Source organism: Electrona antarctica (genome assembly GCF_951216825.1).
Source record: "Electrona antarctica genome assembly, chromosome: 4".
In the NCBI taxonomy this organism is placed as follows: domain Eukaryota; kingdom Metazoa; phylum Chordata; class Actinopteri; order Myctophiformes; family Myctophidae; genus Electrona; species Electrona antarctica.
In genome coordinates, this window is record NC_136809.1 from 35,749,279 (window position 1) to 35,821,367 (window position 72,089).

Genomic DNA, 72,089 nt, shown 5'->3' on the forward strand with positions numbered 1-72,089 from the left:
TTATGTCTTACACTATAGTCTGAAGTTGGAAAGAGCAGTCTTTGAGAGAAAATGCGAGCAATTGATTGATTAAACATATCAGTTATACAAAAGCTGGAGCTCACTCTCCAGATTCTGACAGAATACCTTGCCCCATGTCATGTATACTATAGCAGCGGTTCCCAACTTCCCTGACCCAACAGTGGGTCAGGACCCATTTGTGGGTCCTGACCCTACAGTGGGTCAGGACCCATTTGTGGGTCGCAGACACATTTTTATGGTTCCTTTTATTTTTTGTTTCCTACATTTTGCTTTTAATTATTATTTCAAAACATTTTCAAAAAACATCCCCCAAAAAAAGCAAAAAACTTCTTTTTCAGTAATTTCATGAAGAAATGAAATTTCTTTAGGAAAACAATGTTGAAGAAGTAGTGAAAATAGCTGATCTACAAGCTCACAACATGCACGAAGCCACACGTGTGCTTGTAGATCTGCTATTTTCACTAGTTTGGGTCCCGGGCAAACATCTTAAATCTCGAGCTAAAAAGTTTGGGAGCCACTGCTATGGTATCAGGCGCCCCGGCTGGCCAGGGGGAGGTGGTTTAGAGACCAGGATTACTGCATGTTTTTTGTGAGGGTACCTACCCTAGGGGACACGCAACACGGGGAGAACATGCAAACTCCACACAGAAGGGCCCTTTCGCCACTGTTGATGTGGAGGAGAGAGCACACCCCCAGCGTCCCAAGCTGGAATCGAACCCAGGGCCTTCTAGCTGTGAGGCGACAGCACTACCGACGGTGCCACCGTGCCTCCTCAATACGGGGGGGAAACGAAAGTTTCCCATTTTTACTTTTTACTTTCTCTGTATTATTATTATAGCCATTAGCCACTATATTCCCATGTATGACTGTACATTCTCCTTTAAATAATAATTGTATTTACTTTCTTTTGTATATAAAATTAAATGTTGGCAATATACCGGTATGTGGTATCTGTTTGTGTGTCATTTATATTGATATAAAAAACAAAATTCAATGAAACATGAGTGATTAAAAAAGAAAAGAGCTGGTCTAATAGGATAAACCAGCAGTCAACAGTTTTGGACATGTGAGGTTTCCACCTGACAGAGACCATGTAGTAAGTACATCATGTAGTAAGTACATCATGTAGTAAGTACATCATACTGTACATGTGAGGTTTCCACCTGACAGAGACCATGTAGTAAGTACATCATACTGTACATGAAATTGGGCTGCATGAGCCTTGTCACATCATTTATCACATTATTTTACTGCAAAAACAAACCATGTCTAATGACTATATTAATAGCCCAGGTGGTCTACTGTCGTATACAAACGTCAAAGGGGGACTTCCTTTGAACGTAATCTGAGACCTCAAATCTAGATGCTTCTTCCTGTGGCTTGAAACAAGAATTAATTACAAAGCTTATAAACAGGGTATTTTGTCCAGGGGATTCTGGCCTCCCTTTTGGCTTAATTAGTGTTAATTAGCTGAGGACAAGCAGTTTATTTTTTTCAACATTTATGATAAATTTGAATAAATAAAAAATCTCTCTCTCTCTATCTCTCTCTCTCTCTCTCTCTCTCTCTCTACATGACTTCCTGTGCTGGCTGTTATCTTGCCTTCTCAGTCGTTGATGGGTATTGGCAAATTTTTCCGTTCGTGTTACATATTGGCCTGTAAGAGCTCTGATTTCAATCTTTCTCACAGATCTCACTCAAACTCGAAACTCACAAACATCTGAGTTCTGCTGTTCAGCAGTCTGCTTGCTATGTGACTTGAGCAGCTTCAGTCCTGTAATTGCATCAATTTAGGTGGCATCAACTTATTTACAACTTGCCGGCATACTCTGTAAGTTTTGTTTTTCTTTCGAAGATGATGAGGAAAGATGATCTTGTTAAATAATATACAGTATACATTATCCACCAGTTGATATGCTTTAATCCCTCTGAAGCCTTCAACCGAGAGGAGAGGCCTAACTATGAATATTAGAGGAGCAACACATGGATTTGTGCTCTTACTTTTGACTGTACCAGGTATTGTACATTTATATTTATTAAAACTTTCATTCTCTGTATTTCAGACTAACATGTGAGGAGTTGTTGTGAACTTGTGATGTCACTGATGTGATGAAGTGGTGTCAAAATGTCAATTGATGGGGATGCACACATAGATTAGACACACAATATACATTTAATTTGAACACTGACTGTCACTGATGGTTTTCAGATGATTTAAAATCCTACAACAGTGATCTAACAATAATCCAGACCGATAATCATGACCTCTAAATTTGACCTTATAAAAATAGTGGTCATGATTATCGGTGTGGTTTATTGTTGGATCACTGTCGTAGGATTTTAAATCAGGTCTCTTCATCTGAAGACCATCAGTGACAGTCAGTGTTCAAATTAAATGTATGTTTGGTAATCATTTATGACAGCCATTGAGCCAGCGTCTGTCATGTCACACTGCAGTTTGAAAAGAGCTGAGAGGGTATATTATGGTCAGGATGTAGACTATTAGTGTATTACTAGTTAGTATTACTAGCTTATACTTTATTACTATTGTCAAGGTCAAACTTTATCCCAACGCCTATGCGATTCATTGAATAATATGTAGTATATTGGAACTTCCTGTCTTCACTTTGACTACAGATACAGATACTGAAGTATTTCATGTCCATTAGGCTGAAGTTGAATTGAACTGAGACAGTGGTTTCATATCTTTTATTCTGGTTTTATATATTTATTCTTTGCTTTAGAGTGTTTGAGAGTGAACAGGTATGTGTGTACAGTTAGTACTAAGATCCTGTTTGTCTCGTTGAATAATAATGACTATCAAGCAAAGAAACATCTCCTGTCCTCCAATAACTTCATGATTATGATTATATGTTGAATGTTCCGTGTTACAGTGATACGGGGTCAAGCTGGCTGGGGAGTAACCTACAAGCCTCACACTGTGTGTGCCATTAAAGGATCAACCGTGCAAATAAGATGCACCTACACATATCCCGATGCAGGTTATTATAATGTCATGACAAGTTTCTGGTTCACTAAATCGGAGGCTACTGGACCTGTGGATCTGCACCAGGACTCCAAGTATAGAGGTCGTGTGGGATACCATTGTGATCAACAACGCAGGAGCTGTACCCTGACCATTACAGACCTGAGAGACACCGATTCAGCAGATTACAAGTTCAGGTTCATAACTAACAAACCGGGTGGGGAATTTTCTGGTCACCCTGGAGTCACATTGACTGTCACAGGTAACGATTTTTAGCATTAACACTCCATTCTGTTTATCATATCCACTGTAGGACTCACAACGTGACATTTGCTTGTAGATCGGCTATTTTCACTCTAGTCTCAGTCTATTTAATGTTTGGGGTCTTGAGCTAAAACGTTGAGAAACCACTGATCTAGGAAATACAGTGTGTGTGTATGTGTGTGTGTGTGTGTGTGCGAGAGAGAGAGAGAGAGAGAGAGAGAGAGAGAGAGAGAGAGAGAGAGAGAAAGAGAGAGAGGGGGGGGGGGGGGGGGGTGAAATAATATAACGTCCAATAACATAACAGTAACATTGTCCATACATAGAGATTCGGATAGAATCCAGATATGACTACTTCTCAAGGATGTGGCTGAGCTGTCACACCCCCAGATGCATGCCAACTGGTGCCTACATCTATTACATCAATGGACAGGAGGAGGACACCACCTACTCCTATGGGAACAGCGTTGCCTGTGCTGTAAAAGGCTATGAGATGTATCACTCTCCTTTGAAGTGTGAGTGTAATTTATAGCCCGTGACCCAAAAGAGAAAGTTGATGTCTCCCCGGGACCCAAACTAGCAGATCTACAAGCTCGCGCCGTGTTGTGAGCTTGTAGATCGGCTATTTTCACCACTACTTAAACATTTTGTTTTCTAATGCATGGAATTTCTTTGATATTTCTTTCATTTCTCCATGAAATTACTGAGAAAATCATTGAATTTACTTGTAATTCATGACATTTTTGCTTTTCCAGAATGTTTTTTGAAAATGTTTTGAAAATAATAATAAAATCAAAATCTAGGAAACAAAATAAATAAATAATAACCCATACAAATGTGTCTGTGACCCACAAATGGGTCCGATCCAGTGTCTGGGAACCACTGATTCTACAACTAACACACAACCCAAATACTGCATATAACATGATATACTCAAAATACCACCAGAGATCATAGCTGGAATCAAAATGCTTTTTCTCCTCAGCAATACAACACGAACAGATTGTTTTCTGTATTATTATTATTATTATTATTACATTCAACAATTCTAACTTGTGCTTGAAAAACAAAATTGTGTCTTTCAGGCGTCGGCCGACATTACAGTTGCAACAAAGTGTCTTATGCTGCAACGAAGATTTGTGCATTGAAGGGCTCATCAGTGAACATTTCTTGCACATATACTCCTAAAGTCTCATTGTATAATCCAAAGCTCTCAACATTCTGGTTTGTTCCCGATCTCGATTATGAGAATCGCAGACAACCTAAGGACCTAAAGACGGTCTCTGGATACATGAATCGTGTCCAATACCATCAAACACAAGCACACTCCACTCTGACAATCAACAAGCTAAGAGAGAACGATTCAGCTGAATATCGCTTCATGTTTACAAGCGACTCGTTCAAATGGGGGAGTAGTTTACCCGGTACAATTCTGACTGTCACAGGTACTGTTGAACCAAAATGAAAACATCCAGCAGACTAGTAAATTAATTAATAAATTGTGACTACAATAAACGTGATATTTGTTTTTATGGCACCCTCTAGGCCTGCGGGTGACGATGACTCCCTCCACAGTGATAGAAGGACAGAAGGTGACACTGACCTGTAACACCAACTGTAATCTGACTGACAACCCCACCTACATCTGGTACCACAATGGACAGGTTCTACCCCACACAGAGAGACAACAGAACTATATGGTTGTAGACCCAGTCAGCAGTCAGCATGCAGGAGAATACTCCTGTGCTGTTAAAGGTCCAGAGGATCTCAGAGCTCCTGAAGAAACTCTCATCATCAGATGTGAGTATGTTGTTACTAAGTTGTGCATTGAATCTCAAATCACAGTTCTATTTTACTTGTTGTGACTGTGTCCTCCTGATACTTCTGATTCTATCCCATAGAGCAGTGATACTCAAACTCAGGTCCGCGGGCCACTTCCGGCCCGCGACACAATTTTGACTGGCCCCCCAATCAATGTTCTTAATGTCCTCAAAGTCATGCATCCAACAAGCTTTAAGCTGAGCAGATTGGACCTTCCATTCCAGAGTTAATGGCCAAAACATCTTGAAAATGGCCATTACAATGCCGATTTTGTTTTCTTCCTACAGACAAACTTAGGCCTATTACCAGAATTATTCAAAAGAGAGTAAATGTAGCAAATTAGGCTACTTTGATTAATTGTGTTATTGCCAGAATAGAAATGGAAGGCCAAGCCAGAATGCACATTGCATTTGTCTTTATACATTATGCCAGTGGTTTTCAACCAGTGGTACGGGGACCACCAGCGGTCCTTGAGGGGATTCCAGGTGGTCCCCAGCTAAATGATGGAAAGTTGGTAACCAAATGGACCCTTCTAGATCTTTAACTCTTGAGAGTGTAAAATGAAACCAAATGACCTTCATTTTACGCTCTCAAGAGTAACAAGAGTATCCAACGATAACAAAATATTCTTTAGTTTTGGGTCTGAGAGGCTAAATGTCATCAAATGGTGGTCTGTGACTCAAATGGGTCTGAGAGGCTAAATGTCATCAAATGGTGGTTCGTGGCTCAAATGGCTCTGAGAGGCTAAATGTCATCAAATGGTGGTTCGTGGCTCAAATGGCTCTGAGAGGCTAAATGTCATCAAATGGTGGTTCGTGGCTCAAATGGCTCTGAGAGGCTAAATGTCATCAAATGGTGGTCCGTGGCTCAAATGGCTCTGAGAGGCTAAATGTCATCAAATGGTGGTCCGCTCAAATGGCTCTGAGAGGCTAAATGTCATCAAATGGTGGTCCGTGGCTCAAATGGCTCTGAGAGGCTAAATGTCATCAAATGGTGGTCCGTGGCTCAAATGGCTCTGAGAGGCTAAATGTCATCAAATGGTGGTCCGTGGCTCAAATGGCTCTGAGAGGCTAAATGTCATCAAATGGTGGTCCGTGGCTCAAATGGCTCTGAGAGGCTAAATGTCATCAAATGGTGGTCCGTGGCTCAAATGGCTCTGAGAGGCTAAATGTCATCAAATGGTGGTCCGTGGCTCAAATGGCTCTGAGAGGCTAAATGTCATCAAATGGTGGTCCGTGGCTCAAATGCTGAATGGGTCACATAAATCTGCATTATTCCTGCATATGCGTCCCTAGTTGTTTGCTCCCACCGCCACCAGGGGGCTTAATGTATATCTCCCTGCTCTTAATGTTTAATGATGGCTGTCTAATTGTGCAGGGAGAAAATAGCAGAGCCGAACGCCAAGATGAAATATTATATCCACACTTCTATAACAAAATATTGGTTCAATCTATTCATTAGTTATCTGACTGAAGTGCAGTTGTGCACAACATTGTCATGTGTCCCAGTCGGACAGAATGATGGCGGGACATGTCTCCTGGCAGAGGTGTACACTCTACCTTTCTAGTTTCTAATTAGATTCTTCAAAGACTATGTTGACAAAAATAATAATAATAATCACTATATATTTATGGCATCCTCTCCAGACTTGCGGGTGACGATGACTCCCTCCACAGTGATAGAAGGACAGAATGTGACACTGACCTGTAACACCAACTGTAATCTGAATGACAACCCCACCTACATCTGGCACCACGATGGACAGGTTCTAACCCACACAGTGAGACAACAGAACTATATGGTTCTAGACCCAGTCAGCAGTCGGCATGCAGGAGAATACTCCTGTGCTGTCAGAGGTCCAGAGGATCTCATAGGGCCAGGTCCCACAGAAACTCTCAACGTCAGATGTGAGTAGATTTTTTTTTTTAAAGTTGAGCAATGCATTGAATCATCATAATTAAAATACTGTAGGTTAGTTTCTCAACCTGAATTAAACAGTTCAGTGACTCTGAGCTGTACAAGTGAGGCCTACCCACCAGGTGTGATCACTTGGTTCCAAAAACATATATTTTTGTTATGCCTCTGCCGGTAAATAGCTGCGACAGGAGGCATACAGTATGTTCAGTTGCCCGTCCGTCCGTTTGTCTGTCACACACCTGTGAAGGTGATATCTTGTGATATTCCCCTGAGGGAATTTCATGACATTTGGCACAAACCTGCCCTTGGACTCACTGTGACCTCACAAACCTGCCCTTGGACTCACTGTGACCTCACAAACCTGCCCTTGGACTCACTGTGACCTCACAAAATATGTTCATTCAATTCGTCATTCACTACAGTACATTCTGCTATAACTAGTCTGGACAGACACATACATTGTGAACTCTAACATCTATATTTTTGGCATGTCATATGATATTTGGCAAAACTAAAAACATTGGAACGAACTTGTAGATCTAATATTTCTACTATTCGACTATATAACAAGTGGTTAAAGTTAATCTATGTTAATATCATGTTCTGCAGATGGTCCAAAGAAGGTTTCGTTATCAGTGAGACCCTCTGCTGTGATAAAGGAGGGTCGTCCAGTGACTCTGATTTGTGAAAGTGATGCCAACCCGGAAGACTTGTACACCTTGTACAAGGACATTGCAACAACACTACATCAGCGACATCACTTCTCCTCCATCAGCTCTAAGGACAGTGGGACGTACCATTGTCAATCTTCAAATAAATATGGAAAATTAAACTCATCCTTCATCTTCATAGATGTCCAATGTAAGCACAGAAAACACTTTCACTTTACCCAATGGCAACTGTGGTAAGCCATACACTGCAAGTCAATACACTGTTTTACTGAACAGAGAAGCAGTATTATGAACATGGTAAGACTGTTCAGAGTTGTGTTTCTATATGTATCTTTCTCCCCAGATGCCCCTAAGAACCCCTCAGTGTCTGTGAGTCTGTCTGGTGTAATAGAGCAGAAGAACGCCTCAGTGTCTAAGAGTCCGTCTGCTGTTATAGAGCAGGGCAGTTCAGTGACTCTGACTTGCAGCAGTGATGCCAACCCACCAGTCAAATATACCTGGTACCACCAGAATGAAGACAAACCTAAAGCTACTGGACAGAACTTCATCATCACTAGTATTCAACCGGACCACAGAGGATATTATTATTGCTTTGTCCAAAACAAAATAGGTGGTAGGAATTCCACCTTCCATTTGGAGGTTGCAGGTAACGAATTAGCCAACGATTCATTTATTTTATTAATTCATCCACCCACCTACTTACACAAATAGGATGATTTTCTCTGCCCATTTTCTCCTTTCACATTATTCATAAAGTATTCTCATTTACTGTCCGTGTTTTAAACTGAGTTCCTGATCCCCATGCAGAGCCTTGGATAAAAACAGCTGCAGGTGCAGGAATCCCCTTAGTCGTTCTCCTATTCATAGCCGTCTTTGTCTTCCGGTGGGTCAGGTAATGAACTTTGTTTTCCCGTTATACTTTATAATCTAAATAAACTTGTTAAATTACAGACCTAAAATGGACTCTTTCATCCATAGACGAAAGAGGGCCTCCAGGCAGCCATCTGACATTGTACCACCAGTAGGCCTACAACCACCGAAAACCACAGTCCAGGTAGGCTATAGCCCGGGAGCCAGTTGCACCACCTCACACTATAAGTTCAAACTGTCTGGAGAGCCAAACAGTGTTTAACGTGTTGACACTTACCGCTTGGGTCCTGGAGGGAACCTATAGTATATTCTTCCATTAGAAGATTTCCCAGGAACTTAGGAAGTGTTGACATGGTCCGCTGAATTCCGCATTATAAATTCCAATTCTGGAGTGAAAGTGTTACATAAATACACAAATACACGTTATTACAATTCAAGTCTTTTAGTGGGGTTGCCCAATTTCCATAAAATCATTCTTTATAAAAGGTGTCAACCTCCTCTGTGAGAATAGGCCTATTCAGTCCCAGTCCAACTGCAACTGAATGGGACTCTGTGAGGAGGTTCACACTTTGTTTTTATTTATTCTCCCCAATTTAGTCATTATGCCAATCAATTCCTCCCCACACACATTGTGTTGTCACTGCTGTTGCACCCCACTGACTCACCTGCCAGTGAGCTAGTTTTTTATTCCTAGGGTGGCTCAGGTTTAGGAGCGCTCGTTTTTCCGCTCCGCCACATCTTTTACTACCGCGGATTTTTTAATAGTTTTTGGATTAAGGTTGGTGAGGGGTACGTTAATAGTTTTTGGATTAAGGTTGGTGAGGGATGCGTTGCTCCCCTGCTTGCGGTTATGTTTAGGTTAGAGTTAGAGATAGGGTTAGTACTAGTCATAGAGTACTAGTAGGCATAAACACTTGTGTGCGGTCCAAAACACAGACCCAGCGCTTCCTACTCCACTGACAACCAATCACAGCGCTCCAAATTCCCTCCCATCATAGGAATAAAAAACTCGCTGCCAGTGAGGAGCTCCCACCGGGGTGACAGGTCACACATGCCAATCAGGTGCCAATGTATTCACATAGATGCCCCAAAGCATGCTGCACCACGGTGGATTCCAACTTCGAAGCCACAACCCCCGTGGTGGGGGGCAAGGACTTTACCACTGCGCAAGAGGTTCACACTTAGTTTTAAGATCAGATCAGGGTCCGAAATTGTAAATTGTAAGAAGATAATAATAAATTCAGGTTATTTTATGTCATTTTATGTCTCTCTCCCTCAGAACAACTCTGACTCTGACTCAGATTTTGAGATCTTCTTACCTTTGGCCAGTAGTACCTCTGCAGCTCATGGGGAAACAATGGAACAGCAAGATGATGTTAACTACTCCAGTGTCCACTTCACTCGCTCTAAGAAGAACCAGGAAGAGACACACTTTCCCACCGTCCAACCACCACAGCCCCAGGGACAGAATGATGTCCACTACTCCAGTGTCCACTTCAATAGGTCTAAGAACGACAAAGCGCCTCTCCATTCCACCGCCCAACCACCACAGCCCCAGGGACAGAATGATGTCCACTACTCCAGTGTCCACTTCAATAGGTCTAAGAACCACAAAGCGCCTCTCCATTCCACCGCCCAACCACCATGGCCCCAGAAACAAAAGGATCAGGATGTCAACTATAGTGTGGTCAAATTTAAAAGGTCCAATGCTCCAGGTCCAAGGTCCAGTGAGATATCTGAGACACAACAACCTCGACCTCAAGCATAGAGGCTGATTTACACAGATCATTTATATTTGGTGTGTTTCTTTTTCAGAGGCCTGGATGAGGAGAATTCCAATCCAATGTATTGGGCACTACACACACCAAACACAAAAGTTTAAATACAGTGCCTTGCCTTCAGCATATGATTTTGTTTTTGCTGCCCCACATTTGTTGTGTGAATCTTCCACGGAGGGTGCAGTGCAGTGTACTGCAGGCTTGTCTCTAGACGACATATGCGTTCTTATAAACTTCACCAATAAGAACAAAACTACTTCACAAGAACAATGTTGGTGTGACTAATGGATTTGCTGAAGGGAAAAAAAGCATAGATTAGCAACTACAATGCAACTTTGAACAGTTGCCTTTTTAGTCTCAAGCCAAAGAAAGGGCCAAATGCAAGAATTAATTAATTGCATATCATTATACAAATGTTATACAAATGGAACTGCATGAATAAAGTTGTATTACATATTTTATTGTCATTCTTATTGGTTGACCATACCCTGAGATTTCATCATCATTTTTCGACCGCAGTCGAGATCATGGATTTCACAATGTCCTTCATTGCCATCCCCTGAGATTTATCCTATGATGAAACTTGAATGATTTGTAACTGAATGCGATAGTGGTTATTCTAATTAATATTAAACTACCAACCCTGATCATTTAAACAAAGGCTCATCTTTATGACACCACACACGTGAACTCCTTATAGTATATTGGTCATTAGGGCAAAATAACAAACATGAACAGCTTAATAGTTCAGTGTGTGATCAAAAACTTACGCTTTTCAAGACACCATATGGAATATGAATATGAATTAGGCCCACATAGACAGATGTTTAGAAAGAGAACTATAGGACAATATGATCCACAGATAGACTGATGTTTAGAAAGAGAGCTAGGACAATATGATCCACATAGATAGACTGATGTTTAGAAAGAGAGCTAGGACAATATGATCCACATAGATAGACTGATGTTTAGAAAGAGAGCTAGGACAATATGATCCACATACACACACAGTGAGTGACTGATGTCTAGTGAGTGCAGACATGTCTATGTCCCGCAGCCAGTGGTTGACAGCGCCTCTGCAGCCTCTTGCAGGGTGGTGCATTTGGCCTGGAGGCTGTGATCGCTGGAGCACTCCGCCGATAAAGGCCAGCGTTCAACCCAGGTGTTCTTCCCCAGCATGTAATTCAACCTGACAGAGTGAAAGCGGGAGTAAGTGTGCGTGTGCGCGTGTGTGTGTGTGCAACATGCATGAGTTCGTTCATGTGTGCGTGTGTAAATGGTAAATGAATGGTGCATTTACATAGCACCTTTATCCAAGGCGCTTTACATAGATTGTGCATTACATTCAACCATTCACACACATTCATACACCAATGGCGGAGGAAACCATGGAAGGCCCCTACCTTCTCATCGGGAGCAATTAGGAGCATCTTGCTCAAGGACATTTCGCTCTCTGGGGGAGCCCAGGATCGAACTGGGAGCCTTCCGTTTGCCAAGTGACCCCTGAGCCACTGCCACCCTGTGTGTGTGTGTGTGTGTGTGTGTGTGTGTGTGTGTGTGTGTGTGTGTGTGTGTGTGTGTGTGTGTGTGTGTGTGTGTGTGTGTGTAATAATCATTTATTTTAACATAATTTATCACTGAGAAATAAACAATTTCTGTCAAGCAACGTTTCCTCCAAAGTAAATCAGGTTCAACATCCTTCTCACCTGCTGTCTTGCCTGTCTATGTTCCACAAGTCATCCTTGGGGCCTATGATGAGATATTGGGAGCCCTCCTGTAGGCCCAGGCCTTCCCTGCAGGCTCCGTTAGACATGAAGACTCTTTTCTGGCCCGCCTCCACCCCGGCCTCCTCACCTGGAAGGAGGTTAGGGAGAGAGTAGTCTCACGAGGCCAGACTGTTGCCTCTTGCAATTTTCAAATGTCATACAGCCTGGAGAACGGAAGCGCTTTCCATGAGTAAGCGATTAAGCGTTTGTGACGCATCCCCTCACTTGGTGCAGCGGCAAAACAAGTCCTACTCAAAGCAAAACAGCATGTCGATTGTTGAAGCTAAGATGGCTAGTTCGTTTTCTGCATTATTTCTTCTTTCACTCGTTTTGTCAGTGTTAATTGGATGATAGTTTTCTGTGCTAAACTATCCGCGCACAAATGAACAAATGAACATGAAATGAATCTCCCGCTCGTATGACTCTATATATGCTCCCGTCACGGTTGTGTTTCCAATGGCACTACAGTTCTGTGAGCACCGCGTCGTGATTGGTCGAATATCTTTTTCCGGTCTGAGCAGCAGAGACAGCTTCCGTTACTTGGCTCTTGGGAACTGGTTCCAGACTCTATATAGCATTCGGCGATTGTGTGATAGTTGTCTGGCTACACGAGACTAGGGATGGAGAGAGCAGATAGGAAGCAGACAGAATGACTAGGGATGGAGAGAGCAGATAGGAAGCAGACAGAATGACTAGGGATGGAGAGAGCAGATAGGAAGCAGACAGAATGACTAGGGATGGAGAGAGCAGATAGGAAGCAGACAGAATGACTAGGGATGGAGAGAGCAGATAGGAAGCAGACAGAATGACTCGGGATGGAGAGAGCAGATAGGAAGCAGACAGAATGACTAGGGATGGAGAGAGCAGATAGGAAGCAAACAGAATGACTAGGGATGGAGAGAGCAGATAGGAAGCAGACAGAATGACTAGGGATGGAGAGAGCAGATAGGAAGCAGACAGAATGACTAGGGATGGAGAGAGCAGATAGGAAGCAGACAGAATGACTAGGGATGGAGAGAGCAGATAGGAAGCAGACAGAATGACTAGGGATGGAGAGAGCAGATAGGAAGCAGACAGAATGACTAGGGATGGAGAGAGCAGATAGGAAGCAGACAGAATGACTAGGGATGGAGAGAGCAGATAGGAAGCAGACAGAATGACTAGGGATGGAGAGAGCAGATAGGAAGCAGACAGAATGACTAGGGATGGAGAGAGCAGATAGGAAGCAGACAGAATGTGAAATGAGTACAAAAATAAAGCACAGGGGTCTTCAACCGTTGCTTAATGAGGACATGATATGGGGAAGACCTGAGGGATTATTCCAAAAATATCTTTAGTAACTGCAATCACGGTCTTACGTTAGGTAAACCTGACAGAGGGTGTGTGTGTGTGTGTGTGTGTGTGTGTGTGTAGCAGACTTACCCAACTTGATCAACCAAGTGATCTCCATTTCATATTTGTCGTAGTAACTCTGGTTGACGCTCAGCACTTTGACCTGATAGACTATAGAAGATTACCAGATATTAAAGACAGTACTAGTCAAGAAACTCTATGACAGCGTGTGTGTGTGTGTGTGTGTGTGTGTGTGTGTGTGTGTGTGTGTGTGTGTGTGTGTGTGTGTGTGTGTGTGTGTGTGTGTGTGTGTGTGTGTGTGTGTGTGTGTGTGTGTGTTTGTGTGTGTGTGCCAACGTACCATGGTGTAAGGTCTTGCAGGCGAATGCTTGTATGGTTTCAGAAGTGAAGGGTTTGCTGTTGGGGACACAGCAGTCACCTAAGATACACAAGAACAAAATGCTCAGACAAACAAGCAACATGCACACATGCAAAATGAAATGTTTATTGACAACTAAAGTTGTGCAATAAATCGTTGATTTTCCAAATGGGGTCCTTGAGAAGATGGAGGTCTGTAACTCTGAGTGTGTACAAAATAAAATGGAATCAAATGGACCCTTACAGATTCCATTTGTACACACTCAGAATTAAAGTAACACTGAGGACTATTACAATATAAATTAGATTGGGGTTCCAATTTGTTTCTTAATCAAACCACTGCGATAAATGAGACTGAATCAAAGCCTTAAGCCAAACCCTGTGTGCAGCGGCAGACGTTGTTCCTGCAGATCTGAGAGAGCTCGTCCCGGTCCTCTCTGGGGTTGTACACGCGACTGCAGCGGTGGTCTGTTGAAGACAGCAGGACAGTGGGGCAACATTGAGATCTGAGACCAGATTCTACAAATATCTTCTATCATGTGGTGCTCAAACCTTTTCATGTTAAGGACTCTCAGAATTATCTGTAGCCTATTTGGTAGACCTGCTATTTTTTCAACAGCTAAAGTTTAAAATAAAGTGGTTAAAAGCTAAGGTGACATAGATGACTTCCACAGTTCCAGGTCTGAATGGGTTAAGCATTCAGAATGACCCTCACCCAGGTCACACCAAAACCTCAAGACACAATGGCAGCTTCTCAATGTAGTTGTAGCTGTTCCAAAAAGACAAGCAAACAAAACTACAAACACCCAAGTTTCTACCTCATCTTGTCTTCATCTCCTTGTTATTACACATGAATATTCAAGGGACCACGCCATGTTTTAAAAGTGACTTTACATTTGTAAAACATTCCTCCTCGACGCACGTCCCACTGGGAGGAGACCCCGGGGCAGACCAAGGCGCAGTTGGAGGAAACACATCGACTCACTGGCCTTGGAACGTCTCGGGATCCCCCAGGAGGCAGTCACTAATGTTGCTCTGGAGAGGGAAGTCTGGAGCACTCTATGTACGCTATGTATGAATATTGTACTCATTGTTTCTCTCTCTGGATAATGTCAAACAATTAGTAATAAGTGTAAATGTAACCATAATACAGTTTGACGTGATGAGCTGCCAAGATAGGTAGTTTTTGATGCTCCTAACACACACACCACACTAAATTATAAAATCAATACAAATATATGGAGCATGCTCCCTTTTGGGGTACTAACAGACTCGTTTATAGTTTTGTCAATTTAAAGGAGTTTCATTTGAATGTTTTACAAGCTTCGTTATTTTCTGTTCATGTTCCCCCAGAATAGGGATGTTAAGGTTCAAGACAAGTGGTTAATAAACAATCTGCCCTGAGCCTTGGGTTTAAATGGAAAAGGGCTGGGTACCGTTACAGTGTGTGTTGCTTTTTGAACGGAACTCACCCGGATTATAATACTCATAGACGGTGACTGAGGAGGGCTGGAGGAGGCCGACCTTGAAGTTCTGCTGCAGCCTAAAGGTCAGGATCTCTGGCTCCCTGTGAGACACCTGAGAGAGTACAGTACTGTAGGTCAGGGGTTCTCAACGTTTTTGGCCGGGGACCCCCAGAAATGCTTTGGCCGTGTCTCGTTTGTTCCTACAGGGAAAACATGCACATGTACATGCATGTACGTGCATTATGATACTCTTTTTACTCTGTTTTTTTATCTTCTTTTTTGCAGTCTCTTTATACTATCCTTTTTTTGTTGCTATGGTTGCTGTTTGATGTTATCTATGCTGCTGCATTGTCAGAATAGACAAAAATAAGTTTTACTCTTATGTACCTGTACCTATACACAAGATGTAACAATAAAGTACAACCTTGAACCTTGCACAAGTAGGACACCTGAGAGTAGGTTATGGAACAAGTAGCATGCAAAGTACGTGGAGAAATTGTTACTGAGACAATATCCATTTTGGAAATATACTCTCTCTAACTCCAGACTATGGGGAGGGTGGGCAAACTACATTATACTACATTTGCCCTCTGGGATCAACAAGGTAACCTAATAAATGTGCATTTAATTAACATTCGCACACCCAAATGTTAATGTAAGCCCTGTTTGATTATAGAGTCATAATGTTCCATATTGGGATGTTGGCTATCCAGCCTTCATTTGTGCAGGCTGCATATGCCACATTTGTCAATATGATGCATACAGTATATCAAATAAAAACAATATGGTCTTTTATTTCCGAGTGCGACCCTCCATGGTTGTTGAATATTTTTTTGGGGATAATGCAACAGAGTGGTCATAGCGCGGTGATAGAGTTAAGATTATGTGTCATCATTTTGTGTGGCAGATATACAAGCTCATAACATGTTGCAATGTGAAGTGTTGTGAGCTTGTACTGTAGATCTGCCATTTCCTTTATTACCTTGAAGAGATGAATGATGAGGGAGCCTCTGTCACTCAGGTTGTCCACAACCTGGAAGTTACTGATGTAGCGATCCACTGAGTTGGTCATCTGCACACGCACGCGCACGCACACGCACACGCACACGCACACGCACACGCACACACACACACACACGCACACGCACACGCACACGCACACACACAGTCATATAATGTGTACACCATAAGCCACCTAGGGCAGTATTATGCGTGTCTTAAGTACCAGGTCTTATGACTTAACTTAAGACCTGGAGGCGTGGTCAATGCTGTTTGGCCACTCAGAATAGCCAAATGGCATTGATCATGGCCTCCAGGTCTTAAGTTAAGTAATAAGACCTGGTACTTAAGACACGCATAATACTGCCCCTAGTGTCTACCATTACAGACATAAGAGGCAGTAGTAGTGTGTTCTTTTTTACCATCTCCAGGTCAGAATTCTCTGGAGTGAATCCAGTAGGAAGACTGATATCCAGGACCACCATTCTGACATCTCTTGGCGCTAACGCTCTGTGGCAGAGGAATAAATACACTGTCAAAAGGAACTTCAGCAGGTATTAAAAACGAAAACATTTTATCGTGAGGAGAACAAGTGAAAATATGACAAAACAACTTGTTTTGTGAGTAGAGAGCTTGGACTTGCTGGCTGCAATTGTCCAGAGCGAGCTCTAAATATACAGAATGCACTGGGAAATGTTCATGTCCGATTTTCACATGTCCTCTTCACAACAGAATAGGATTCATGTTCAATTTGGGTAAAGTTCCCCTTTAAAGCGGATTGCAAGTTCCACTGAGCAACTAAACTTGAAACTATTCCAATTCAACTTATCTATTGCCAACAGTAGAAAACAGTAGATGTGGTGTTAACTGTATGACTGTATGTACAGAAAGAAACATATGCATTAATGTATGTTTCTTCCTTTTTATAAGATGGCGTGTACAAAACAAAACACACAGAACTATTCACCTCACACGGATGGTGATCTCGTACGATTTCACGACATCTGCAGGACGTCTCTCTATAAAGATGGGATAAAAACAGCGAAACATTGCTTCATCGTCCAAGGTAAGGAAACTTAATTATTCTGGCAACTTGAGTGCACATTCCTGTGTACATTTTATATTGTTCAGTGTTTAAAGCTGCAATACATAAACTTTTCGTCCTACCCGAGATTCAAACACCGGGTCCCCCCGCAAACGCCGGCATTTGCTAAAAAGCTAATACAGATAATTATACATTTCTCAAAGCAGAGCAGGTAGGCCAACTACAACCACCCACCGTTGTATTAGTTATATAATATTGAATTAACATACTCTACCATACAAATTGGTCAAAATAAAGTTTTATTCTCTAACATAAGTTGAGGATTGCAGCTTTAAAGGTTTCTTACGACTGGATTCTTCAATGGCAACACTCAGTTCAAAGTTTGCACAGGCGCTATTCTCGTCCACATCGTGCACCTGGTTGTAGTAGGTCACTACCTGTTACCATGTTGTCAGGAAAGATAACCAAGAAAACGTGATCAGTATAATCATCATGAACAAGATGTAGATGCACAGAATCACTGAAGTGATTCTGCAGTTCAATAGATGGAGTTGGAATTTACTTTTTCTAGTGACAGCAGTGGTGACTATATAATACAATGAATATAATCACAATCTATGCTAAACCTGGAATTAAAGAAAAGCTCATACCTCAAGTATTCCCTGTCCATTTCCTCGAGCCTCTATCTCAAGGTTTTCGCCAAGAGGCACCTAGTAAGAACAAGGACAAGAGGAGAACATAGATTAAAGCACTGTTGTTCTTCCAATAGAAACAAACAAAAAATCAGATGAAGGAAATGTTGTTCAGACATATCAATCAACCACTGTCAGAATCCTTGCCCCTGTTCATCCATCGTAAGTCGCTCCAAATACAAGCACTATTTAAGTGTGATTCATTGGAACATATATTATTTTATGGGAATACCAGTACCCTGGAGGAACGTGCCACATACAACGTATGTGGATCGAAGGCATAGGTCACCTCCGTGCGTCCAGGGACCCTGACGTCCACCGACAGGCTGATTTCCTGAGACGCCTTGTTGGCCATGTACTCTGAAAGCGCCTGGAGCACCACCATGGTGGACTGAGGGGACAGGGGGAGGGAGGACGACGTACAGGCAGAGAGACATAAATAGGCATGTCACATACTGTACTACACATCAGCATGGGAGAGTACAGATATAGGGATAAAACAAAGTGTGCGTGATGTGTGTGGGTGTCATATCTATGAGTGTTGTTTTTATATAGAATCTATCCCATGTGCATGCCAACATCCTACTGGTGTTGCTGTGGTTCCCTTTCCACTCTCAGCCACGGTTGAGAGGGTGAGAGTGGAATCAGGCAAGCGGTAGACGGCAAATGGCAAAACCTGCTGGGCGGCACAGAACGGTAAAAAGATTAAATATTGTAACTTTGATGCCGTATGCCGTCTGCCGTTAACCACGCCGGTTCTGGCTGCCGGGCCGTCCTGTTCTGTTTACCGTCCTGCTCCCATCCACTCTACCGCTTGCCTGATCCCATGTGAATGCAGCATTAAAAACTCACCTTTTCATGCAGGCATTTTCATTCTTAACTACAGATTTTGTGTTGTAACTTGTAATATAGTCCTGTTATTCCTTTGCTCAATTTCACCGGCTTGGTTAAATGTTGATTGTTTTATTTTTGTCTTATTTTGTTATTGACTTGTTTTACTTTTATTGTTGTTAAGGCACTTTGTGACTGTGATTGTCTGCGCAAGGTGCTCTACAAATAAACTTTACTTACTCACTAAACTTAACTTACTTACTAAAAGTCTCAAGTCGGAAATTCGACCTGTTCTCTTGTTCTCTCCATTCTAGTGTGCGGTGACTTACCTGTTCTCTCCATTCTAGTGTGTGGTGACTTACCTGTTCTCTCCATTCTAGTGTGCGGTGACTTACCTGTTCTCTCCATTCTAGTGTGTGGTGACTTACCTGTTCTCTCCATTCTAGTGTGCGGTGACTTACCTGTTCTCTCCATTCTAGTGTGCGGTGACTTACCTGTTCTCTCCATTCTATTGTGCGGTGACTTACCTGTTCTCTCTATTCTAGTGTGCGGTGACTTACCTGTTCTCTCCATTCTAGTGTGCGGTGACTTACCTGTTCTCTCCATTCTAGTGTGCGGTGACTTACCTGTTCTCTCCATTCTAGTGTGCGGTGACTTACCTGTTCTCTCCATTCTAGTGTGCAGTGACTTACCTGTTCTCTCCATTCTAGTGTGCGGTGACTTACCTGTTCTCTCCATTCTAGTGTGCAGTGACTTACCTGTTCTCTCCATTCTAGTGTGCGGTGACTTACCTGTTCTCTCCATTCTAGTGTGCGGTGACGTACCTGTTCTCTCCATTCTAGTGTGCGGTGACTTACCTGTTCTCTCCATTCTAGTGTGCGGTGACGTACCTGTGTGGGACCGTAGCTTCCTCCAAGGCCACGGTTCTCGTTGAGCCAGTTGAAGGCTGCCTCTGCCTCTTCCATATGGCCGCTCTTGACCAGAGCCAGCAGGGCATATCCTGTGGCCTCCAGCGTGAACCAGCGGCTCTCACTGTCAGGCCAGTGGCTGTGGTCTGGAGCACAGAGAGGGAGACAGGAGCAAGGCGGTAAGATGTGGGTGTCCGTGTCCGTTTGGTGTGGATAATATAGCAGAGCTGTGGAGGCAGCAGTACTCTGCTATATTTAATTGTGTTAAGAGTGACCCCCCTATGCAGTGGGAATTATGCATAGTAGTGATGCTGCACAGCCAAATAGCCAATGAGGTTCTCTAAGCTATAGCACAGCTATCTGACAACAAAGCTAGCGGCTCAGATCAAATAACTGCAGAGCATCTCAAACAAGGTTGCGGTTCTGTATACTTGCCATATGTTTCACTGGTCTCATGACACATGGTTCACTGCCACACTCTATGTTGTCTGTCACTCTGGTTATCAAGGACAAGGCAGGAAAAGTGGGGAGCTTGGATAATTACAGACCTATTGTTCTAGCCAGCGTATTTTCCAAGGTCCTTGAAAGGATTGTATTAGATAGATTAAGTTATTTTTTAATACCACAGACAATCAGTTTGGGTTTAAGGCTATAAACATGGTGGTACTGACTGACCTCTGCATCTATGCTCTAAAAGAAGTGGTTGATAAATATGCTTTTGACAGGGTTTGTCATCGGAAGCTGTTCTTAAAACTGAGAGAAAGGGGGGTGCCTGACAGCATCCTGGCATACTGGTATGCTAACCAGAGCATGCAGGTTAGATGGGGAAGTGGGGTTTCGGCTCCTTTTACTGTAGGTAATGGGGTCTGGTAAGGGGGATTACTCTCCCCAGCCCCATTTAATCTTTATATGAATGACCTCTCTGTTCAGCTAAATACAGTAACTACACAGGTTGTAAGATTGGAAACTCCCTGTTAAACCATCTAATGTACGCTGATGATTTTGCAATACTTTCTCCCAGTAGTGCTGGCTTTCAACAGCTGCTAAATGTATGCTCTGAATTAGGGGTAGCGTTTGATATCAAATGCCAAAAAGAGCGTAATAATGATCTGCAGGACGAGAGGGGATAAAGACCTCTCCTTTCTTTCCTTGTATTGATCTGATCAAGTGTGATCTATATCTGCAGTAAAGCTAAGTATCTGATAACTCAGGGGTTCTCAACCCGTGGGTCGCGACCCCTCGGGGGGTCGCCAAATTATTTTAGGGGGTCCCCAAATTATTTTCCAAAAAAAAAAAAAAAAGATTTTGTTTAAAAAAAAAAAAAATCACGATTTTTCAAAAATAGCAGACCTACAAGCTCGTAGCGCGCCACTCGGTGGCGCGCTACGAGCTTGTAGATCTGCTATTTTTCAATAGCTAAATTATAACAATGCTTAAAACACCAAAAGGGGTTCCCGCCCAAAATGGTTTAAGGTTATTGTAGCAGTCAATTTATATTGGGGGTCGGGAGGGGGCGGGGCGGGGGTCCTGAGACGTTGCCAAAGCATTTCCGGGGGTCCCCGGCCAAAAACGTTGAGAACCCCTGTGATAACTGACCAACTGTCTGATGATAAGGATCTGTATATATAGGCAGTGCCTACTATAATGCTCAAGCAAACATGCTGGGGAGGACATTTCACTCATGTACACTTGAGGTAAAAGTAAATCTCTTCAGAGCATACTGCAACTTACAGTAAGTTCAAGAAAGCAAGCATGTATGAACTGCAGGTTGCTTATAATGATTGTATGCGTACTGTATATTGTTGAAAGAACCAAGGTGGAGGAATGCAAGTGAGTTATTCTGTAGTGTGGGAGTATACACTTTATTCTGTAGTGTGGGAGTATACACTTTATTCTGTAGTGTGGGAGTATACACTTTATTCTGTAGTGTGGGAGTATACACTTTATTCTGTAGTGTGGGAGTATACACTTTATTCTGTAGTGTGGGAGTATACACTTTATTCTGTAGTGTGGGAGTATACACTTTATTCTGTAGTGTGGGAGTATACACTTTATTCTGTAGTGTGGGAGTATACACTTTATTCTGTAGTGTGGGAGTATACACTTTATTCTGTAGTGTGGGAGTATACACTTTTCATGCCTTACTGAGAAACTTGATGTACGAATTTGTGTCGGCTCAATGAGTCTCTAAACTGTATTATGCTGCTGTGTTGTAACCCCAGCTTCAGTACTACTAGGTAACGGTAACTGTTTATTGTAAAACTGATGTTTTTATGGGTTAGGGGTGTTTCTTCTGTATGTAGTCTGTTTTTTGGACCCTGAGTCTGAACAAATAAAGTTGATTGATTCATTTTTAATGGAGGCCAGCGACATGAAGATACTAAGATACATCCAACGTTAGTAGCTGCTCCAAAAACTGCAATGGCTACAAATATGCTGTGTAGCTTTGTATCTTTTGCATCTGCCCGTGTGAACGCAGCACAACAGACTATTTCTACATTGCAGTATTGATACTTTATTACTTTCACTTATTAAGTAAAATATATGTATAGTAATTTTTCCACCACTGTGTGCATGTGCATGCGTGCGTGCGTGCGTGCGTGCGTGCGTGCGTGCGTGCGTGCGTGCGTGCGTGCGTGCGTGCGTGTGCATACCAGGAGATGCGGATCTCAGGAGCACAAAGTCTAGCTCTCCAACCATAGACAGGGCGTAGGATGCGATGGCCACACTGTAAGGTCTTGTCAGTGAGGGGAGTTTTCTCTTCAGGTACTTGACTGTCTTTAGGGTGGATTCCTAGGTGGAGCATTATAGAATCATCATCATCATAATTACAGAATAGCATATTGGTATAGGTTTTTACAGACAAGACATGGTTGCTTTGTAGAGTTGTTTGTGACAAACCATGATTCAAGCTTTCCATATATGAATCGATAGCCATCCTTCCACATATATGCATAATATACCGGTATACATATTTCGTCGCTGGAAACCACCTAACTCAACCTATTAACTCCATTGGACCCCCAAACTGTCCACTAAAGCAGCTACTCTACTCCACCACCTCTCCCAAGTAATTGACAATATATAAAGTCACAATACATACAGTATACATAAATGCATTCATACATGAATCTGTGTGTTTCACATGACCAACAGTGTCAGCCACATCATCAGTCTTCAGTACCTCCAAGTTTACACCAGGGTCTCCGCTGCACTGGATGCCGGCCTCCTTGGCCTCTGCCAGCGCTATGAGGACGAAGGCCGCAAGAGTGGTCTCTGCCTCTGTGCCTCGAAGACCGCCCTGGAAACACACACCGGACAGACAGGTTTTCACAATGGGCTCTATGCATACACGCCATTTTGGAAAGAGCCTGGGCCCCTTCCCTACTTCCTTCACAGGTGTTACCGATGATACTAATGAAGGATCTGTTCCATTCATGTCAAACAGAGTCAGGGTGCTCGTGTGTGTGTGTGTGTGTGTGTGTGTGTGTGTGTGTGTGTGTGTGTGTGTGTGTGTGTGTGTGTGTGTGTGTGTGTGTGTGCGTGCGTGCGCGTCAGGCGTCTCTCACGATCATGGTGGTGCTGTAGACTGGGTTGTCCTCCTTGAAGCTCCCCCCAGGCTGCTGTTTGTGTTTGAGCAGGTAGAGCAGAGTGTCGCACACCTGCTGTTCGTCAACACCAATGATGGAATAAGCCATGGAGAACACCTTCACCACGTAGGCAGTGATCCTGAAACCGTTGGAAGGAATAATGCTTTTATTCCATCCATGATTCACTTACAGTATTCAGTTCATACCATCCATAATTGGTTATTTGCTAATTTATACGGATCCCCATTAGTCATCACAAAGAAATACTAACAACAACAAAAACATTTTTACAAAAGTCTCAGTATCACATAAAGAGATATCAAGAGGGATACAACAGATTTAAAAAGTAGCTCTATCAATCTGGTATGTAAAGATGTTGCATGTTTTGAGTGAAAAAAGAGATACCAACAGGGATACCGATTTTAAAAGTAGCACTATCAATCTGGTATGTAAGAAAGATGTATGTTTTGTGTATAGTACATGAAGTTGAAGTTTCCTTTTAAAATAAGCTTTTTCTACCATTGTATGTTAATATATAAGACCTATACTTCATTGTACGAGAAATAGCGGATATAGCCCAACTGTAGACTCACAACACATTGCAGCGTGAAGTGTTCGAAGCTTGTAGATCTGCTATTTTTGAAGAATGTAAACAAAATCAACACAATTCTAAGAATTCTAAAACGTTTGACATTTTTCAAAGGTTTTCGAGGAATAGGGACACCACAGGGTTATTGCATTTAATCATTCAAACATTTCTACTGCATTTCACCTAAAATAACCTCTAAGGGGCCATGAACCAGTCAGTGTCCACAGAAAATGTTTTTGACCTCCCAGCACCTTTCTGCCATGCACTTCTATGATGTAGAGGTAGGCCTACTAATTAGTAGAACTCCTCTTCCCAGCGCCGCACCTTGTGTTTCAGCGCTTTCGGTGTCTAGCTTCATTTGGTGGCGCGCCCTGGGCGGCACAAGTTTTAAAAAATCAACCTTTGGAGAGGAGCGCCACTCTTCAGTGTAACGTTCCTGTTGTAACAGGTGGCAAAACATTGATGGGAGGCGCCAACTCTGTGCATCTGGACATGATATGCAAAGCGCACCAACCACTCAAACACCACTTATACAGTAGTAGTAGAATCAGAGCTCCAACTCCACGATCCTTTTGCATTTGGTGGTGTCTGCATGACTGCGCAACTGCAAGATGAGCATTAGCGGGATTACCTACAATGTAATGTAATGTAATGTCGTGACATTACCATGTACTGGCGCCTTGCTTCTGGTACGGAGGGTAAGAGCCATCACTTTTACGGTACACCAGTTGCTTCTCATAGCCTGGGGATAAAGACAGCATGGATATTTGTCTGAAGAAAAATAACCCAATTCTAGACCAGGGGTCTTCAATGTTTTTTAGGCCAAGGAAGGACCCCTTAGCTGAGAGACAGATGAAGCAAGGACTCGATCCCCAGCATATTGTCTAAAATTGTGTTGCATATTAAACCTTTTCATAGATCTCAGATGGCTTCATTGACTATCAGTGTTATGTGAATTCATGTTTTTTTCTTCAGACATTTAACCACTGAAACCCTCAATATTTAGTAAACTTGACCGTTGGTTCTGTACTCGATCTGCTCTTTTCCCCCATCTACACCAAAAACACCCAGAAAATAGACGATCTACAAGCACACAACATGTGTGCATTAGCTAGTGTGCATTGTAGATTGGCTATCTTCGGCAAATGTTCCCCTCAGAATAGGGATCCTAGGGTTGCAGTGGTTAAAAAGAAAATCCATATCACACATAGACTTGGCCTGTAGTAACTCTGATCCACCCATTGATTGATTCATCTTCCTCACTCCCTCTCGCTGCAGTCGCTCCATTCCATTCCCTCCCTCACCTCTCCGGATGTATCGGAGGGCCTCGTCCCGGCGCTCCGCCCCAACGGCACCCCAGTCGTTCCTCCGGTCCAGATACAGGGTGGCGATTAGGGGCAGGGTGATGGTGGCCAGGTTCTGCTCCACACAGCCGCCGGGCATCCGGATCAACCGGCCCAGAGAGTCTTCACTGATGGAGTTGTCAATGCTGTCGGCCAGCACGTTGCCTGGGAGATGAGATGAGATGAGATGAGATGAGATGAGATGAGATGAGATGAGATGAGATGAGATGAGATGAGATGAGATGAGATGAGATGGAGAGAGAGGGAGGAGAGGAGAAAAATGAGTGATAAATATTAAATAACATCTCAGAAGGATAAGAGGAGAGGAGAGGAGAGGAGAGGAGAGGAGAGGAGAGGAGAGGAGAGGAGAGGAGAGGAGAGGAGAGGAGAGGAGAGGAGAAGCAATGAGTGATAAATAACATCTCAGAAGGATAAGAGGAGAGGAGAGGAGAGGAGAGGAGAGGAGAGGAGAGGAGAGGAGAGGAGAGGAGAGGAGAGGAGAGGAGAGGAGAGGAGAGGAGAGGAGAGGAGAGGAGAGGAGAGGAGAGGAGAAGCAATGAGTGATAAATAACATCTCAGAAGGATAAGAGGAGAAGAGAGGAGAGGAATGTTTACAGACCTCTGATACTGATGTGCGTCACGGGATTAGAGTTGGGCACAACTGAATGCAACCTCACCTTGTCAACACGAACCACTTGCTTACCTACAGTACATACAAACACAGATGAAATGGAATTGTAGCATTGTGGGAATGGAAATGTTCTGGTTAGTTGACCTCGGGAAGTTATTTAAGCCAGAAAGACTTGACGTCTTTGTATTAATCAAATATCTAATAAGGAGTAATATATTTTGAATTATCTGTTAAGAATGATGGCAAATTTAGCCTCATGCAGTCAATAGAGGGTTTTAGTCAATACACGGTCAAATACTAACTTTAACATGTATACGTTGTAACGTTTGTAACTATGGGACCATTGGGTTACATTTGTAGAGTCTCATTGTTAAATGAACACTCATTTAACAGTAATGATATGCCTCCCATTGTTTCTCCATAGCACTGACAAGAGAACAGCACGACAGTACAATCTGCTTACCAAGCAGCCCTACAGCAGACGGGTTCAACACGAAGCTCCGAACTTCAGTCTTTTGAACTCCCTCCACCTGAGTTGAGGAAATGAGGCCAAAACAAATAAACGCTTTTGTGCACTGAATATAATAAGACTGTGTTATCCCTTGAAGTTGTATGTTGAGCGGAAAACCCTACTGGTTACAGTAAAAATTGGCCAACCTTTAAGTGGCGATTATGTTCGATTAAAAATGTAAGGTTATAATAGTTTTGGATTTTGCATTTCATTTGAATATTTTCTTTTAATTCAGTTACTTTTAATTCGTTTTCAGAGCGGATTTGCTAATTTTAGCAAATTTTAGCATTAGTTTTTATTTTTGAAAATGCTTATTAGTTTTAGTGTTGTACCTGGCAGGATTGAAAAGGTACGTATTTATGTGTAAACTTAATAAAAGATAGCATTTAAAAATGTATTCAGTTAGATGAACCACCACCACAAAAACTAAGGGCGTTTTATCTATGACTTCGTTTTAGTGGGTTGGTTATTGTTTATTTTTTATTTGGTTCAGTTAACAAATATGTTATTTTGTTAGTTTTCGTTAACTATAAGAACCTTGCTACTACATCCTGATGTCGGGTAGGACTGCTACTGGTTCACAAGTGATATTAGATTAAACTCAAAAGCACATTATTATCATCTACCCAAATGGGCTTTCTGGATTAGCTCAGCAGTACAAATATCAGCACTCGGAGCCAGGGCTCAAAGCCTGGGTACTAGCTTGTAGATCTGCTATTTTTGAAAAATCATGAACATGGGGGCACAGCTTATATATATTTTTAAAGCAAACATTTTGAATTCAAATCGTTGCATCTGGGGGTCCCTGGAACAACATATTTTGAGATGGAGGGTCGGTGGCCAAATATATCATTTTGAGGGTTCTTGACAGCACTGCTGACACATAGCAACACACGTTTTTCAGAAAAAAGGTTAGGATTCAGAAGACATTTTGTAGACTGGGCCTGCAGGTCTTAATGGCTGACAGTGACTCACCACCACGCGCAGGACTTTCTTCACGCGGTCTCCTCCCATCATGCCACTGACCAGCACCATCACATCCACAGTCTGCTTCCCCACCACGTGCGGTACGATGGTGTATGGCACCACCAAAGAAGAGCGGGCGGCCACGTCCACCTCCTGCGTGTGCTGCTCGTTGAAGGCGAGGCTGCACATGCCTTCTGTCTTCATCAGCACCACCCTCACCTGGAGGGGAGACAAACAAACACCACCCGACACCATGCTCATGATTCATGTCATGATGCACCCGGTGGTGGAAAGTAACTAAGTACATTTACTGAAGTTACGTAACATTTTGAGTATTTCAAATTTTCAGTACTGTGACTTATACTCCACTACATCTCAGATATTGTAGGTATTACTCCACTACAATACTTTAGTTACCAGTTACTTTGTAAATTTTGATTATTATCAGCCCTATATACATTTAGGCCATTTGAAAATAATGCTGAATGAGTGCATCATATATACTTCCCTCCCTGGTTCTCAACGTGAGGTCCTGGGACCTTTGAGGGGGTATCCAGCTAAATTACTGATTATATAATGTTGTTATGATGTTATTATTGTCATGTTGTTATTGTGTTTATTTGATTATTAGGAATGAACATGTATCTGGCTCTCCGTACCTCTTCAATCTCCTCAAACGTCATGACCCCTCTCGCTCCTTCAGGTCTGGGAGGTCCCCAGGACCAAGTACTCTACCTGGTCTGGGAGGTCCCCAGGACCAAGTACTCTACCTGGTCTGGGAGGTCCCCAGGACCAAGTACTCTACCTGGTCTGGGAGGTCCCCAGGACCAAGTACTCTACCTGGTCTGGGAGGTCCCCAGGACCAAGTACTCTACCTGGTCTGGGAGGTCCCCAGGACCAAGTACTCTACCTGGGGCCTCTCGCTCCTTCAGGTCTGGAAGGTCCCCAGGACCAAGTACTCTACCTGGGGCCTCTCGCTCCTTCAGGTCTGGGAGGTCCTCAGGACCAAGTACTCTACCTGGGGCCTCTCGCTCCTTCAGGTCTGGGAGGTCCCCAGGACCAAGTACTCTACCTGGGGCCTCTCGCTCCTTCAGGTCTGGGAGGTCCTCAGGACTAAGTACTCTACCTGGGGCCTCTCGCTCCTTCAGGTCTGGGAGGTCCCCAGGACCAAGTACTCTACCTGGGGCCTCTCGCTCCTTCAGGTCTGGGAGGTCCCCAGGACCAAGTACTCTACCTGGGGCCTCTCGCTCCTTCAGGTCTGGGAGGTCCCCAGGACCAAGTACTCTACCTGGTCTGGGAGGTCCCCAGGACCAAGTACTCTACCTGGTCTGGGAGGTCCCCAGGACCAAGTACTCTATCTGGTCTGGGAGGTCCCCAGGACCAAGTACTCTACCTGGGGCGATAGAGATTTTTCTTTTGCTTCCCCAACCCTGTGGAATGCACCCCAATACTCTCAGAGATGCCCCTCACCATCCAGACCTTCAAAACCGCTCTCAAAACCCACCTCTTCAATATGGCTTTCCCCAGCTAACTCCACCCCCCCCCCCTTTTATTTATTCATTCCACTGTTTTTATTGATTTTATACCTTAGTCTTAGCCTTTTCTTTGTTTTTTTAATGTTTTCTCATGCCCCTCATATAAAGCATCTGTGGCTACTTATAAAAGTGCTATATAAATGTGAGATACTAATATGGGTCTGTCTGAAAGTGAAAAGCAGAGCATACCACTGCCATACAAGTCATAAAGTGAAATTGATAATTTGTTTCTTTGCACAGCCTTCCAGGATTTGTCACACACGTTACCGCAGTGAAATCTGATCTCCGCATTTGACCCATCTCTTGGAGCGGTGAGCCGGAGCCAAGGAGCGGTGAGCTGCAGCCGTGCCGCGATCGGGAATCATTTGATTAGTTGATTTGACCCCCAATCCAACCCATTGATGCTGAGTGCCAAGCAGGGAGGCATTGGGTCCCATTTTTACAGTCTTTGGCATGACCCGGCCAGGGATCGAACCCCGTTTCAGGGCGGACACTCTAACCACAAGGCCACTGTCTGGGCGGAGGAATCAAAGCTATAATCTGGACATGGAGCCAGTTCATTCAGATTTGAGCACAATCCTATAGGGAAGCTGAAGGAGGACAGTGTGTGGTACAGTAGGTTTTGAAGTGGTCTTACGTGCAGGGCCCTGTCGACGTAGTTGTGGAGCACAGCCTTGATCTCGATTTGCTCATTCCTCGCCACTGAATACGGAAGCTTCAGGTCCACAAATAGAGGCTTAAATGTTTTCACGTTGTAAGGCTCAGCCACACAGAATCCTACAGAATGAGACATGGATCAGCATGCTGTGTGCTGGTTGATTGATTGATGCATTTATTAACATATTGGAGAATTACAGTACATTTCAAGCACAACTCAATACAAAACTGTTAACTGTGGACGACACCATAAAGTATTACACTTGTTTACAATAGGGCCCACCATGTTCAATTCAGCATAACAATTAGAGACAATTAGAGACTGTTTTTATATAGTCAAAAACAAGAAATCATCATAGAGGAGGTAGAAAGGGAGAAAAAAAAACATATACAGTGAGGGGAAAATGGGTGGGTGGGGGATTCAGGTTTTACGGGGGCCAGTTTCGAATTGCAGCCGTCCGTAGGTGCCCTTTGAGAACGGTTTTGAAGGAGTCAAGGGATTTGCATGTCTTAATGACTGTTGGTAGGGCATTCCACATTTTGGTGGCATAGGAGCGAAAAGAATTTAGTCCCTTGTTTGTGCCGAATCTGGGTTGGCGTTGCACATGGTTTGCTGAGCTCTGATGTTTAACGCTTGTCAGAAGCAAGTGGTAGACGGTTCAGTGGATGACAATCTGAAAACTCAATCAGAGACAATCTGATTGGTGAAGTTGGTGAAGAACAGTAAAAAAAGAAAAGAAAAAAGACTAGGATAGTAGTTAGTACACAGGTTTTCAAATTCGTCACACAGCCCCCAAATTAGCCCAATATAGACCTAATTATTTATTGATTTTTAATCACATCGAAAAGCAAGTGATTAGAAAACAAACTATGATATGTCTTCTTTTATATGCCTGAACCGATTATAACACAGGTCTCAATGGTTTATAAATAATGTTTGTTATGAGCTGGTCAAGCTTGCTCCATTCACTGCTTTGTATTCATGTAACTTCCGGTGCGAGATTTGGCTCTCATGAAAGTGTCATGGCGCAGCACAGTCACGTGACCATGACACTTCCTTCTCTAAGCTCCAAGGGGCCAGTGAGGCGCTCCAACGTTGAAGCACTGGGCCCTAGTGGTAAGAGAAGGACTGCAGGCGGACCTGTGGATTCATGACGAGGAAACCCCGTGCAGCTGGGCTTTAAAGGGACACTTCACCCTTTTTGCAAAAAAAATATATCAATGACCTTTATAAGATTTAGAACACTTTCCTGGTGTTATTTTTTGTGTAATCTCTGGTTTTAGATATTTTATATTAACCGAGTGGCTCTGACGTCAGAGACACTCTTCCGTATTCCTTCCGGACTACATTTGTCTCCTAACACTGCAGCTAGACCAGCCCCAAAACACAGTCGTCACGGACACTGCAGGGTGTCCCAAGACTTGTTCCACCTACCTACAACCTTCATTGACTCCACCCCCACATGCGCATTTGTTATTGTGTTTGTATCATGTCGCCGAGCAGAGCAGCACCAGAGAGAGTATACAGAAAAAAACAACTCAGAGACGAGGAGGAGACGCTCGTGTTGCCCCCCCGTCAGAGCCACTCGGTTAATATAAAATATCTAAAACCAGAGATTACACAAAAAATAACGCCAGGAAAGTGTTCTAAATCTTATAAAGGTCATTGATATATATTTTTTTGCAAAAAGGGTGAAGTGTCCCTTTAACATTGAGCGCTCGGTTGCACTTCCGCATTTTGGGCACCAAATGCGGAAGTGCAACCGAGCGCTCAATCTTAAAGCCCAGCTGCACGGGGTTTCCTCGTCATAAATCCACGGGTCCGCCTGCAGTCCCAGCTCGGACCAGTAGGGCCGAGCGCTTCAATGTTGGAGAGCCTCCCTGGGGGCTTGCCCAGCACACACACACAGTGTGCTTGACTGTAGGCTGCGGTAGCCCGGCGATGAGTTGTTTTCATCCGCGGATGTAAGAAGAGGGAATAATAACCTTCCAAACACTGGATTTTGGCTCATTTTGAGCAGAAAAAGGAGTAATAAGGGCGCGTGTGCGCGTCAGATCCGTATGTAGGCTGTCTAACATCTGAGTAAAAGTAACAAAATGTAATATTATTTTTTAATTACTCGATTAAATGAAATCATTTTGGCACAGGCGGGTCGTGGAGAGAAGAACGAGGTCCCGTGTTCTTGGCATTAATACGACAAGTAAGACGCGCGAACGCAGCTCGTAAATTGCAATAACAGTTAGAATAAATTACGTACTTTTTCTTTTTCTTTTTAAGTTTTCTTTTTTAATACAATTAACTATTTTCATTTGTCTTTCTTTAAAGCAATTTCACAGGCGGACTTACAAAGCACACATGTCCCTCCCTACCTTTATCCGGGGATGAGCTGATGGCCATAATGCCCCATTCTGTGATGCTGTCAGGTAAGGTGTCCAGTACCAGGGCAGATGCTAACCTGTTGAGTAAATAAATGCACATTAGACTCGTCTCTAGACTATAATACATCGTTGTCTCCACCAGCCGAAGGCATGGGGAGATGTTTTGCACTCAATCTGTCCGTCCGTGTGTCCGTGTGTCCGTCTGTTACCAGCTAATCTCCGGTCGATGCCAAACTTTGCACACCTGGATGCCAACGATGAACCTCTGCCCCAAATTTCCCAGAGCGGCCTGTTATAGCGGCATTATGAGGCAGCTTTTCACCTTTTTGCCCATAACTGCACCGATCTGCAGAAGCGTTGCATGCACACTCCCTAGAGGTCAAGGACAAACCTTTGACCTGCATCTGCCTTTTATAGCGCCACCAGGATGCTGACCTTTGTAAAACACATTTTTTATATTACTCCTCCAGATTCTGTCCAAAAATCCTGCAAATCGTTACACAGTATAGTCATGTGCTCAAGACGGATCTGTCCGATATTTCATATTCCATCCTATTTGGCTATAGAGGGTATGCGTGTGATATCATCATCAAACCAGGAAGTTATGCGGGAACGCCTACTGAGTACCAAAAAACTACTTTCTGGCCTTGACAGCCCATACATCCAAACAGAAAAGTCCAATATGATTGCCACTCGATTTGCCAATGAATTGAACACTTTCCCACCCTCCCCCATCCCATCCTAATGTTGTTATTCCAGTCATCTCAGGTCAGTAGCTTGAGGGTAAACAGTGATTGTGGCTCAGCCTTTGTGACGGAGGGAAAGAGAGAGATTGAAATCCAGTTTGGTGTCATTTGGGAAAACAGTACAAGTACACGGCTGATAACTGTAGTCCAATATGCCACGATGAGGCAACGCAGGAAATTCCCAATGCCAGACATTTGCACATTAACAGATTGTTGCTCTGATTCTTAATTGCACTCTCCCTCACGGCAAAATGTGTCTATTTACAGCATTTTGACCCGATCGTACAACAAAATTCAAACTTGATGCACAAATGTATTATGAACAGTGTTGGTGTAAAGTAACTTTACTCAAATACTGTACTGAGTATTTCCAATTTTCTCTACTTTCACTCCACTACAATTATTTCAAAACTTTAGTACTTTGTAGATTTTGATTATTATAACAAAACATGCATTGCCCACTTCAGCCCATATACATTTCGGCTGAAGTGGAGATGTGTCGCATCGCATCTGCTACCGGTATTTTCAAAAGTGTAATACATTTGAAAACTTGTGAAATGGGATATTCTGCATAATGAGTACTTTCTAATTTTGGTACTTTATACATTTTGATACCAATACTTTTGTACTTTTACTCAAGTACATTTTGAATTCCGGACATTTACTTGTGACAGAGGGTTTCTACTTTCTACATTGCAGTATAGCAAAACATGTATTTTCTCTATGAGTAATAAGTGTACTGAGTGTACTGTAAATGCTTTGTTGTAGTGCTGCACAAAAAAGATTGAAAATATATCACAATCTAGATTCAGACACCTATGCAATCTCGTTTCGTGAAGAATCGTGCAGCACTAGTTGGCTGTCCAATTCATTAGTGTGGTTGCCCTAAGGGCAACCAGACTATTGTAATCGTAACACTTTATTATTTCGCTAGAGTAACCCTAAATTTGAAGGACTACTCCTCCTACAGTTTTGACTGTACGCACTTGAGCCATATCTCAAATTGACCGGAAAAATCGGGAATGGTGTGCTTGCTCGTTTCTAAGAGAAATGTTGTATAGTTTAATTGATATTAATTTATTCGTGCATTAAATGTCCCCATTGACATGAATGGGAAAATGCGAAAAATCACGTTCAAGTATTTTTTCCTCGGAGACCGTAAGGGCTATAGTTACAAAACTTGGAGGGATAATTCGTAATACTTACTAAAATTAATTAACTTATAATTATATCGGTCGGCCTCATGGTGGCGCTATAACAGCCCATTTTACCTTTTGGCTTATAACTCTTGAACCGTATGTCGTAAAATCAAAATTCCTTTCTCCCTGTATGCCTTGGACCATGACGCATCTCCCCATATAGGCCACGCCCATTTGCGTCAGGATAGATTTTCCGCCATTTTGAATTTTCTTCAAAACACACCTTTATTTTCTAAATCTACAGATTTTGTCCGAATATCACAGAAATCGGTACACTTGATCGCTGGACCTATCCGACCGCGTTTACATTTTTTTCAGATTTTTTGAATTTTTTTTGTCCGTATCGTTCGGCCTTAATCGTCGTCCGAATTTAGCGGGAGGGGCCTATTTTACAAAAATGCCACAAATCACGAACGGAATGTCCAATCCATCCCAAATTTGAATCAGATGTCGCAGGTGGTTTAATCAACCAAAAGCCAAAAGCGATTCCATTTTCATCCATAAGGGGCACCGCAAATGCGAAAAATGTAATTTTGGGGGGATAAATTCCATCCGAATTACTTACACATGATCGCAGGGGTGACGCGACATTGTAATTGGCTGGCAATATCAGTGGGAGGGGCATATGTAAGCCACTGCGGCAACCACACTTTGCAATTTTTTAAAATTGCGACCTTTCTAGTTTTACTTACTCTTCTGTTTTTGCTACAAGAGAGACTTTAAGAGCGGTTTAAGTCAAGCTTTGATGTTGTCTATTTAAAGCCACAGTGTGGCTCCAGCTAGGTGCCACATTTTGTATGTAGTAATGTTCAGCCACACTGCAGGCTAGCTATAGACAATACATTTGTATGGAAAAAATTTGAATCTTGTGAGAATAGTGAACTCAATTCTTGTGGAGGAAAATCAAGATTCACATTTGAGCAAGAATCGTGCAAGACTACTTTGTTGTGTTTTTTAAGTGAAGTAGTTTTTTTTTTACCCGTCTCTACCGTCTGCTCTGTTGGGCAGGCTCACATCCCTCCACAGCCACGACTCGAAGAACTTGGAGCGCAGATACACATCTGTCTCTTCCAGGTACTCGCCTTCTTCTTCCTCCTCCTCCTCCTCCTCCTCCAACTCTTCTACTTCGGCTAGAGCTCGACCTGCTCCACCTCCAAAACCTCCTACACCGCGCCCAAGGAGCACTTCAGATCCCTGTGGGACTGACACTGTGAGGGTTGGAACAAACACATACGGTTCTGATGAATACCTCTGTAGCATATCGGCTGCTGTAAGTAGTCCTGTTACACCAATGGTGCAAAAAAAGAAAAACATAATATAACATTTGTTTGTTTGTTTATTTATTAATTAAATTAATATTTTATATTTGACCACGAGGAGTTGGCAGGATATCTTTCCAGGGGGAGTGAGGGGCCACACATTGGACTATAGAATTGAAACTCATGGTGCTGAATGATGTTAAAACTGCATGAATTTGGTAGACATGACTACTTTACCATAGGGCTTCTTATTTAACAGCTGTATTGTATAACTCACATTATCAAATACATTATGTTATAAATAAAATATGGACTCAAAGCAGACCGTTTCTGTCACATAAACATTTAACATTTGAGTACGGTATGTAAATATGGAATGGAATATGGAATACAGGTATGTACTCAAATGTTACATATTAATTACTAGTAATAATGAATTGGAGACGAGTTCAATTAATTTCCCTCAAAACCATTAACATAAAATGCTACCTTTTAACATGTAGATTTTGTTGTTCTTTGAGGACTTCGAGGCCTGGAATGATGGTCAAAGGGTCCCCAGGCCGTATGTGTGGTAGATACTAGGTTTAATGTTTAACCGTTATCCTAATTTATTTGAATCACTTTAAGTGTTCTCCTTGCACACTTTCTATAAATATTTATGAAATATAATATAATGTGTGTTGTATGTTATGTGATTAAGACCTTCTCCATCCCCGCTTTCAAACTGTCTGTATTCTGGATAAAGAGATGAGCTCTTTGTCATGATATTCATTTATGTATTTAATATATAGAGTTTCCATACATGCTTTTCAGTGATTACATTTAGTACTTACACATGTATGTTGTGAAGTCTCGTGTGGGGGATCTGCCCACGCCAGGTAGGCCAGACACGCCAGGCATTAGTCGACCTCGTAGCGGTATTCGCAGTCTGTGCAGGACAGAGAGCATGGAGGTGGTGGTTAGGGGCAGTGGAGTGGAGGATTTTGAGGGCAGGTGCTCATGTGAAAATAGGGCACCTTGTGTGGCACGTGGAACCGCCGGCTGTCTTAATAGTGTGTAAGATTTATAGATGTTGGGGCATAAATAATATATTAGAAGCTTTTATCCACTACAAAACAATAAAAAATCACACCCGTGTGAACAGGGTGGCCCACCCACACCCCTGATGCCTATCCTCACTGCTCCACCCAGACCTCATGCCACATACAGCCCACCCACACCACTGATGTCCATCCCATACACTCTTGCATCAGCCTCACCACCGCCCACTCTCCCCCTCCCTCTCCAACCATACACATACGCACAGGCGGTGACCAGAGCCATCCCCAGCACACACAGCATCGAGCAGATGTTCAGGGAATTCTACACAGCATGGGCCCAGGGCAGAACCCCTGGAATGTAACAACAATGTGAACAATGGAGTACAAATCACTCACTATATCATCCTGGAATATACAAGGTTTGAGGTCGACTGCCCTTGGCATCAAGAGCAGAACCCCAGACTTTGCCAAAGAGATTGCAAACATAGACATCATTGTCCTACAAGAGACATGGCACAGAGGGGACGGCCCCACTGGCTGTCCTACTGGCTACAGAGAACTTGTGGTACCATCTACAAAGCTGGCAGGACTCTGGAGGTATGCTAATATGGTACAAATCAGAACTAATCCACTCCATTAAGCTAGTCAAAACGGGAACTTCTTCCATCTGGCTAGAAATAAACAAGGAACTTACCACAACCGAAAAGAATGTCTACCTGTGTGCCACCTACATCCCCCCAATTGAATCCCCTTACTTTACAGAAGACTTTTTTCCCACACTAGAAGAGGATATCAGCCGTTTCCAGGCACACGGTCACATTGTAATTTGTGGAGACCTAAATGCCAGAACAGGACAAGGGCCTGACACCCTCAACACACAGGGAAACAAACACTTACCAGGAGGGGGAAACATCAGCTCCCCAACATGTCCCCCGAGATACAATCACGACAAAACAACAAACAAACATGGGTCACAACTGCTACAGCTCTGTCGCTCACTGGGTCTGTACATCGTTAACGGTAGACTCCGAGGGGACTCCTTCGGTAGATATACATACAGCTCATCCCTGGGAAACAGCACGGTAGATTACTTTATCACTGACATAAACCTGGCATCTCTCAGAGCTTTCACAGTCAGCCCGCAAACACCCCTGTCAGACCACAACAGAACCACAGCCTATTTAAACAGATCAACACACAGACACAAAGAACAAACGCCAAACAAACTACATACTATAAGAAAACGTTACAAATGGAATGAACATAGCGCAGAAGCTTTCCAAAATGCTATTAGGCAAAAACAAGTCCAATCACAACTGGATCAGTTCCTAGAAAAAACCTTTGAAAAAAACAGTGAAAGTGTAAACAGGGCAGTAGAAGGCCTCAATCATATATTTGAACTAACAGCCTCACTAGCAAACCTAAAAGTATCAAACAGGAAAGCCAGAAAAAATGTTGAGAATGACAAATGGTACGATAATGACTGCAAGAATCTCAGGAAAAAATTAAGGAAACTATCAAACCAAAAACACAGAGACCCAGAAAACAACAACACAACACGTCTCCAATATGGGGAAACACTGAAACAATACAAGAATACAGTAAGAGAAAAAAGAGATCAACATGTTAGAAACCAACTGCAAGATATTGAGGATTCCATACAGACAAACAGCTTCTGGGAAAACTGGAACAGACTTAATAAGCTAAAACAGGACGAACTACCCATCCAAAATGGAGATATATGGGTGAACCATTTCTCTAGCCTCTTTGGCCCAATCGAGAAGAACAAAGAGCAAAAACAAATAAAAGATAAACTACAAAACCTAGAGTCAGCCATAAAAGACTACCAGAATCCGCTAGATTCCCAAATCAACCTAAAAGAACTACAAGACAAAATAAAAACACTTAAAACCAAGAAGGCCTGTGGGGCAGACGGTATTCTAAATGAAATGATAAAATTCACCGACCTCAAATTCCAACTGGCCATACTAAAACTCCTAAATATCGTGCTCAGATCTGGGATCTTCCCCAGCACATGGAACCGCTGAACCACAAAAGTGGAGACAAATATGACCCAAATAACTACCGCGGAATCTGTGTAAACAGCAACCTCGGAAAGATCCTCTGCATGATCCTCAACCACAGAATTCTAAACTTCCTCACAGAAAGCAATGTCCTGAGCAAATCACAAATTGGCTTTCTACCAAAATATCGCACAACAGACCACATTTACACTCTAAACACCCTAATTGACAACCAAATAAACAAAAACAAAAGCAAATTATTCTCATGCTTTGTCGACTTCAAAAAAGCATTCGATTCAATTTGGCATGAGGGTCTGATGTACAAACTGTTGGAAAGTGGCATTGGGGGGAAAACCTATGACATCATAAAATCAATGTACACTAACAACAAATGCGCAGTTAAAATAGGCGAAAAGCACACAGACTTTTTCCCCCAAAGCCGAGGAGTTAGACAGGGATGCAGCCTGAGTCCAACACTCTTCAACATATATATCAACGAATTAGCAAAAACGATAGAACAGTCTACAGCTCCAGGCATCCCCTTGGCAAACACAGAAATCAAATGCTTACTTTTCGCAGATGACCTGCTGCTGCTGTCTCCAACCAAGGAAGGACTACAGCAGCAACTTGATCTCCTACACAAATTCTCGCAGACATGGGCCCTGACAGTGAACCTAACTAAGACTAAAATCATGATATTTCAAAAAAGATCCAGCCGCCAAAACCATAAATTTTTCCTAAATACAATCCCACTAGAACAAACAAAAAACTATACCTACCTTGGCCTAAACATCAGCAGCACAGGGAACTACAACCAAGCTGTAAAGGACCTGAGAGACAAGGCAAGAAGGGCATTCTATGCTATCAAAAGAAACATCAAAATAGACATCCCAATAAAAACCTGGCTTAAAATACTGGACTCTGTGATAGAACCAATTTCCCTCTATGGTTGTGAGATCTGGGGACCATTAGCAAACCATGACCTTGAAAAATGGGATAAACACCAAACCGAGACACTACACACAGAATTCTGCAAATCCATTCTCCGTACCCAGCGGAAAACACCAAATAATGCATGCAGGGCAGAATTAGGACGATACCCACTCATAATCAAAATAAAAAAGAGAGCACTTAAGTTCTACAACCACCTAAAAGAAAGCGACCTAGATGCACTCCATAACAAGGCACTCACACACAGCGAAACTCTAGAGAGATGCCCCCTCAGCCAGCTGGCCCTGGAACTCCGGGCACAAACACAAACAGAGCCACGAGATAGAAAACCCATTGGACTAAACCAAATTATAAAACAGCAAAAGGAAAACTACCTGACACATTGGAAAGAAGCAACACAAAAGCAGAGTAAACTAGAATGCTATCTGGCCCTAAACAGAGAATACGCAGTGGCAGAATACCTGAGCACCGTGACCGACCCAAAACAAAGAAAAATCCTAACTAGGTACAGACTCAGCGAACACAGTCTTGCGATCGAGAAAGGCCGTCATAGGCAGACCTGTATCCCGAGAGAAGACAGACTATGCACCCACTGCACACAAAATGAAGTGGAAACCGAGCTACACTTCCTAACCATCTGTCCATTGTACCAAGACATCAGAGACACATACTTCCCACAGATTACAACCACACACGGAGATTTTGAAAACATGACCAATGACAAAAAACTCCCATATCTGCTGGGCGAAGTACAACAATGTGCAAACACAGCAGCAAGATTCGTGAGTTGCTGTGATAGGAGAAGGATATCAAACGGAACACAACCACCCTAAAGACTAATCATTGTGTATATTCCTGCACTATACCTGCATCCAGTGATCTTGGTACAATATAGAAATTGATCTATTGAAGATTCTGACGTTCAAATGTACATATTTTTTGTTTTGATTGTATTGCTGTATTGTTGTATTGTGCTTTCTGCTTTGGCAATGTAAACGTATGTTTTCTCATGCCAATAAAGCCCTTTGAATTGAATTGAATTGTAAGGTCTTATATAGCCTGTCTGACGTAATGAAATCATGTCTGACGTAATGAAATCACACCCGGGTGAACAGGGTGAACATAGCAACCATGCTCATTTTTTCTGCACAGAACAAAGCCAGTTGTAGGAGTGGTTTACACCACTCAAAAAATTAATTAACAAACTGTACAAAAAAACAAACTTTCAAAAGAGCACATTGCTGTCCAGAGGGCAAAAGGGAAGGTGCTCTAGCACCACCTAGTGTCTATCTGTGCACGTGCCTGGTCAGGGGGGGCTCGGCGGTGGGCGGCCTGCTGTCAAACTCCTGGCCGTGGTACTGGGCGCAGCAGTAGCGGAAGGCCCGGATGCACTCCCAGCCCTCGGTGATGTAGAGGGAGCGCCGTGTGCAGGAGTATGGCATGGGGATGTCCCTCAGGCCGTCCTTACAGCAGCTACGGAGCAGCTTCTCTTTGTAGTACTCCTCTGGAGAGAGGGAGAGACATTGATCATCCTACAAGCTAAAAGCAAGTCATCCTGCAAGCTCACAACTTGTAGCTACGTGCCGCACTATAGCTATCTTCACACCGTGACACAGGTGCACAACAAAGTAAAAATCACACCCGTGTGAAGTGAGTGGTGCAACTCTGTGTGGGGGTTTCCGGGGGGGGGGGGGGTGTTCCAGACCCACAGGAACGCACCCAGGGTGCCGGCCCGGTTTCCGGCGAGCCGTCCCGCGTCCAAAACGGTAGAGAAATGACAGAGTTACCATGTGGGGGGGTGTGTGCGTTAGGTTGCACACAGGTGGTGAAAAACAACCATGTTGTTTTCGTGCTCATACCCAGCCAGCCAGCTACCCACCCAGCTACCCAGCCAGCCACCCACACACATAGCTCCGTAAGGGAGTGGTTGCACCACTCAAAAATCATCCTTTAGAGAAAGCCAAGAGTTAGCCAAGAGAAAGACATGGACATTGTACTGACTCTATGAATTCCAAATGATTTAAATCAGTCAGACTGAGAACTAATCCATGATGATGGCTTGTGTCAGATGAATGGATGGAAAACATGGGTGGGAGGTGTTGGTGTAGATGTATAGGGTTGGATATATACTGTGTAGACAAATCACTGGATGGACAAATGATTGTGGGAATGGAAGGAATGGAAAGGCATTGAATTAAGCAATATTACACTCGAGGGTGTGCTTTACCGTCATTAAGATTAATTAAAGAATGATTACTATATGCCAGGATATCCCCCCGTCCAACCCTTATTTTGACGATCTAAAACACCGCAACCGGATGTTGACTGAATAGTGTGTGTGTGTGTGTGTGTGTGTTGTCGGATTAGGTGTTGATCTCTCACTAGCTGATGAGAAGTACAGACCGGCGCATTTACAGCGACCGCTATGCTCCGTGCAATAAGCGTTGTTTTGACCAGAAATGCCGCCTGGGACGGGGAATTGGAGCTAAAAGCGACTGAAAGCATGCGTGCGCACGTGCGTGCACGCGCAAATCAAGATGGCGCAGAACAGTGTTATGGCTAACAACAGATAGCCATCCGAAGCTAATGTGAGTAGCCTTAGGACTAGATCGGATCAAAACATTTATACAACTGAATTAACGTAATTTACGTTTATTTGCGCTTGCCGAGACTAATGATTAACATAGGCTACGTTTTTTTTGGCAGGGATTGTGTCCCGGTCGATGCCAAATTTTGCACACACACTCCCTGTATGCCAACGATGAACCTCTGCCCCAAAATTTCCAGAACGGCCTGTTATAGCGCCACCAGGAGGCCGCTTTGTGCAAAACAAGTTTTTGGACAGTACACCTACAGATTTTGTCCAAACATCACGCAAATTGGTACACAGTCTCTCTAGAGCCATTCAACGAAACAGGTCTTTCAGATTTTTCAGACTCCATCCTGATTGGCTAAGATTGGCTTCCAAAGTTCGCAGGAGTGCTCAGTTTCAAACAAAATGCTGCAAATCATGAACACATCGTGTGATTTCCGTGAAATTGTGCACGCACATTCCCACTAGGCCGAGGAAGAAATGCCACATGAACATTTTCAACTCAGCCTCATGGTGGCGCTATAACTGGCCGAAAAGTGTTTTTACCTCTAACTGCACGGATCTGTGGATAACTTTGTATGCCAACTCCCTAGAGGCCAAGGAAAAACCTTTGCCTGGACGTTTTCACATCTGCTCTTTATAGCGCCACCAGGAGGCCGACATATGTAAAACACATTTTCTAATATTACTCCTTCAGATTTTATCCAAATTTCACGCAAATCGGTACACATGCTCTTCATAGTCATGTGATCAAGACGGGTTTGTTTGATTTCTCATAATCCACCCTCATTGGCTACGATTGGCTTCTAAACTTTTCAGGAGTAGCCCGCTTTGTACCCGTTTTGTACAAATCGCCACAACTACTCAACGCAGTGTCTGATTGTGGTGAAACTGTGCATGCATATTCCCACTTGGCTTTGGAAGAAATGCCACTTGACAGTTTTCAAATCAGCCTCATGGTGGCGCTACAACAGGCCAAGCCGCGTCACACACACACACACACACACACACACACACACACACACACACACACACACACACACACACACACACACACACACACACACACACACACACACACTCCTATCCTCCTGGTGGAGACCTGTGCCCAGAAGGGCACTTTTTCTAGTTGGTCAATGATTTACTGTGTCATCTAATTATTGTTAATTAGTGCCATGCTTGCTGACACTCACCCAGAGCAGTTAATTATTGTTAATTAGTGTCATGCTTGCTGACACTCACCCAGAGCAGTTCTACGTTGTAACAGCTCAGCAGATCGTCTCCTTCTTGCACTAACTTGGCACTGCAAACCTGAGGAGAGAAGAGGAGGCTTCAAAGACTGGTTCATTTAGGCATTTTATTTTGAAGTTTCAGCCTCAAATGGCAGAATCTTAGTTTCTGAACCAATCAGAGTGTCACATCCCTCCAGGCTATGGGACGAAAGTCCGTCTCATGCATGACCACATGCACTGTCGTTTGTAAACAAAGGTACAGAGAGACGTGTACCTTACAAGCATATGCAAAGGCTAAACTTATGTAATTTAGATAGTGACAAAGTGTACTGAGCTAGTGTATACCGTACTCAGTTTCATTGTACAGACATTCTACTGTTAGACCGATGTTAGGTTCTTAGCTTGCTTATGATTCTTGACGACTATTTCTATGTATTTGATGTATTTATTACCATGTGTACTTGCTTACTGTGAGTCGCTCTGGATTAAGAGTGTCTACTAAAAATGGCTAAATTGTAAAATCAACATTGCCAGAGCCACAGCAGGTAGGGACGGTATACCTTTCCTGTTTGGGGTTTTGACCCCAGAGCGGGAGGAGAACAGCAGCCCTGCATCTGTGAACACCTGCATGCCGTCCCTGCCCCCTCCCCGCGTGCAGCCAATGTCACCCTTCTCCACCACGTCCCACATCTGTGGGAGACAACAAAACACATTAAGACCTGGAATGCATCTGTGTCACTTTAGCTTGTAACCACCTTTATTTATTTTATAACTTTAGCTGTCGATTAATAGCAGATCTACAAGCTCATAGCACGGCACCGAGGGCCATGCTACAAGCTTGTAGATCTGCTATTTTTGAAAAATTGTGAAAATGTGACGCAAATCTTTTGATAGTATATTCTTTCACGGCAAACGTTTTTTTAACTCGTATCTTTGCTTCTCGGGGGGCCTGAAACAACATATTTTGAGATGGAGGTCGGCGGACCAATACATATCATTTTGAGAGTCCTTGACATCGAAACATGTCAGGAAAACTGTCAGGACCTGAATCTGGGCTCAGGTCTTATTGGGTTTCTAAAACACTGCTTTACTATGTGGGTGTATAGTGTTTGCAAGACCTACATGTCATACGCTGATGTGGCAATCAGCTGACCAATTGGGCGGGGTATTTAAGTTGCCCAAGAGTGCATTCTTCCTGCCTTCCTTCTGCATATGGTTCCTTGTTGTTGTTATGTGCTGTTTGTGCCCACTGCCACCACCACCACCGGGTGGCTCTGCTATTTCAGTTCTCCATGGAGAGCTTGTTATTGTATAGCTATCTCCCTGCTCTTAATGTTTAATGATGGCTGTATAGTCTGACTGACTCACACTCTCTCACACACACACACACACACACACACACACACACACACACACACACACACACACACACACACACACACACACACACACACACACCTTCCGTTGTGTTAGTCTCTGGTTGCTCAGCAGGTACACAGCGTTGTCCACAGCCACCAGGTTGACCTTTGCCCCTGGGTCACCTCTGACCTTAAGTTTGAGACCTCTTCCAGGAGTGTAAGGTCCGTTGTCTCCTTCTGAAGCTGGCTCCACACTCAACTGGGAAGAGACGCAATACCACAAAATGTGAATGATCCTGAAATCACTTATTTCATCATACTGGAGGGCTTGCTTTCTGAGAAAGCATGAGCCTGGGATCCAAGTTATCAAACCAGTGACATTTCATTTACATGCTGGTTCTTACATGCTGGTTATATAAAATAGTGCTTTTACAATTACAATATGAAAAATGTAGTTACTAGTTACTTTGTAGATTTTGATTAGTATTATTACAATACACACTAAACCTGCACTAGATATATTTCAGCCATTTGGAAATGGCAGATCTACGAGTTCACAATGTGTAGTGATGCATTGTGAGCTCCTCCCTGGCCTGTGTGTGTCTGTGTGTTAGGCTATGCAACAGTGACACTTGGTGAACAAATGCTATTTTCGTGCTCGGACACCTTTTCGTGCTCGGACACAGGGACCCAGACACACACACACACACACACACACACACACACATAGCTGTCTATGTGTCACATTTTGAACTTGTGAAATGGGACATTCTGCACAATTTTACTTTTGGTACTTTAAGTATTATATTTTGATGACGATACTTTTGTACTTTTGTCTGGGTGAAAACCACCCGGGATGTTCTCATCATTGTATACTTTAGAACAAAGGGAGTCTACCAACGTGCCTCAATCCTGGAACGGCTGGTGTCACAGGAACAAAGACACATGGTGCAAAAGGAGGAGAGGACACTGGAGCACGTTTCGATTTATGCGGTCTTCATCATCAATGACTCTGATGAAGACCGCATAGGTCGAAACGTTAGTCGTTTTCTATACTAGCACCATTTTATACTTTACTTAAGTTTTCTTCTTTTTGTTTTGGCAAAAAGGCCCAAGGTGTCCACCTATCCTGTTGCCCTTTAATTGTAGTAATGATGATGCTACTTGGTAAGTAAAACATGTAAGGTAGGCTACTTCTTCCATCACTGGTTGCCATGCTGGTTCTTTGGACTCACCTTTCCTACACAGGTGTCGGCCACGTCCACCCAGACAGAGTCAGAGACCACCTCTGCTCTCCCTGTCCATGGTATGGTGTAGAACGCCACCACGCGGAAGGAGGGCATCATCTCCGCGGTAACCGTCATCCCAACCTTAGTGATTATGTGACCGCTGACATCCAGTCGGTTGGCCTCAATGATCTTTCCCCTGTTGAGTACCTGATGAAATTGACACATGGCATGTCAAAGTCAAAAGGAAAGTCATTTTGTGTGCGCATGTGCTTGAAGAAAGATTTGTCACATGCAGCAGCCAATTGAGGAAAAGCCTATTACAACAGGCAAAACTTACAAATGATCTATACACCACCAGTCCATTTGTATAGACTCACATGTAGATTAACACCGATTACTTTTTCATTAACTGGCCACAGTGGCTCAGGGAATCAGAATTCAACTTCTTAAAGTTGCCAGTATTTAGGAAGAAATACCTTAACATTTTAAAGTATTAACATATTAAGACTTGAGACCGATTCTACAAATGTCATAATATATATTCAAAGATGTGCACAAATTGTCACGATAAAAACATCTGTTGTATCTCTGCTATTTTTGAATAGCCAAAGTATAAAATAAAAATGACACAGATGCTTTCCCGGTTTTAATGGTTTAAGAAACTGCCTGGCTAGTTGGCACAGTAGCTCTATAAACCAGCATATTGCTGTTAATTTCAAAGTATTGCAAGTGTTAAAATCAATTCAAACTTGTGAAAATACAGGACCTTTGTAAGAGTATTGATTAAAAACAAGTTTTCAATCATTTGCTACTGTATTGAAAAGAGGATAAGAGGGAAAAAAGAGAGAAAATACTGGATTTGTGTAAGAGAAACAATATAGTACAGTATATCACGAATCGTATCGCGAGTTGAGTGAATTGTTACATGCCTAATTAAAAGTAAAGCGAACAGATGGAAGCGGACAAGGCTTGAGTGGAATCGTGGATGGATGGATGTCTCTCACCAGGTAGGTGAGACGTGTGATGTACGCCCTGTGGGCCGGGTCTCCAGTGCTGATGCTCATGGTCAAGTCCAGACTGCCTCCTACAGGCAACGTCTCAGTCCCCGCTGAGATGTACAGGTAGTTCTGGTTGCGCGTGCTGAAGGGCTGGAAATTAATCACTTGGAAAACATTCTTGGCCTGTTGCTCCAGCTTCAGATGTGCCTGTGTGGTCTCGGCCTAAGAGGCAGATTCACACAAACGAAACCAAATGTTCATCTTAAATGTATCTGTATTTTATGTAATTGTATTTATTTATTAATTTTGCACGCATGCACACGCACACACAGTGAAATGGTACTGACTGTGATGATGCGATTGGTCAGCTCCTTTGGCATGTTGATGGAGGCTTTAAAGGTGCCAGAGGAGTCACTGGTGCCAACAATGGGTGTGCTCAGGTGACTCACTTTGACCGCCACGTTACGAGCCGGGGAACCATCATGGTTGCTCACTTGAATCTGGACATGAGGGAAGATCATGAGATTTGACTTGCTTTAAAGCTCTATTGTCTCATACTTTTATTATGAGAATAAAATATTATTTTGTCCAATCTGTATCTATGGTAGTGTGTGTTAATACAATATGACATAACATTCTGGTTGTATTTGGTCTCACATCTCTCTCTTCTGTTGAGCTGAGAGACCAGCACAAATGTTAAATGTCTCGTCTAGGTAAATGTAGAGTTCTAATAATCAGCTAATAATAAGTTGCTAAGCCATGGCGGATGGAGTAGCATATCACCTGAAACTGTGCATATACATTGAGTGAAACAAAATGAGCCCTCCCCCATCGACAACATGACCAGACTGCTCCCTCCGATATCGCTGAGGAAAGTAAATTTTCAACGCGACCATTAAGCATGAGAATTTCAGTTGGATAGCAGTGTGTTGATTTATTTTAAACGACATTTCCCAGGAGATCTAGACATTTACTTGTCTGCATTCCTACATTAAAAGGTACTTGAAGGCTGGACGACGTTTTTCGGGAAAACAGGCAGCCAAAACACGCAGCAGTGTGCAGGCATCGATTCTTTACACTACGATCTGAATGCCGATTTATGCAGGATCTTACTGTGACGTCAAAGGGCATGCCTGGCTTGAAGAACTTTGGCGTGCCTCTGAAGGATATGACATAAGGAGACTGTACGATCTTTATACCCGTCTTCTGTCCTTCTACCAGGTCACTGCCTACACAGGAGAAAAACGGCCGGGGTAACATAGGTAAATATTTCTTGACATGTATATAACTTTCTATAATCTGGGATAGGATTTATTCACACAAACACACCACACAATTGACACATTTGTTTTTGCTTGATTTTTTTAAACACTGCCCTCATATTAAATTAATGGCCTAAGTCATTTTTCTTTCTTCAGATATCTTAATCATTTTAACAACAACATTTATAACAATTTATGACTTTTGAACTTAATATAACACTGTATCAGTAATGTAACATAAGACGATTAAATTGAATTAAATAGATTAAACCTGATTTAGGCCAATTTATTTAGTGACTTGAGTCCTGACTTGGCAGTTGTATTTGGCCTAAGTCACATGGTTTTGTGACAAATAAATTGCCTATTCTGCTCTGTGTTTTGACCTCACCGTCTCTCTAAGGCCTCTTTTAGACGGCGACCATCTCCAGATAAAACGGCAAAGTCCCGTTGCGTTCTCAGTTTTTATTGACCCTTTACACGAGAACGCACACTTTATGAAAACGCTATAATATCGCTAGGTGGCGGTAACGGGCTGCCAAATAGACCAGTCACCCACGTTATGCACAAGAAGAAGAGCCAGCTCCCCCTTCACGCAGTTCCCGGCGTCATCACACTACAACACACACTACAAGTACACACTTTAACCCCCACATTTCAATGACTTACATAGCTTGCTGTGTTAGGTGTTGGACTACGAGACCATTGCCCCCATTGGCCGTGAGTTCAAAGCTCACAGCAGTCAGTTTTTCGCGATTTTTGCGGTCACTTTAATTTCTCACATATTAAAAACGCTACCAGATTAAAGTTAGGAATAAATAATACTGAGGTAAATGTGATGTTAATTAATAGGTTAATAGGGTGATTCCTTTTTGTTTAATCACCTGGGGAGGGGACTGGATTTTTATTTTCATTCACAGGGAGGGTGATGGTGGTGACAGACAGCTGCCCAGAGCATGCAGGCAGAGCGCCACGGGATGGTTATATATTTTATAATACATTAGGCTACATAAACGCTGCTGCCGCGGCTGCCACCTATCACAATTAAGGCATTTTATTTACATCATGGTTTTACATTCACCATCGCTGATGAGCAGCGCTTTGTAGGCGAGGAGGGAGGCTTGTTCAGGAACTCCATTATATCATAATTATGCATCAATGTAATAATATATGCGCTGCGAGCCAACGTGAGCCATGATGTCATACATTTTGCGGATTCACCTTTTGCCTGTTTACACGGAGAAGGGATAAAACGGCGTTCTCAAAGATTTCCACTCTGGGAGGTGGTTTCACTTTGATGCGTTTTCACCTCCTGAGAACACCCTTCTCGTCTAAAAGGACCCCAGCATATGATACTTTATTTTGCCGTTTCTTATGAACACCATCCTCGTCTAAAAGCCACCTAAGTCACACTCTTGAGGCCGTTTTACTAAAAAGGTGCAGGATCAACATGATCCTTTTCAATTAGGACTTTATTGGCCATTTTACCAGAGGTGGTCAGTGTCATGAAGAGGTGACTTAGGGCCAAAAAAAATCACTTTCCTCAAAAAATGACATAGGTCATTAGTTTAAGAAGGTGACGATATTACAAAAATACCTGTTTCTCCAAAAGAAAAAGAAGTAGAAAGAAACCTTCACTTTCCTATGTTACTGCATGTATGGTCATGGGACCACATGCAATACCTTTCCAGACCACCAGGCCACTAATGAATGTATGGTCATGGGACCACATACAATACCTTTCCAGACCACCAGGCCACTAATGAATGTATGGTCATGGGACCACATGCAATACCTTTCCAGACCACCAGGCCACTAATGAATGTATGGTCATGGGACCACATGCAATACCTTTCCAGACCACCAGGCCACTAATGAATGTATGGTCATGGGACCACATACAATACCTTTCCAGACCACCAGGCCACTAATGAATGAATGTACAGTATGTTATCTCTCTCTCTCTGTCCACAGGGCTAAAGGGCATATTGATGCTGCCTCTGTGTACAAACTTTGACAGTCTGACTACAACGAGGAATTTTCTAAATAAACCATGCAAGCACCAATCAAAATTAGTATTAAAATAGTAACCAACCAGTTTAGAGATAATTTATTAATCGTACTTTATGACACCCCCTCCCCCCTCCCAAATGTTGTCAATTATTCGAACTACAATCCTCTTCTACTGACACGATTTTTATTTCTCACTGCAAATAAAAGCAATAACCTGTACGATTTACGGTGTGCGAATAGTTTGATGAGAAATATTCACCATTTATTAATCACCACCAGTATGTAAATACCTTTTACCCATTCTGAACGGGAACCCCTTTTGTGTTTTAAGCATATTATACTTTATACTTATATGTTATACTTTAGCTATTGAGAAATTGTGAAAATGTGGCGCAAATCTTTTAATATACATTTTTAACTCAAATCTTTGTGTCCCTGGAACAACATATTTTCAGATGGGGGTCGGCAGCCAATTACATCTTTTTGGGGGTCCTTGACATGAAAATGTTTGAGAACCACTGGCATAGAAATAGCTGGGGGGGCTGTCACCCAAAATTGAGCAGGACCTGTGATGTCATGCCATACTTTTTATTTGTGTTTTTTCTATTCATTTGGTCATTAAGGTCCACAGAATGAGAAGCCTGCTCTATGGCCAATTTTGTATACCACACCATAGACAACCAATATAAGGCAAGATTTCCCAAATTTCATCATGCTTTAAGTAGCATGTTACAATTGTGCAACTAGGGGGGTTTTCATGATTCTGAAGCCATTCCAAGCATTTGTTTTGCACGAAAAACACTCCTTGGCCTAAAACGGCCATAGCCGCCATCACAAATGGGATTTCAGTAGTTCTCAAACAGTAATCTCAAGGACTCGGTTCCATGTTTACACTCTCAAGAGTTACAGACATGTAAAAGGGTCCATTTGGAACCCTCCCCAAGGAACCCTGAGGGTCTTGGACCCCACTTTAAGAAGCACCACTCAATTTGATAACATTTACGCATGCAGTGTGTATGCTCCTACCAGATGTAGTGAGGACAGAGGCCTTGACGTAGATGCTGTTGCCCACCAGTGATCTGATGTTAGGGTACGCTGCCTTGAGCTCGTCAATGCTCAGTTTGGCCACTCCACCATTCAGCTGCAGACAAGTATGCAATCACAAGGGTGCATCAATATTAACCACATAAATGGTAAATGGTGCATTTATATAGATATATATATTTACATAGATTGTGCGCGCACGCACGCACGCGCACACACACACACACACACACACACTCACTTTGGATTATTTAAAAAATATATAGATAAATGAATCGACCTTGCGATTCTAATATATTTGTTATAATTTTATACTTTGTAGATTTCCGCGATTTTTGCAGATTTTTGCCTTGTATGACAATCTGCTTGTAGATGGACTATGGACTGTTTTTTTTGTTTTGTTTTGTTTATAATATCAAAGCAGCACTATGTAACTTCTTAACAACTATATAGCATATTATGTCCCACAAAATGATAAAGTTACATATTTAAGCAATAACAATCATCCTTCCATAAATGTATAGACTCAGGGGGGTCCCTGCTAGGGGCTTGGCTGTATTACAAGGGGAGCACTTGCCAAGGCAATACAAGGCAGAACTGCCAGTCAAAAGCGAAGACTGGCCAATCACAGCGCGTCCTCACCGGACATGCTTGCAGAAACTCTTGGGTAATGAAGTCAAAGACGTTGACTGCCATGTTATTTGTGCCCAAAGTGCACATTGATAACCCAAACTACATAGTAGTGCTGCTTTAACTGTTGCAGCCCTGGTTGTGTTGTCACAAAGGTCATCATAGCTGCTAAACTGTGGGATGAAGCAGTGACTTACGACGTACATCAGTGACCTGCTTTACAGATGGCAACCTCCTCATCTCCTTGTTCACCTGCACTCCAAACACCACGTATGCTGTTCCCTGCACTGGTTGTCCATACAGGTACCTGCAACGCACAGCACCAAAACAGAGCCTCAGTCACACTGGTGATGCTTCAACGCTGCAGGGCTCAGCTCGATGTGTGTGCAGAAATGTGCGTGTGTGCGTGCGTGCGTGCCACACAGGTTACCTGGCTTTGATCTCCACCTCCAATTCAGTGTTGTCCAGGCTGAAGTAGGACTGTTTGGGACTCAAAGTAAGGTTGAAGGCAGGGAGCACTAAAACAAGAGAAACACACACACACACACACACACACACACACACACACACACACACACACACACACACACACACACACACACACACACACACACACACACACACACACACACACACACACACACACACACACACACACACACACACACTCATGTCAAGGACCCCCAAATTGACACTAATTAGCCCCGCGGACCCCCATTTGAAAATATATGCCAAGGACCCCCAAAGAGAATTTCTTTACGGCTCTAGCAGTGATTCTCAACCCATTTAGGTCCCGCAGTTTCACATGCATTAGGCTACGGATCCCCATTTAATGGCATTTCTATCTCTGGGACCCCAATTTATATTGTAAAATTGTACTCGTTCCATTTGTACACTCTCAGAGTTACAGACCCACAAGGGCCCATTTGGTTCCAAACTATCATTTAGCACCCCCTAGAACTCCCTCAAGGACCGCTAGGGGTCCCCGGACCCCATGTTGGGAACCACTGCATTAAAAGAGATTAATGAAATGATACTGATCAATACTATTCACTGTCTATTAACAGTATTTGGCGTACATACTTTATATCCTACATAAACCTTGAACCTTGAACATAAACAGACCCTTTTTCCCGTTAAAGGTTTGATTTGTTGATTTAGATTTTCTCCAAAGTCCATGAAGATTAGAAAGGCTATGAACCTCTGGAGAAACTGACTCATCTCCTCCGTGATAACATGGAAGGGTTCACGAAGGTATGGGAATCAGTCTTAGATACAGTGGACCCTTCTAGACTGCGCTTCAATGTACCTTATTGAACGGTAGTGAATAACAAAGACTCTGGTGACCTGTAATGTCACCAGAGGTGATTGTGAAATTTCAGAGCCTCAATAAAAATACATTGGAAAAAAAAAGAAAGGCTAGATGAAAGATTCGCACAATTCATCACATTAAAATGTCATTGAACAAACATGAATAATTATGTTTTGACAGTGACAAAAGAAATGGAACAAATATATAAATCAATGCACACAAACTCAGGTACACATACCGGTATGCAAAATGTCAACTTTTGAAAACAAATGGAGGCCCCAGTATGCTGGGATTTAAAGGTGGCCTACCAGTGAGGATTTTGACAGCATATTTATTTATTTTGTCAATTGTTTTTTTTTGGGGGGGGGGGGGGGTCTGACTTTACACTAGGGTTGCATGCTGAAAATAGCTGATCTACAAGCCAACAACACTGTTGTGCAACACCGGAGCGCAACCAAACGTAAAATGACTTGTCTGTTGCCGACATTTTCAATAGATTTAGTCTTAGTCATCATAGCTTACTTTTTATTTGTATTTAGCTTTCGTCAGTGAAAAAACATAGTCGACAAACATTTTTTTAATGTTTTTTTTGTGGATTGGGAGTCGAACCCGCGGCACACTGCCAGACTGGATTACCAGCCAAGGTGCCTGGACCACTGAGCCATGGCCCAGGCGACAAACATTTTTTTATCATAGTTTTATTCTACGAAATTAACACTGTGGCTTACCATATTTCTTCACTTCAAAGTGGGAAGTGAAGGTGTTCTGTGGCCAGTGGTCAAACTTAGCGATTACTGTCCATATTCCTTCACTGCCAAAGAAAGTCAAACAGGTTAGAACTGGTACAAAAGAATTAAGTAGAAAGCCGTGTGAGTGGTAGCGTAAATGTTAAACGTTAAAAAATGTGACTGGAAGGTCACCTGTCAAATTCAGAGAGATGGTGAGTTTCAACGAGGACACCTCCAACGGCTTTGGTCCTGGCGGTCTGTTTAATCACCACACCTTCTGCATTCTGACAGACAAAAACACCAAACATACAGTATATAACACTTTGAGCCGTCATTCTGTTTGGTGTTGTATTCTGTCCATCGAGGAACAAGGGAACTGAAAAAGCTAACTGTGATATGGTTGAAAATATATAATTTTTCATCAGACACCTTAAACTCCATGGTGACGGTACTGTTGGCAGCCTTGAAGGTGTGTGTCGATATGAAGGCCCTGCATCGAACTGGAGAGAGACAAAAACAGAGAAGACGATCACTTTGGAATGCAAGTGAAAACCTTTTGCCGTTACTGTTTCTTCTGGGGTTCAATTCAAATGCGCTTGAGCTCGTCATCTATTCAAAATCAGATCAAAATATTTTAATGTGGTTAACACACATTGTATAATTAAATTGTGATCATCATCAATATCAAACATATCAGTCTACATTTCAGAAACAGGGTTAAAACATATCCCCACTGGACCCAAAAGAAACAAATAACCAGAGAGGGTGACATCCAAAGTAAATTGAACCCTGGTTTCTTCCATCCGGTGTCATTCCAACACTCACCGGCATCTCCGGGGTTATAGACAGGCTTGTCTGTTTGGATGAAGATGTAGCCGGAGTGAAAGGACACGACCACAACCCGCTCCTCTTCGTGGTAGAAGCCAAACTGCACCTTCAGGCGCACATACTTGTTCTTGTCGCCGTCCCGACCCAGCTGTTCTGATGGAAGCTGTAATGAGATTATTATTATTGTAATGAGCACCGGGTATGATAAATATACACTACAGGAATAATTCCCTGTGAAATCAGCACAAAACTTATAGCAATCATTGCAGTGCGTTTGTTCAGTAATGGGCCTCCCACTATCCAACTCTCCAGCTCTTTAGTAAACATACAATTCATTGTCAGGCTGGGATACCAAATTGTTGCCATTTCTTTTTTATGGTCAATCAGAATTCAACTCTCAGTAAAATTAACAGTGTAGACCAAGGTCCCACAGCAAACTGGGGGTCCTTGAAATGGTTAAGAATCACTGTCTTACACCACCGTATAGTATTTGCATTTGGCGATGAACTTCAGTTAAGCGCATACACTTGTCTGGCCGTGATTCTAAACAGCTCACCCGGATGGTCGTAAGTGCGTGGTAGTCATTAGCGCGACTGAGGGTCACTGTTTCTAGGGCAAGTAGGCTTCCCGTACTGAAGTCCTGGATCTGGATGGTGACTCTGACATCACTGTTCAAGCCGCTGGCCTCCACGTAGATGTTCTCCTCACTGTCCGTTCTCAGCACGTCAGGGGCCACCAGGTTGAAGCTGTATAGGTCCAGGATGGAGGAAGGGGCAGGGGGGGACATCAAGAAGTGTGACATGGAGTAGAGGGGTGGACAGATTGTACAGTATACATAAAAAAGGTCTGGTTAGGGTAACCGGAACACTCGACTGCATTTTATTCGCATTTTGCCCGCACCTCCCAGTGGTTCTTGTTATCGTGTATTCTTTGTTAGGAATAAGATTAGGTTTAGGCATAGTTTTTTTTACTGAGGTTACGTTTAGGAATATTAGTTTATAGGCATAGTTTGACTTTGTTTACGTTTAGGAATAGCTGGTGACGACCGCTCCAAGGCCAGCATGAGAGTGTTTTTGTATTTTTTGTCATGTCAGATATTAAACCATTTAGACTTGTACAGTTGGAGGCCATCGATATTGTCCTTTTCTTTTTGCTGAGGTTTGCGTGATCTGCCCAAAAGGACAGTTAACCCATTTTGGGCGGGAACCCCTTTTGGTGTTTTAAACATTATGTTATAATTTAGCTATTGAAAAATAGCAGATCTACAAGCTCATAGCGCGCCACCGAGTGGCGCGCTACGAGCTTGTAGGTCTGCTATTTTTGAAAAATCGTGAAAATATTTATTTCAGAAAACTGGAGGATTTAGAAGGATTTTTTTAAATTTTGAGGTCAGGCCTAAATGGGTCAAATGATAAGGGACAATATCGGTGGCACCCAACTGTACCTATATGTTGTTATATCATTCAATACAGGCGATACCTCTGTGTCTCATTAGTTGTTGCTAACCGAATGTTAGCCCCAAAATAGGAAAGTTAGTGTTCAAGTGGCTAAATAATGTTTTGAGATGCAGATGAGCAATAGAGTATGAGCAACACTGTAATGTCTAACAACAAACAAGTAGCAGCACTGTACTGTACCTTGGTTTATTATCGATGACTGGGGTCTGATGACTTGATAATACAAAAATAAAAGATAGAGCATTAATATTCAGTTATTTGTCAGTAATCACTCCCACTAGAAAAACTAAAAGATATTACTTTTGTCTACTTACTCATGACGATCGATGTATTCGTTAAAGGACCCAAATCTGCAAAGGACATTTTGACATTGTTTCATTTCACAAAACATTGTAGATCCAGACTGCTTGACAAGAGTTTTGATTTCAGAATTGAGTTTTATACCTACCTTGAACGCCACTCTTGTGCATGGGACATACAGGAGAGAAGCAGCAAGTGTTGAAGCACCCACCAAGTCATGCTGACTGCTCTTGTGAACTATGGCCAGTCAAACAGTCTGCTAATATACAGACCCCCCACCCTCCTTCCCTCGCTTACCCAATCCACACAACCCCCCCCCCCGCTTACCCAATCCCCCCCCCCCCCCACACACACACAATTCAATTAAATTCAAAGGGCTTTATTGGCATGAGAAAACATACGTTTACATTGCCAAAGCAGAAAGCACAATACAACAATACATCAATACAATCAAAACAAAAAATATGTACATTTGAACGTCAGAATCTTCAATAGATCAATTTCTATATTGTACCAAGATCACTGGATGCAGGTATAGTGCAGGAATATACACAATGATTAGTCTTTAGGGTGGTTGTGTTCCGTTTGATATCCTTCTCCTATCACAGCACCTCACAAATCTTGCTGCTGTGTTTGCACATTGTTGTACTTCGCCCAGCAGATATGGGAGTTTTTTGTCATTGGTCATGTTTTCAAAATCTCTGTGTGTGGTTGTAATCTGTGGGAAGTATGTGTCTCTGATGTCTTGGTACAATGGACAGATGGTTAGGAAGTGTAGCTCGGTTTCCACTTCATTTTGTGTGCAGTGGGTGCATAGTCTGTCTTCTCTCGGGATACAGGTCTGCCTATGACGGACTTTCTCGATCGCAAGACTGTGCTCACTGAGTCTGTACCTAGTTAGGATTTTTCTGTTTTGGGTCGGTCACGGTGCTCAGGTATTCTGCCACTGCGTATTCTCTGTTTAGGGCCAGATAGCATTCTAGTTTACTCTGCTTTTGTGTTGCTTCTTTCCAATGTGTCAGGTAGTTTTCCTTTTGCTGTTTTATAATTTGGTTTAGTCCAATGGGTTTTCTATCTCGTGGCTCTGTTTGTGTCCGGAGTTCCAGGGCCAGCTGGCTGAGGGGGCATCTCTCTAGAGTTTCACTGTGTGTGAGTGCCTTGTTATGGAGTGCATCTAGGTCGCTTTCTTTTAGGTGGTTGTAGAACTTAAGTGCTCTCTTTTTTATTTTGATTATGAGTGGGTATCGTCCTAATTCTGCCCTGCATGCATTATTTGGTGTTTTTCGCTGGGTGTGGAGAATGGATTTGCAGAATTCTGTGTGTAGGGTCTCGGTTTGGTGTTTGTCCCATTTTTCAAGGTCATGGTTTGCTAATGGTCCCCAGATCTCACAACCATAGAGGGAAATTGGTTCTATCACAGAGTCCAGTATTTTAAGCCAGGTTTTTATTGGGATGTCTATTTTGATGTCTAGTTTCTTTTGATAGCATAGAATGCCCTTCTTGCCTTGTCCCTCAGGTCCTTTACAGCTTGGTTGTAGTTCCCTGTGCTGCTGATGTTTAGGCCAAGGTAGGTATAGTTTTTTGTTTGTTCTAGTGGGATTGTATTTAGGAAAAATTGATTTAACCACAGGAGCTGGACCAAGCAGGATGCAAATTAGGACAGTAGGATTATATAGTTAACTTGTTAGACAAGATCCACAACTCAGTGATGACACCTTGTGGCTGCCCTTTGTAAGTGTTCCTGTCCCCAAGTCAACTCCAAAAGACATGCATAAAGACATAACTGAGTCAAAAGTTTATTTCCTTTTGACTAAATATATACACCTTTTTCCAAAATTAGTTCCAGCGTTCTAGTCACAACTGAAAAAGGTTGCGTAAATTCAGTAGGGAATACACGGATTACATATTTCCTCAAAGGTGGTCATAATGGTATGAGTTTAAGGATTCCATGGACTTAACAAGTCAACATGGAGGCGAATGGGGGGGGGGGGGGGAAGAGTCATATACTCCATCGCATGATGACAGTGTCGCTTGCCGACAAGAACTGATATTCATGTTAACGTGTTGCACTGCTTGAAGAACTGATGAGTTGCATTGACCTGGAATCCAGAATGATCGACTGATTCACTCCGTTTGGCCGACTCTTTTGTTGTCTCACATTTCTTCTCAGTCTGGTCATGGTCCTATTTGACTCAGTCTGGAATGGATCCCAGGCTAGCGTTACATAGCTTGAAGAACTGATCTTAAACGGGAGGTTGGAGAGGGTACTCTCAAGCCATCACTGGTTACTAAAATAACAGATCTCTCAACATTTGTACATAAAACAAGAAAGCACGTGACATGCACAGGTCTTTCAGGAGATGGTAAATTAGCCCGACAAAATACAAGCAATGTTAATACGTGCCCCATATTGAGACATCATGACATACCGTATTCATTAATATTATAATAATCAACTCACTGAAACGTTATCTCCTCGTTTTGAGAGATTGGAGTAAGAGATAACAGTTCATGTTTTTGTGATCATGTTTGACAGCTTATGAAAATAACATGTTTTCAGCAAAGATGTCAAAGCTGTTGCAGAGCGCAAGTAAACAATACAGGGTATAATAACGGCGTGGCATCCATGTGGATCTAAAACTACCAAGTGACCATTTTACAAAATCAAAGGTCATCAAGTCGCCTCGCCGCCCGCCCACTTCTACTAGAACTGGAACCAGATGCTCACTTTAACATTCCAGTTCAGATCTGCTGCTGTGCCAATCAATTGAAGCTATGGGGAAATGGGTATGCCACCTTCTGAAAAACTGGAACTAGTTATGTCTATATTTGGGCCAAATTACGTCCTCCACTGACTTCCAGTATTAAATTAATAAAATAAAGTTTTAAAAAGTTAAATATTTCTTTTTTAAGTAAAAAATGTGAAAAACATTTGGAGTCAATTCCTTGGCCCTCTGGGCAGAATGCACAAGGCATGTGGTGCTGATCTGTCCAGCGATTGGTGAGATAATTAGCCCTGGACACACCCACACCCTTTTCTAGACAGCACGGCCACTACAGTTCCATGCTGTAAAAATCTAAGACAGTCCTTACAGTCAGATGGGTCCTTAATAAAGGGACATGATGTTTGTTGCATAAATGCAAGAGTAAGAAAGTAGTATTATAGTTGATCATCTATGCATGTAAGAAGAAATATTTTCACCACTTTTCCACTGGACCAAAGGAGACGTAGACCATGACCACACTAAGTATGCTGTCAATGTGGAGACAACGCCACCCGGATCTTTTGTGTTTGTGCATTGCAATTTACGTCACTTCATTCACATTTCACAAACCAACTACAAATTAACTAATTTGTTATTAATAGCTAAAGATTGGACAGGGAGACCAACTACTTTATTGACTCGAGTCTGATTCAGAGTCACTGCAGTATGCCGCCAGTGACGTAAGGCTACCCAAACTACCGTTGAGCTCCTTTGAGTTCACAGAATCCTGTGTTCTATTAAGTCCTCCGTCGTCCTCGTCTGCCGTGGTGTTCTCTTGTGTCTCTTTATTATCAACACTGTTATTTGTGTTAGTCACGTCCTGTCCCGAGTGGAGCCGCGCAACGCCTGTACTCGCTCCTCCGTCTTTCCCTCCCAGCTCAGAGGCCACACCCGCCAGCCTGACAGCTCCGGGGGCCGACTTCCTGCGAACTGCGGCCTCCGCACAGGTCTCAGGTCTGTTGCTCCCGTGTTTTTCGGTGCGTCTGCGGATGAGGGGAGAGGAGGTCGGCGACGGCCCCAGGGCTTTGGCCACGGCCGCTTCTTTCCCCTGCAGGCTCAGCTTGTGGAGCAGACTGCCGGCGGCGCCACCCTGTGAGGCTGAGGGTGACGTGAACCAGGAGCGAGATGAGATCTCCCTCCGTTTGATGTGCTTCTTGTCCTCGTAGGCTGGAGGAGGAGCGGACAGAGAAAGGTTAAAGTCAACTGCAATGTGAACATTTATAGTGACAACTAACAAGCAAACTTTTCAATCCAAAATGGAGGACCAAAAACCTTCGTAGACGAGGCTAGGGAGAAGCCAAAACTACTAGTAACTGGTGTACTAACCATGGTATTACTGTGCTTAACTGACCAGCCAACTGGCCTGACCTGAACCCCACAGAGAATCTAGGTTGTATTGTCAAGAGGAAGGTGTGAGACATAAGACTGAACAATACAAATTAATTTACGGCTGTTATCAAAGCAAACCTAGGCTTCCATAACATGGTCGACATTTCTCGTTTTTAAAAAATCCTTTTTTTAGTGGTCTCGTAAAATATTCTAATTCATTGATAGGATTCTTTGATTTTCATGAGCTGTACGCCATAATCATCAAGATTAAGATTATACTTCACTTTACGCACAATGAATTGAGAATATATGAAAGTTTCACTTTTCGAATTATATTACGGAAGAAAATGAACTTTTACACAATATTCTAATTCATTGAGATGGACCTGTGTGTGTGTGCGTGTGTGTGTGTCCATTCCTTACAGTCAGGGGCCTGGTAGGTGAGCAGTGCTGCCAGTCTCTTGTCCTCGTCCTTCTCAGGCAGCAGAGGGATGGACAGGTTGGTCCTCTTCCTCACGGCCGTATCCAGTTCCTCCTGCTCCGCCTGCACCTTCTTCTCCGTCTGCAAAGTCAGTCAGTCAGTCAACGAACGGTCAGTTCAGTTCACTGAGCAATGCTCTCATCCACTATACACTGAATCAGTCAGTGAACAACGAACGGTCAGTTCAGTTCACTGAGCAATGCTCTCATCCACTATACACTGAATCAGTCAGTGAACAACGAACGGTCAATTCAGTTCACTGAGCAGAGCAATGCTCTCATCCACTATACACTGAATCAGTAAGTGAACAACGGTCAGTTCAGTTCACTGAACAATGCTCTTATCCACTATACACTGAATCAGGGCTCTACAACAGGGGTCCTCTGGGTTACTACAGGAGGGCCCCCAAATCTATTTTTATTTACATTAATCACTTGAAGCCTAGCATCCATATTCTGGGGTGAGGCAAACTAAAGTGAACGCGTATGGTGGCACTGGGAACTGGGGTATATGCTAACAGCTAGCCGCAATTATAGTTAACATGCTGTCAAACAAGTCTATGAAGCTCAAGCTATCAATGAAAAATAATATTTTTTTACATTATAGTACTGGGGGTCCCTGATTCATGTATCTCTCAGCTCAGGAGTGGTTAGCTTGAAAAACGATGATGACCCTTGCACTAACTCCCTGCATCTTATATAAACTGAGTCTGTTGCATTTCAGCATTGTGTTTACTAAACACAATGGGAGGGCAAATGTTACAGTCACCGTTACGTTGTTGAAGTTCATTATGAATTTTATTAAGAAAAAATAACAAAGAATCCCCCACGGCCCCACCCCACCCAACCAATGTGCTGAAATTAATGTGATCGCTATGTTTTTGCAGATAATACCTTCTTCAGTAACCACTTTTTAGGCTTAATACTATTACTATTTTTGATATCGCTTTACTTCATTTACCTACTTGTGACTTACAAGAAATTAATAATTATACCGTACCCTAAACTTCCTGCGGAGGGTGCTGTTAAGCTGGAAGTCCTCCTTCCAGGCAGACCTGTGGTCCTGGATCTCTGACAGCGAAGGCAGAGCCTTCTTCAGCTTCTCCTTGTCTTTCCCACCATGGTCCAGCTTGTACATGGCGTCTGTCTCCAGCTTCTCTTTCTCTGCCCGCTCTGGCAACAGGGAGAGAGCAGAGGGAAGGAGATGCAGGGTTGATTAAATTAAGGATAAACACAAGAATGAAATGAGAGAATGACCTTAATGTATACTTCATCTACAGTGTAGAATATACATGAAGAGTGGTGTAGATTTAAACAAATTAACAAAATTGAATCCCACGATTTTGTAACCCATTTTTCACCCTGTGCCAATGGATACCGGATAACTCGCCAGTTTACCAAGTTGCCACAGCGACAATTCTTCATCAATGTCTTCATCATTATGCTAACATGCTGTCTTCATCAGTGTAGTATGTCACTCAAAGATGTTATAGTTAATTTCCAAAGTGATAAAATTATTTTGTGCAATTAAATAGTCAGCTAGATGATGATAAAAAGGTGAGTATGTGAATACCAATGATAAGTAATGGCCTACCATTTCAGGAATTGTTTACTAATGAATTACATCGTTTCGGTACTTTGGTGTTTAAACTTTTAGCATTCCTACTTTCTCTAGTGTTAACTCTAAACAACTACCCTCTCTCTCTCTCTCTCTCTCTCTCTCTCAATTCAATGCAATTTAAATGAAGGTGAAGTAAAACTAAAATGCACTAAATCGCGGCGAGTTGGTAAACTGGTGAGTTCTCCGGATACCGTGCCAATTGCCTCAGCTGTAATACTGGGCGCTTCTCTCCTTCTGCCAACCTGGGGAGAGCCCCAAACTGAGCTCATGAGGAGTGAGTGAGCAGGCCGCTTTTTATCACCACAGTCGCAGGGGGGAATTTCCCTGGTAGGATGTAGCGCATGGAAGGAACACGTTATTCCAAACCTGTTCCTTTCCCCTCCATCAGGCTGATCAGGGGGAGGCAGTATAGAGACTGCATGTTTTTTTTAGGGTACCTACCCTAGGGGACACGGGGAGAACATGCAAAGTCCACACAGAAAGGCCCTTTCAACAACCCCACCTAAGGTATGAGCACTGATGATACGGAAGAGAGAACACAGCGTCCCCTGTGGCAATCGAACCTGGGACCTTCTAGCTGTGAGGCGACAGTGCTACCGAGTCCCGACTGCGCCACCATGTAGATTCTACAACACTCTTTTGTTGGAAGAGGTCTCTTCTCTACCCTGCAATCTACTATGGAGTCTGGCCAGGATAGAGTACAGGATGAGCACTCACTATGTTGCTCTGAGCTCTGTTTAATTAAACATGTTAGGCTCTTTAGGCGGTTTTGTTAAGTTTATACACACACGGTTCGTCCCTTTGTGTAATTGTGAAAAGTACTTTGGGTGAATAAAACCCCTGCTTTGCCACCTTTAGCTTTACCTGGTTCTTCACAACTTCTATTATAAATAATAGACCATATAGGACCGCAGAAATTATAGTATGCGACATCTATTTTGTGCGCAGCGTGGCTTGCCCTTCTCAACAGAACAATGCTAAGCTGGGGATGTACGCTTAAGCCCTTAAACTCAGACAGCCAAAGGGTGACAGGGTGAGAGAGAAGAGCGAGACCGAGACATGAATGAAGGCAGACTGTATGCACCTGTGGTGAGGATCTGTTCGTTGTCAGCCATGTCCCAGCGCTCCTCCTTCCTGTTGGCTCCGATCACTATGACGTAGTCGCAGGTGGCCGGGTCCGTCTGCATCTCGATGTAGTTAACACACAGGTGGCACTTCATCCTGAATCTGGTGCATAGCAAACAGAAGGCAGTGAGCACAGTGGTTCCCAAAGTGGGGTCCGGGGACCCCCAGGGGTCCTTGAGGGAGTTCCAGGGGGTCTGTAACTCAGAGAGTGTACAAACGGAACGGCCCTAATGGGTCCATTTGTACACGCACAGAGTTAAATTAACATTGATTTTACAATATAAATTGGGGGTCTCAGAGATAGAAATGCCATTAAATGGGGGTCCGTAGCCTAATGCATGTCAAACTGGGGGTGGTTGAAATTAAACGGGTTGAGAATCACTGCTAGAGCCATAAATATCTTCTCTCATGGGGGTTCCTGACATATTTCTTCAAATGGGGCTCCGTGGGCTAATTAGTGTCAATGTGGGGGTCCTTGACATGAAAAGGTTTGGGAAACACTGATCTAGCAGGTGTGCCAAATATAAGGTTGAGGTTTCGCTTACATATACTCTCGTTTTATTGCCAACGTGGATTCCGTTGATAGAGATTACAATGATAGAGATTTTCCAGTTCCATTTAGCTGTGGTGCTGAATCAACACAGTGACCATACTGGTGCATGGGCTGAATCAACACAGTGACCATACTGGTGCATGGGCTGAATCAACACAGTGACCATACTGGTGCATGGGCTGAATCAACACAGTGACCATACTGGTGCATGGGCTGAATCAACACAGTGACCATACTGGTGCATGGGCTGAATCAACACAGTGACCATACTGGTGCATGGGCTGAATCAACACAGTGACCATACTCAGCCGATTCGACCGTTATCTCTGTATTGAATAGGCGAAATCATCCGTTATCAGCACCTTTGAATAGGCCCAATATGGCCATACTGGCATACTCACCATAGCCTGGTCAAGGTTTCCCCCTGGTGGACGTGTCATTTCCAACTATTGTCAGCGCATGGAAACTAGGGGCTACTACTAATATATACTATTCTCTGCCTATCGGGACGTAACTCGGACGGCGCCGAGTAGGGTCTGGTGGCCGTCGCAACGCTCGGCACGGCAACTCGCTCGGCTGTGCCTCACGTAGCTCAAGGCCACCAGACACGGCGCGCCTCTGTCAGGACATCAGTGATAATGACAATAGGTGATAATGACATACTGAAACAGTGAGTATGCCAGTATGGACATATTGGGCCTATTCAAAGGTGCTGATAACGGATAATTTCACCTATTCAATAGAGAGATAACAGTCGAATGGGGTGCAGCACTGATGCATGGGCTGAATCAACACAGTGACCATACTGGTGCATGGGCTGTCACAACTACTAAATATAAGTTGACGATTAATTGTCATACCAATAATTGCGAATTAACGATTCGTGCTTTTTTGCATTGAACATTGGAACATATGAATTATGAAATGTCCGACATATTTAATAATTGTATTAATAGCAGATGTCCAAGCTTACACTTTGTGACTCATTGTAAGCTTGTAGATCTGCCATTTCTGCTTTTTTTATACATTTGAAAATGTAAGAAGATAATAATTGGCAGAAGGCAGTGATCTAACCGGTTGGCCAGATGAGGTCCATTCACACTCTAACAAATCCAGACCACTATTTTGATCAATGAGAAAGCTGAGCAGCAGTGGGAAAATAGATGCCTGTTCAGTGTTCTCTCCTTATGATGTCAGTATAGATAGAAGAACTTGAACGGAATAACTATTTGCTGGAGATCTAACCAATTCAGTTGATTACCTGTAAATTGGCGTGGAGTAGTAGTTCCCCACCTTCTTCTTCTCAGCATTGTATCGGACCCCTGTAAAGACAAAAAAGCGTTAGGACTATGAAATGTTTACGTGATAATGCACGATGAGGTGCCGCAATAAAGGTTAACAAGAGACATGGGGTGGGTTCTTGTAATTGTAATGGCCACCTAACAATGGAAAAAGAGAGCCACTGAGGTATAAAGTCTCATGGTTGCAGGCTAACACTCACACAAACACGGTTAGCAAAGTTAAAATTTGTCTCAGTTTGAAAACATGAACTGGCACTAAACACAAATGTCATTACATATTACAAAATGTCGGATATGAGTGAGGCTGGAAAACAGTACACAATTTAACGGTTGTATGCCTCTTCCAACAAGTTGTGGTTTGGATTGGATCCTCAGACATTGAAGGAATTTATGAAGGCAAAATGTAAAAGTATTTTGTGGTTCTGAAGAGGTGGCGCAGTGATAATGGTGCAGAAATTAAACTGTTGACTGGGACAGTGAAGTATATATACACCAATATATATATATATATATATATATATCAGACACCTACTACCAGCAAAGAAGAAACGAGTATTTCACATAGCCATGGTATGAAACAGAGTCAGAGATTTAGGTATGGATGAATAGGTCTCACTTCTTTTTAACAACATACCCATGCCAATGTGATTCTTACAGCCGTCACACCAGATGTTGTAGGGCATCTCAAACCTAAATGCAAACAGATAGTCAACATATTAGTTAGGGGTGGGACGATTCACTTACCTCCCGATTCGATGCGGTATCGATACCTAGGGTGCCGATTCCATTTATATTGCGATTCTTAAATATATTGCGATTCAATTCGATATAGTGATTTATTATTTCTTTCCCAAGTTAATTTGCTTACACCAGAACATTTAAAAAACAATCTAAACAATATAGACCATGAAAAGTTCAATCATACACTTCAATGCAGCTAGATAACGTCTGTCAGTCTGACATGAAACAAATAAATCATTTTGTGGCATTAGAAATACTGGTGCATGCGTGTTTTACCGACCTGATAATAAGAATGCCCTGTGACAGCTTCCTCGCCCTCTCTCGAAGAGCATGGGTTCCATGGTATCCATTGAGGGAGCCATGCTAGAGACGACAGCAATAATGGAGGTATAAAGATGAGTTATGGTCTTTAAAATCATTTAAATGTTAAGATGCTGTCTGTACCTTAGTCATCAGCTCTTCTGGCCTATATAGGATGATGACACTCACCTTAACCGGATCAAAATCCGGAGGGTAGTAGTGGTTTTGTCCTTTTCTTTCACCCTGTTAAGAAAAAGAAATGTAAGAAGACATTTTCTTTGAAAACATTTGATGCAGATTATATTTTAAATCTATACTTACATCGCATGGTTGATTGACAAAAATAATTAAATAGGTGTAAGCCTAAAGTGACATCTATGAGGCAATTGGGCCACGACATTGATTGATTGAATACTTGTAAACAGCACATGTTACAGTAAGACAAAGATATAAACAGCACATGTTACAGTAAGACAAAGATATAAACAGCACATGTTACATTAAGACAAAGATATAAACAGCACATGTTACAGTAAGACAAAGATATAAACAGCACATGTTACATTAAGACAAAGATATAAACAGCACATGTTACAGTAAGACAAAGATATAAACAGCACATGTTACAGTAAGACAAAGATATAAACAGCACATGTTACAGTAAGACAAAGATATAAACAGCACATGTTACAGTAAGACAAAGATAAAAGGATAACACAAAAGGTCCTGGGAACTTGTTTACATTGTGGTCCTACGTAATTCATCAACATAGCATACACAATTCCAAAAAGATATTATTTTACTCACCATACTGACACCTGTTTGTCCACACACTAGTGGTGGATTCTTTCAACCTGATGAAACAGAAAAGGATCACATTTTGATTGTTGTTGTTGTAGACAGTAGGTTGTGATGGATATGTTGCTACGTGACTAGCCTTTGATCGATATTCTTTGATCGATTGAATACTTAATTAATATTAACCGTTTGCAAATTACAAGTCTGTAGGTGTAAATAGGATACGCAAAATAAGCCACTGGATTCAGCCTATACCTTTTTGGTCTAAATACTAAGTTATAATGATCAAATGTACGGTAATCAATGCATTCAATGTTCATTCTATGACCAAAATAAACTGAACTGAAAGTCTTCAAATAGTACAGTGGTTCGATTATACAATGGTGCTACAAGGATAACACAAAAAGCCTTGGGGGCTTATTGTCTCCACCAGGCCGAAGGCATGGGGAGAGAGTATGTTTTGCACTCCGTCCGTGTGTGTGTCCGTCCGTCCGTGTGTGTGTCCGTCCTTCCGTCCGTCCGTTACCAGCTAATCTCCGGCACCGTTAACCCGGTCGATGCCAAACTTTGCACACACACTCCCTGGATGGCAACGATGAACCTCTGCCCCGCATTTTCCAGAACGGCCTGTTATAGCGCCACCATGAGGCAGCTTTTCACATTTTTACCTAGAACTGCACCGATCTGCGTGAAACGTTGCATGCACACTCCCTAGTGGCCAAGGACAAACCTTTGACCTGCAATTTCCGCATCTGCCTTTTATAGCGCCACCAGGAGGCTGACTTTTGTAAAACACCTTTTTTGATATTACTCCTCCAGATTCTGTCCACAAATCTCACAAATCGTTACACAGTATCTCTATGGTCATGTGCTCAAGTCGGATCTGTCCGATATTTCATATTCCATCCTAATTGGCTATAATTGGCTTTCACAGTTTGCAAGATTGCCCCGTTTTGAACAAAAGCCTCAAATCATGAACGCAGCATACAATTTACGTGAAATCTTTCACACATTTTCTTACTAGGCTGAGGAATATATCCCACCCTTTTCACATTGGCCTGTTATAGCGCCACCAACAGGTTGATTTTTGCAAAACACATTTTTGGAACAAAATGCCTCAAATCATCTAATTGCCATCAAAGGCTCCTAAACATTACTCCTAAACATTTTGCCAAACATCACACACACTCCTATCCTCCTGGTGGAGACCTGTGCCCGGAAGGGCACTTTTTCTAGTTTCCATTGTGTTCCTGTGTATTCAATTCATAGAGACATTTAAAGACATACAATAATATATCCTAGACCTCATCAACACTATAGTAGCAATAAAACATAATATGTACAATACTCGATAACATACATCTATGATAAATAGTCTTGATCCAAGGCTACTACGTAAAACGACAGCATGATACTGTTTTAATTAGGCTACACGGCATCTCCTTGTCCTGGGACGCCTTCCCCATTAGCTGCTAAAATCTTCTACAATTAAATCTCGAGATGTCTGCTGCTTCTGAATCTGGCATGAAGCTACTTTGCTCTGTTAAGTTAAGTTGAGACCGACCACCAATGCAGTAACCATTAACTTGTACAGTACAATCTAGCCCTAGAATGGCTGATATACATTCTTGTGTGTGTGTGTGTGTGTGTGTGTGTGTGTGTGTGTGTGTGTGTGTGTGTGTGTGTGTGTGTGTGGAATATGTGAAATGTATATAATATCATTATCCTAGGATTCGATTCTGATGTCAGAATCGATAAAATACATCTACAAGAGTCTAATTCTTAGGCTATAAAACCATATCGTATCCCTGGAATGGCCGTGGTGTGTGTATTTGGAATACATTAAATGTATGTAATATCACAGCCATTCTAGGAGTCCTAGTAACATATCAGCCATTCTAGGGCTAACTGCTAAGCAAGCAACAGACTGTGTGACGCCATATGACGTTACAACTCAGTCATTACAAACACAAACACGCTTTAAATGTCACGTCAGAAACATGTATGCGTTCAGTATGCTGTGGTTCCCACGGGCTCAATCGCAAACAATTCAAATACTCACAAATTATCTTATTCGTCTTGCAGATAGCCACAACAACAACCCTGCTACGTCTCCTCCTTCTTCTTCTTCCTCTCCTCTGTACCGGAAATTGGAATCCGGAATCCGGTTTGTGCGTCAGTGTTATTGTCCCCCCCAGATATTTGGGCTCTGGTTCCCCAAAAGAGTTAGGGTTCCCCGCATTCACCACTCTGCCATTCACCACATAAATGGAGAAGCCTGTAGCCCATAGAGTTACATAAGATACCAGTGAAATATTAGAATTAGAATAAAATTGATATTTACCTAACAAGTATTCCATGAAATACTTAAAATAAGGAATAAAATAATGAATAAACATAGACCGGTTGCTTATTTCTCTCAAAATCTGGCAACACTGGTCACATGACACGAGTGGGCAGTGGATGGCGCTGACGTCTCGACTGAACGGAAGTTGTGATGCTGTATTTACAAGATTATCTATGGTACTTGCAGTGTGTGAGAAAGAAAGCGTGGCCAAAGCACAGAGCTAGAGGAGTTCAAAACGCAACCGCATTTCGATCAAAATAGTGTTGCTAGTACCGCCTCAGAAAGATGGCCGCCCGACAAGAAGAAGAACAACACAAACGATACATCTGCTCGTTTCCAGAATGCGAGGCGGCCTACAACAAACAGTGGAAGCTGGACGCGCACATGTGCAAACACACCGGGGTGAAACCGTACACGTGTGAGGTGAAGTTGTGATGTTTTTGCGTACATTATTGTTTGTCTTTAAATGTTTCGATGAATTGAATACACGGAACCCCAAAAGAGCCATATTATTTTCTTGGGTTACCCTTTTTAGCACCGTTTTGTATGGGACTGTACTGTACCCCTATCTATCTATCTATCTATTACAAACGTAATAAAGTATTAAATCAATCAAACAGATGGTGAACGACTGCAGCATGTCCTTCTGTACCCAATACCACCTGGCGAGGCACCAGCTCAGTCACAGCGGAGAGAGACCTTTCCAGTGCACCCACGATGGCTGTGAAGACGCCTTCACCACCAACTCCAACCTGCAGAGGCACATCGGTCGCAGTCACGGCAGCAGCAACGACAGCAGCAACGACAGAGAACAGAAAACGTACGTGTGTAACTTCACAGGCTGCGGACTCGTGTTCAGGAAGCACAAGCAGCTCAAGTCCCACAAGTGTGAGCAACACACCCAAGAGCCCCCATATCAGTGCACCTTTGAAGGCTGCCAGATGCGTTTCACCTTCCCCAGCAAGCTGAAGCGCCACGAGAAGGTCCACAGGGGCTACCCTTGTGCGGAACAAGGGTGCTCCTTCCAGGGAAAGACTTGGAGCGAGTACCAGAAGCACAAGAAGGACTTGCACAGGGACTTCCTGCAGTGTGACCAGTGTGACAAGGTGTTCCGCGACTCCTGGTTCTTGCAGCAGCACCAGCGGATCCACTCTGAGGTGCGACAGGTGCTGAAGTGTCCCAGAGACGGCTGTGACAGGTCCTTCACCACGTCTTTCAACCTGCAGAGCCACATAAGCTCCTTCCACGAAGAGCTGCGTGTCTTTGCCTGCTCCCACGAAGGCTGTGAGAAAACATTTGCCATGAAACAAAGTCTGCAGCGCCACAGTGTCGCCCATGATCCCGAGCGGAAGAAGCTGAAAAAGCCCCGGCCCAAAAAATCTCTTGCGTCCAGGCTTAGTGGCTACAAACCACCAAAAAAGAAAGCCGTTGGCAACAAGTCTAAAAAAAGCAGCCGCCCAGACCCGGCAGCACACACGTCCAAATGTGCGTCTGAACAAAGCGAGAAGACGGGTCCACCTAGGGCTGTTGAACTGGTGTCTCTGCTACATGACACGTCCTTATTATACAGCCCAGTCCTGGAGACGAATGTTTCCAATGGACTTACTGCAGTGGTTCCTGTGTAGAGCCTGTTGGTCGGTCTTTTTGCAAATGACCTGAAGCAATGTAATTGTCCTACAGTATTATTGAGTTGTTTAGGCTGTGGAGTCTGTCTGTAACTGCTTGTTTTGTCCAATAATTTATATAAAATGTTTAAAAATCTTATGTGACATAAGAGGATTAAATGACTTGGGTTACTTTGTGTTTTAACGTGGGGGGGGGGGGGGTCACATTGTCTTTGACTGCCATTATACTACTGGGGGCAACAGGTTCGCAGTTCGTTCCCAGGCTCCCCCAGAGTTAGTACGCTGAAATGTGTGTGTGAATGGGGCTAATGCACAATCTATCATAGATCTTTACATAGATTATGTAAAGCGCTTTGGATAAAAAAAAAGCGCTATATAAATACCACCATTTATTGCCATTAAGGATATAGGCAATTTTATCAAAGGTGGCCAGTGTCATCAAGTGCTGATTTAGGCAGCATTTTCCTCAAAGAAATGACTGGACCATTATTTTAGGAAGGTGACAATTGTAGCTGATATGCTCTGGTCTCCAACTCCATCTGCATGTTCTCATAGATTGGTGGCCTTCTGCAATAGGCCAATCTTGTATTGTAATTTGGTAGTCTTCTCCATGCGTTCAAGCTCAGGCTGCTGATTCTGAATGATCTTGTGCCTCATTTTTTTTTCTTCTTATGAACTGAATCCAGTAATATCAACATACATTTTAATGAATGTTTGCACGACTGTATGAAGTGGAGATGCTTAAAGTCTTTGAGCTTTAACTGCATATCAGGGAAAAAAGTATCAGGCTGTGAACCGAAATGTAATGTACACAACAGGAACTTATGGGCAAGTGACACTTGTGCAGTGGCTTATAAATTAAGCTTGATTCAGCGAATGTGCAAACCTTAAACGCACTAAAATGGAAGTCAATAGACTGAGATCAATTTGAAATGGTTAAAGTCAAACCTCTGCAGAAGGT

The 72,089-nt window shown here is 42.9% G+C and overlaps 3 protein-coding genes across 3 annotated transcripts; 1 reads left to right on the plus strand and 2 right to left on the minus strand.

Moving 5' to 3' along the window:
* Positions 1-10,788: 10,788 nt before the first annotated feature.
* Positions 10,789-55,188, minus strand: LOC306921291 (venom factor-like; the record flags this gene model as incomplete). Its single annotated transcript, XM_079498400.1, has 41 exons — positions 10,789-11,514; positions 12,032-12,179; positions 13,514-13,594; positions 13,785-13,862; positions 14,180-14,269; positions 15,274-15,379; positions 16,250-16,339; positions 16,689-16,776; positions 17,234-17,285; positions 17,658-17,748; positions 17,962-18,021; positions 18,242-18,394; positions 19,725-19,888; positions 22,397-22,535; positions 22,927-23,043; positions 23,312-23,471; positions 24,588-24,663; positions 25,226-25,429; positions 25,884-25,967; positions 26,359-26,425; positions 27,382-27,591; positions 29,545-29,684; positions 31,935-32,020; positions 34,868-35,096; positions 35,981-36,075; positions 40,465-40,666; positions 42,998-43,066; positions 43,548-43,677; positions 44,446-44,604; positions 45,581-45,781; positions 46,579-46,794; positions 46,920-47,072; positions 47,686-47,801; positions 50,871-50,985; positions 51,723-51,825; positions 51,949-52,036; positions 53,559-53,641; positions 53,751-53,842; positions 53,988-54,058; positions 54,384-54,549; positions 54,943-55,188. The coding sequence occupies 41 exons, from the start codon at positions 55,186-55,188 to the stop codon at positions 11,370-11,372; spliced, it is 5,163 nt and encodes a 1,720-aa protein (XP_079354526.1). The 3' UTR covers positions 10,789-11,369.
* Positions 55,189-57,927: 2,739 nt separating this feature from the next.
* On the minus strand, positions 57,928-69,353 carry yju2b (YJU2 splicing factor homolog B). The gene is made up of 10 exons (XM_079498096.1): positions 69,219-69,353; positions 67,166-67,212; positions 66,548-66,601; positions 66,339-66,421; positions 65,952-66,007; positions 65,278-65,338; positions 63,423-63,565; positions 61,718-61,890; positions 60,661-60,799; positions 57,928-60,075 (listed from the first exon to the last, which is right to left on the minus strand). The coding sequence occupies exons 2-10, from the start codon at positions 67,166-67,168 to the stop codon at positions 59,540-59,542; spliced, it is 1,248 nt and encodes a 415-aa protein (XP_079354222.1). The 5' UTR covers positions 67,169-67,212; positions 69,219-69,353; the 3' UTR covers positions 57,928-59,539.
* Positions 69,354-69,583: 230 nt separating this feature from the next.
* LOC306921034 (transcription factor IIIA-like) lies at positions 69,584-71,296 on the plus strand. Its single transcript, XM_079498097.1, has 2 exons — positions 69,584-69,926; positions 70,124-71,296. Exons 1-2 carry the CDS (start codon positions 69,789-69,791, stop codon positions 71,126-71,128), a joined length of 1,143 nt encoding a protein of 380 aa, XP_079354223.1. The 5' UTR covers positions 69,584-69,788; the 3' UTR covers positions 71,129-71,296.
* Positions 71,297-72,089: the final 793 nt, after the last annotated feature.

Coding starts and splice junctions, on each gene's coding strand:
- LOC306921034 (XM_079498097.1), top strand. CDS start 69,789: ATGGCCGCCCGACAAGAAGAAGAACAACACAAACGATACATCTGCTCG. Junction 69,927..70,123: donor TGAAACCGTACACGTGTGAG/GTGAAGTTGTGA, acceptor TCAATCAAACAG/ATGGTGAACGACTGCAGCAT.
- yju2b (XM_079498096.1), bottom strand. Junction 63,566..65,277: donor TACTCCACGCCAATTTACAG/GTAATCAACTGA, acceptor GCTATGCACCAG/ATTCAGGATGAAGTGCCACC. Junction 61,891..63,422: donor CGAACAGATCCTCACCACAG/GTGCATACAGTC, acceptor CCCTGTTGCCAG/AGCGGGCAGAGAAAGAGAAG.